The 71,898-nt window shown below is 41.1% G+C and overlaps 2 protein-coding genes and 1 long non-coding RNA gene across 3 annotated transcripts in view; 1 reads left to right on the forward strand and 2 right to left on the reverse strand.

Moving 5' to 3' along the window:
- The first annotated feature begins 7,324 nt into the window (after positions 1–7,324).
- Positions 7,325–31,769, forward strand: Selenot (selenoprotein T). Its single transcript, XM_076574126.1, has 6 exons — positions 7,325–7,552; positions 24,204–24,314; positions 24,713–24,839; positions 26,325–26,412; positions 28,664–28,817; positions 29,227–31,769. The coding sequence occupies exons 1-5, from the start codon at positions 7,416–7,418 to the stop codon at positions 28,786–28,788; spliced, it is 588 nt and encodes a 195-aa protein (XP_076430241.1). The 5' UTR covers positions 7,325–7,415; the 3' UTR covers positions 28,789–28,817; positions 29,227–31,769.
- On the reverse strand, positions 22,809–40,427 carry LOC121830149 (uncharacterized). The gene is made up of 2 exons (XR_013052071.1): positions 40,351–40,427; positions 22,809–22,884 (listed from the first exon to the last, which is right to left on the reverse strand). It is a non-coding gene; the product is annotated as an uncharacterized LOC121830149 (long non-coding RNA).
- Positions 40,428–46,140: 5,713 nt separating this feature from the next.
- The window catches only part of Erich6 (glutamate rich 6), a 32,365-nt gene continuing 6,607 nt past the window's right edge, over positions 46,141–71,898 (reverse strand). The window contains exons 3-14 of the mRNA XM_076574124.1: positions 71,139–71,230; positions 69,360–69,422; positions 69,016–69,071; positions 68,804–68,920; positions 65,956–66,048; positions 60,395–60,552; positions 59,768–59,841; positions 58,519–58,655; positions 54,528–54,613; positions 51,314–51,469; positions 48,435–48,663; positions 46,141–46,408 (exon numbers count right to left, since the gene is read on the reverse strand). Coding sequence (XP_076430239.1) covers positions 46,145–46,408; positions 48,435–48,663; positions 51,314–51,469; positions 54,528–54,613; positions 58,519–58,655; positions 59,768–59,841; positions 60,395–60,552; positions 65,956–66,048; positions 68,804–68,920; positions 69,016–69,071; positions 69,360–69,422; positions 71,139–71,230 — 1,525 coding nt within the window. The 3' untranslated portion in view covers positions 46,141–46,144. The remainder of the gene's footprint in view (positions 46,409–48,434; positions 48,664–51,313; positions 51,470–54,527; positions 54,614–58,518; positions 58,656–59,767; positions 59,842–60,394; positions 60,553–65,955; positions 66,049–68,803; positions 68,921–69,015; positions 69,072–69,359; positions 69,423–71,138; positions 71,231–71,898) is intronic.

Raw genomic sequence — 71,898 nt, forward strand, 5'->3', positions numbered from 1 at the left:
ATAGGTGTGTGGATTTATGTCTGGGTCTTCAATTTGATTCCATTGATCAGTGTGTCTTTTTATGCCAGGACCATGCTGTTTTTATTACTATAACTTTGTATTACAACTTGAACTCAGGAATGGTGCTACCTCCAGCAGTTCTTTCATTATTCTGGGCATTGTTTTAGCTATTCTGGGTTTTTGTTTTTCCTTTAAAGCTGAGATTTGTCCTTTCAAGATCTGTGAAGAATTGTGTTGATATCTTGATGGGGATCGCATTGAATCTGTAGATTGCTTGTGGTAGAGTGGCCATTTTTACTGTGTTAACTACTGTGTTTACTACTAATCCATGAGCATGGGAGATCTTTCCATCTTCTGGTATCTTCTTTAAGTTCTTTCTTCAAAGACTTGAAGTTTTTATAATACAATTCTTTCACTTGCTTGTTTAGAGTTACCCCTGAGATATTTTTATATTATTTGAGTCTATTGTGAAAGGTATTGTTTTTCTGATTTCTTTCTCAGTCCATTTGTCATTTGTATATAAGAAGGATACTGATTTTTTTTAGTTAAATTTGTATTTAGCGGTCTGGAGAGATGGCTCAGAGGTTAAGAGCACTGGCTGCTCTTCCAGAGGTCCTGAGTTCAATTCCCAGCAAGCACATGGTGGCTCACAACCATCTGTGATGAGATCTGGTGCCCTCTTCTGGCCTGCAGGGGTATGTGCAGATAGAACAGTACATAGTAAATAAATAAATATTAAAAAAAAAAAAATTTGTATTTAGCTACTTTGCTGAAAGTGTTTATTAGCTGTAGGAGTTCCCTGGTAGAATTTTCAGGGTCACTTCTGTATACTATCATATCATCTGCAAATAAAGATACTCTGACTTCTTCCTTTTCAATTTGTATCCCCTTGATCTCTTCAGTTGTCTTATTGCTCTAGCTAGATCTTCAAGTTCTATACTGAATAGGTATGGAGAGAGTGGACAGCCTTGTCTTGTTCCTGATTTTAGTGGAATTGCTTTGAGTTTCTCTCAATTTAAGTTGATATTGGCTATGGACTTGCCATAAAGTGCCTTTATTATGTTCAGGCACACCCGCTCTATATCTGATCTCTCCAGGACTTCTATCATGAAGGGGTACTAGATTTTTGTCAAAGGCCTTTTTTGCATATAATGAGATGATCATATGGTTTTTTTCTTTTAGTTTGTTTATATGGTAGGTTACATTTATTGATTTATGTCTGTTGAGCCATCCCTGCATCTCTTGGATTAAGTCTAGTTGGTCATGGTAGATGATCTTTTTTGATGTGTTCTTGGATTCAGTTTGCAAGTATTTTATTGAATATTTTTGCTTCTATGTTTATAAGGGAAATTGGTCTGTAATTCTCTTCATTTGTTGGGCCTTTATGTAGTTTGGGTAGCAAGGTAACTGTGGCCTTATAAAATGAATTGGGCAATGTTCCTTCTGTTTCTATTTTGTGAAATAATTTGAGGTGTATTGGCATTAAAACTTCTTTGAAATTCTAGAAGAATTCTGTGCTAAAACCATCTGGCCCTGGGTTGGGTTTTTGATTGTTTTGTTTTTTGTTTGGTTTTGGTTTTTCCAAGGCAGGGTTTCTCTATGCAGTCCTGGCTGACCTGGAACTTGGTTAGGAGACTTTTAATGACGGCTTTCTTATCTCTTCCAATTAGTTTTTGTTTGAAGTATATTTTGTCACATATTAAAATGGCTATACCAGCTTGTTTCTTAGGTCCATTTATTAGAAATATCTTTTTCAAATCCTTTACCTTGAAGTCTGTCCTTGATGTTGAAGTATTTCTTGACTGTAGCAGAAGAATGGATCCTGTTTCTGAATCCATTGTGTTAATCTGTGTCTTTTTTGTTTTGTTTTTTTGTTTTTTCGAGACGGGGTTTCTCTGTGTAGCTTTGCACCTTTCCTGGAACTCGCTTTGGAGACCAGGGTGGCCTCGAACTCACAGAGATCCACCTGCCTCTGCCTCCCGAGTGCTGGGATTAAAGGCGTGAGCCACCACCGCCCGGCTATCTGTGTCTTTTTATTGGGGAAATGAGACCATTGATATTGAGTGATAGCAATGATCAATGATTGTTGATTTCTGTTGCGTTGTTGGTATGTTTGTGTGTGTTTTTCTGTTCTTTGGGCTTTGCTAGTCTGAGATTATTAATTTCTTGTGTTTTCTTAGATATAGTTAGCCTCATTAGTTTGGGGTTGGAGTTTAGTTCTAGCATCTTATATAGGGCTGGATTTGTAGATAGACATTGCTTAAATTTAGTCTTATCGTGGAGTGTTTTTTTGTTTTTTTTTGTTTTTTTTTTTTTTTTTCCCTATGGTGATTGAAACTTTTGCTGGGCATACTGGTCTGGGCTGGCATTTGTGGTCTCTTTAAGAGTCTGCAGGATATCTGTCCAGGACCTTCTGGGTTTTAGAGTTTCCACTGAGAAGTCAATCATAATTCTAATAGGTCTACCTTATATGTTGCTTGGTCTTTTTCCCTTGCAGTGTTTAATTTTGGTTCTTTGGTACATTTAGTGTTTTGAGTATTATATGTTGAGGAGACTGTCTTTTCTGGTCCAGTCTATTTGGTGTTCTGTGTACTTCTTGTACCTTTGTAGGCATCTTCTTCTTTAGGTTAGGAAATTTTCTATGAATTTGTTGTGAATATTTTCTGTCCTTTTGATGCTTTTCCTTCCTCTAGATCTATTATTCTTAGATTTGATCTTTTCATAGTGTCCTAGATTTTTCTGGATGTTTTGTGCTCAGAGCTTTTTAGATTTTAGCCGGGCGGTGGTGGCGCACGCCTTTAATCCCAGCACTCGGGAGGCAGAGCCAGGCGGATCTCTGTGAGTTCGAGGCCAGCCTGGGCTACCAAGTGAGCTCCAGGAAAGGCGCAAAGCTACGCAGAGAAACCCTGTCTCGAAAAAACCAAAAAAAAAAAAAAAAAAAAAAAAAAAAAAAATAAAAAAAAAAAAAAAAAAAAAAAAAAATAGATTTGATGTTTTCTTTGACTTATGTATTCATTTCTTTTATTGTGTCATCAATGTCTATTATTCTGTCTTCCATTTCTTGTATTCTGTTGGTCAAGCTTGACTCTGTGATTCCTGTTGAGTTCCTAATTATTTTTTATTTTCTTCAGTTTGAGTTTTCTTTGTTGATTCTATTTTCATTTTCAGGTCTTCAGTGGTTTTATTTATTTTCTTCCACTGTTTGTGTTTTCATAGATTCTTTTAAGAGATTTATTCATTTCCTTCTTAAGGCCTCTATCATACTCATAAAGCCTATTTTTTGGTTTTTTCTTGTGCTTCAGCTATGCTAGAATATTCAGGGCCTGCTCTGGTAGGGTTGCTGAGCGCTAGAGGAGACCAGTTGTCCTGGCTGTTGTTGATTGTTTTTATACTGGTGTCTGGGCATCTGGAATTGGGAAGATTGTAATTCTAGGTGCTGATATCTGGTCCTGTCTTTGTTGGTTGGGTGTTTTATTCATTGGTTTCCTCTTTCCTCTCGTCCTTAGGAATGTTTAGTGGCTGTGTATGGCCTGTAGGAAAATGTGGGGTCCTTATAGGTATGAGGGCTGGTGGTTCCAGGTAAAATGTCTTTCTCAGTATTGGGACCTCAGACTTAGGAATGGGGATATGCTGGGGGGGGGGGGGGGGGTGGCAGGAAGACAGGGTGTTCCATCAGCATCTGCTTAGTCCCCTTGAAGTTTGTTTTTGGAGTGTTCATTTGCACATCAGAGCATATAAATTCAAGTTGGTAGAAGACCCTTGTGTTGATGTGCTGTAGGTTGCCTGTATTGTCTCAGTACTCATTATTGAAACTCAATCTGTAATAGGATAGTGTTTGCAAATGGAAAGTTTGGGAGGTAATTAGTGCTAGATGAAATCATGAGGGTAAGGATCTCTTTATGGGATTAAGAAAGACTCTGATAACAGATAGTAGAAAGCATACATACCAATGTACATACACACACACACACACACACACACACACTAAAAAAGAAAGCCTTAATTGAACACTGTTTTCATCCTCTATTAAAGAAAAGTAGTATTTATAAGTCTCAAGGAACTCTTCAGAGAAAGTTTCATAAGTCCCAAGAGACGTTTCATAGATAGTCTGTGATGTTCTTGTGTTCAATTTGATATGAATCTCAAACTGCTGCAAAAACAAAAACAAAACTTAATATTAGCCTGAGCATTTAATCCTTGCACTCAGGAGGCAGAGACAGGTACATCTCTGTTAGTTTGAAGCTGGCCTGGTCTTCATAGAGAGTTCCAGGACAGCCAGCAACGTTGTTGTACCCTGTCTCAAATAAACAAACCTTAATATTTAAACATCAGTGCCAAAATAAGAAAATAGGGGCCAGGAAGATGGCTTTGTTGATAAAGTGCTCAGTCCCAGGCTGTCCTTGTTTGTGCTATGAAATGGCTCAGGGGGTAAAGGCACTTGCTGCCAAGCCTGATAATCAATGTTTAACTCAAAGAAGTCACAAGGTGGAAGGAGAGAACCAGTCCCCATATGTTGTTCTCTGATCTGCACACTTGCATGGTGCACAGAAGTACACAACACACACACCATAAATAAATGTAAATAAATAAATAAATAAAGCCAGGCATAGTGGAATATGTCTCTAACTGTAGCACTCAGGAGGAAGAGTCAGATGAATCTCTGAGTTAGAGGCCAGCCTGGTCCAAATAGTGAGTTCCAGGACAGCCAGAGCTACATTGAGACTCAGTCTCAAAAAATAAAATAAAATAAAGTAAAATAAAATAAAATAAAAAGGATGTGATTGTTTTAATGTTTTTGGAGGTTTATTATCTCTATTTTATGTGTATGGGTGTTTTGCTTACATGTATTCCTGAGCCTGAAGAGGGAGTTGGATTTCCTGGAACTGGGGTTACAGACATTTGTTAACCACCATGTGGATGCTGAGAATGGAAACCAGGTCCTTTAGAAATACAACCAGTCCTCTTGACCACTGAGCCATCTCTCCAGCCCTGGGTGTGATTATTTTAGACAGTCTCGGCCATGGGGAAGCGAAGGCTGGTGACCCTCGAGCATACTCCCTGTCTATCTTTTCTTCTCATTGACCTTGCAGTGCACACCTAATCCCAGAACTGGGAACTGAAGGCAAGAAGACCAGCAGTTCAAGGCTAAGCTATATAGGTAGCTTAAAACCAGACTAGGCTAGACCTTATCTCAACCAAAAAGAAAAAGAAAAAAAAAAAGAGTTGGCTATTGTGGTGCACACCTATAATCCCATCACTTGGGAAGGAGATACAGGAGAATCTCAAATTTTGGGATAGCTTGGGCTACATAGAGAGACCCAGGGACCTGTTAGTATTTTGAACTGCCCCTTGGGGACCTGCCCCTTGGGGTCCTGCCCAGTGTCCTGATGTCATCTTATGTCAAGTCCCCTTTAAGAAAAAACTCCTTCCTCTTCCCTCTCTCTCCCCTACCTCTTGCTAGAGGTAGCAGCCCCCCACCCCCACCCCCTTCCCGTCCTCTCTCCCTTTCATAATAAACTTTCCATGTGGACAGTTATTATAACTCTCCACTGTTCCATGCCTCCCTCACCCACTGGGGCACCTTGGCCCAATCCGCCAAGACCTCTCATACAATACCTCATACTAAGACTCTATCTGAAAAAGACCAAACCATCCAAACCCAAATCATTTAAATCAAAGAAAAACTAGGAGAAAGGGTTTTATAAGATTCCTAAGGATTCTTTTGTGTTCCCTACCCCATCCTCATTTTAAATAATTGCGAATATATTTGTGATAATATAAAAATAATATATCTATTGTTTGGGAGAAGGAGGAAGATACAGAAAAAAATGAGGAAGATCCAAACATTGCTCTCAAAATAGCCACACTCAAAACGCTGGCCTGTTGGCTGATGTGTAAGTTTAGACACATAAAGGGATACACCAAATAGAATTCTATATCCTCCATTTCCCAATGAAATGATAGGCATTTCTTCCACTATTAAAATATCCTTGAAATTATGATTTATGGAATTACATTTTCTATTCCAACGTAAGTATTATGTAACAATTGTTTCTGTGAAAGTTGCCCAGCAATGAATTTCAGATAATGCCCACAATTTTTTGTTGCTATTGTGTTTTGAGATAAGGTTTCTCTTTGTAGCTCTGGCTGTCATGGAACTATGTAGACCAGATCCACCTGCCTTTGTTTCCTGAGTGCTGGGATGAAAAGCGTGGGCCACCATGCCTCGTCAAGATAATGTCCACAGTTGTTTTTTTTTTTGTTTGTTTGTTTGTGTTTTTCGAGACAGGGTTTCTCTATGTAGCTTTGGGAGCCTTTCCTGGAACTCACTCTGTAGACCAGGCTGGCCTCGAACCCAGAGATATCGGCCTACCTCTGCCTCACAAGTGCTGGAATTAAAGGCGTGCACCATCACCGCCCAGCATGTCCACAGTTTTATTACCTGCAATCAGCATCTTATATCCAACAATTTCTTCCCTATACCAGTATACATTCTGCAAGGTGACACTTTAGGAATGCTATTTTCTCTGACATATGCAGAAAGGAACTGTTCATATCATGATTTTTATCTAAGATGTTCACCTACAACGGCACAGGAAGGCCTCCAGAAATGGTCCTAACTTGGAGACACCTTGGAGTTCAGGAGCGACAGGACTAAGCAATAAACATCTTTATGATAAAGGGCCAACATCAGAAGCAGCAGGAACCTTGTAGGACAAACCACCACCATCACCCCAAAATGAAGCCAATTATCTATGATGATCAAGCTGCCTCTTGGAGCAGGTGTAATCACCTTACAGGAAAAATAAAACTTGTTTTAAATATTCTTTTGGGAGAGATCAATATTGTAAGAGTAAAGGAAACGCCATTAAACGTAGGCTTGGAGGTAGAAGAGCTGGGGATGTAGCTCAGTAGCAGTACAGTCCATGTCTAGCATGTACAAATAATTGTCCAACCCCTAATAATGTTGGTGATGCTAAACAGGCTTGTAATCCTAAAACGGGAGCTGGAGGCAGGAGAATCAGGCATTCAAGGCTTATAGTTGGCTCATAAAAGCCCGCTGGGCTATATGAGAATGTCTTTAAAAACAAACAAACAAAAAAGGATGTAGAACTCATATCTGCCAAGTGAGACAATTACGGGCCCCCTTTATATCTCACCAGCAAGATTTCTCCCTCTCTCCCTTGCACCCGCTCAGTGTTTGCACACATCCAAGATGGTGGTGGATCAAGACAGCGAAACAGGTCAGCTCTCCTTCCCACAATGGGCGCGGGCGCCGGCTGCGCAGGCGCACTCCGGCCTCCCGGGCCGACCTTGGCGGAGCGCGCCTGCGCAGTGGGGAGCAGTTCGTGGCTAGGTTCTGGGCTGGCTGCAGTCTCGGTCTGACGGCGGCCGGAGCGGCTGTCTCGAGTAAGATGAGGCTCCTGCTGCTTCTCCTGGTGGCGGCGTCGGCGGTGGTCCGCAGCGAGGCCTCTGCCAACCTGGGCGGCATGCCCAGCAAGAGATTAAAGATGCAGTACGCCACGGGCCCGCTGCTCAAGTTCCAGATTTGGTGAGTACGTGCGTCGACCCCCGGCCGCCCTGCCCCGGCTTCGCGGCCTAGCCGGCTCGCTGCCTCTTGCCCGACCGGAGAGCGCGGTACCGACGCCCTTCCGCATGGGCGGCCCGGCGTCGGGGCGCTTCCTCCGGCCGCCTCTGCCCTCGGGGCACTACCCGTGGCCCTCGGCCGCCCCTGGAGTGCTGGGCTGGGGCTGCAGGCCTTTCCGAGGCGGCTGCCTGCGAGGGCGGCAGCGCGGCGGGGCTCCGCATCACTGCGCGCCGGTAGCCCGGCCCGGCTGTGCCGCCGCGCTCCGGGGACGCGAGGTGGAGCCCGCCGCTTCTGAAAACCGCGGCTCGGCTCGGCTCGGCTCCGGCTCCGCCGCTCCCGCACGCCTCCCCGGCAGCCTTCTACTTTGAAAGGTCTTGTGCATTCCGAGTAAAAGGAGGGGAACCCGTCAGTTTTCGACGCCACTTAGTAATTGACTTTGCTGTTGAAGCAGGACAGGGATCCATTTTACTAAGGTCGGGGAAGCTTTGAAGAGCGCCGATTTAAAAAAAAAAAAATCACGAGGCTGGAGAAAGTGAAACCTCAAATGATGGTGTTTTCTCGGGATGGGATGTCAGATTAGTAATTATTTTCAGAATCTGGATACTTTGCAGTATTGTTATTGGCCAGAATCCATTTAAAACCAACTTCTCAAAACGTGTACCAGTTCATCTTAAGTTTAGATTTTTATTTAATTGTTATGGTAAGTCGCTGAAGACGAAGCAAAAATTTAAATTAAAAGATCATTTAAACCTGAAAATTAGAAAATAAGTTGGGGGGCTTTAAGTTTGGCGTGAAAATTTGGTGATTTCTTTCTGGTTACTAACAAAATCCCCTGCGAACTTTATGCACGGATTTATCGCATCTCAGGTCGCTGCTGTTCCACTGACCTCTGCACCCACAGCCCCTCATACTTTTTTTTCTTTTTTTTTAAGAAAGTGGTAGCTGTTTTACCAGCTGACAAAGATGGCTAATGATTAACTGTGATAGTGGGGAGTTAACTAGAAAGATTTAAGTTTTAACTCAATGTAGTATTTCTCTATCTCCTGACCTCTTATTTGAACTCACACTTTTTCAAAGTACTTTTTTTGTGTGTGCCTTTGCTTGCATTGGAGTTCTTTAAATATCTATGTGTATAAATATATTGACGTGTGTGTGTGTGTGTGTGTGGTGTGTGTGTGTGTGGTGTGTGTGTGTGTGTGTGTGTGTGTGTGTGTGTGTGTGTGTGGTGTGTGTGTGTGGTCTGTCTGTCACAGTGCCCATGGAGAAATCAGAGGGCAACTTGCAGGATTTGGTTCTCTCCTTCCACCATGTTGGTCTGGAGCGTTGAACTCAGGTCCAGTTTCCAAATCTCTCTGATACAATATTTGGATTCTTGTTACAGCTTTACTACGTGCATTTCCCTTAAGATTTCCAAAAGAATAAACATACTGGTGTGTGGTGGTAATCTAATTATACTGAAATATGATTTTGATTGTATGTTAATAAATAAAGTTGTCCGGGGGTCAGAGCTATTAGAGCCATAGCAAGAGTGTGGCGGTGGTGGCACACGCCTTTAATCCCAGAAAGCCAGCCTTTAATCCCAGGGAGTGGTGGTAGAAAGCAAAAAGATATATAAGGCGTGAGGACCAGAAACTAGAAGCATTTGGCTGGTTAAGCTTTCAGGCTTTGGAGCAACACAGTTCAGCTGAGAGCTATTGGGATGAGGACACAGAAGCTTCCAGTCTGAGGAAACAAGACCAGCTGAGGAACTGGTGAGGTGAGATAGCTGTGGCTTGTTCTGTCTCTTTAAATAGACTAACAGACAGGAAAAGGGGCCCTCATTCGGGAAGCTGGGACACCGCAGGCGGAAGGGTGAGATTTTGGCTCTGAGCTCTGACCTCTCGGCTTTCTCTTTTGCATTATTTCTGTGTTTCTTATTTAATAAAACAGTTGGTTACATCCATACTGGTGATAACTGTAATCTCAACAGAGACAGAAGGATCAAATACTTAAGATCATCCCTGGCTACGTAGATCAAAGCCAGCCTGAGCTACCCTAGTCCCTGTCTCCAAAGACAAAATGATGAAACCCACCCACAACAACAGCAACAAATGAAATGGCAAGCAGGCACTTAAGTTTTTAGAAACCTCATAGTTGTTTTCGTTGTATTTTTGATGATTAGTTTTTTTTTGTAATTTAAAATGTCAAATAAGTTTGTTTTGCAGTCATCGTAAACCCTTTGTTGTTTTAGAATGTATACATTAGAAATAGCTTTATTATAATACTCTACCAAGTTGTTAAATTTAGCTTTCTGCTCTCCCCCTAGAGATTAATCTGTTCATAGTAAATGAATAGTAAGCTTCTGGTTTTAACAGACTCCTTTAAACATCTACTTGCAAGTTTGTGAAGGGAGAAGAAACTAATACAATTGAGCATAAACACATGAAAAAAACAAATCCTTAACTTTCCTTCGAAATTGCAGTGCCATAAAACTGATTATTCTTTTCAGCTTACTAAAAAAGTTACTGTACTAAAGAAGTTCATTTCAATTGATTTTTGTGTTTTATACTTATTGTGCGTACTTTTTCGTAAATAGTTGTAGCTCAGTATACCTGCCTTCTGATGTTACCACTTTTGCAATTGCTAGTAGAACAAAATAGCAACACCGTGCATAATGGAATGAATAATGAGAAGAAGCTTCTGACCGATTTCTGTGCTCTTGTGCCTTCCCAACAAATGTTCATTCAGTACCTGCTGTGGCCATAGCTAAAGATTTCACAGTGCACCAGACAGGGCCACCCAGGAAACTTCCAAAAAATGGTACCATTTTGTTCTCTGTATCCGAGTTCTCTTCTATCTCTGTATTGGTTCGTTATGTTAGTTGATTGAGCAGTACAGTTACATACTTTTGGTGTCAGTGATTTTGTACTGAGTATTTGGATGTTTAAATACAGAATGTTAAAAAGGAAGAACTCTAGTCAGACCTTGGCCTAAAGTTCTGTCTCACTTTCCCTCCTTTGACTTAAGGTCAGTGTATTCTGGGAGCTGCTCATAGGCATGATGGGTTTTTATTTTCTTTCACATGTGATTTAACATCCACTCAGATCTACAGTTCCTACAGTTTCAAGAGGTGACTGATTATAACTCTTTACAGTTAATACTCCCTTGAGCATTAGACAGTTAAATTACTGAGAATAGTAGATTAAATAAAGTTAAGGCTTCAGAACATTAGAATATGCTGATTTTTCAAATTAGCAATTTAGTTATCTACTGCTATAATTCTAGAATAGCCAGCTCCTGCCTACAGTTTTATGAGATAAGTGAAGCAGGTATTAGGAAACTAGATTTTTATTTAAATGTATGCTGTCTCAGCATTTGCTTTCATAGTATAGTAGAAAGAAACAGACCAAATACTGAGGGAGCTGTAGAGATGCTCAGCAGTTAAGAGCTTGCAGCCCCAAGTTTCCAGCACCTGTGTCAGGCAGTTCACAACTTCCAGTAACTCCACCTCTAGGGTGTTTGATGCCTGACTCTCAGAGGCACCTGCTTATACTCGTCTCTTCTCCACAAAAATACATAATTTAAGAACCTTTTAAAAAGGCCAAAACTGATTTATGTGTTGATACTGATCAAGATTTGTGAGTGAAATGCTGAATTGGAGACATTGTGGACCATATTGGTTAATGGACGCTTGGTATTTGCATACTTAACAAACTACTGTTTTACCTACTCTTTGCAGGTATATTATGTTGTGCATAGAATTCATTTCTGTGCTCTTGTGGTTTTTATAGGCAAGAACAAACTAGCACATAATATTGCAGTTCTGTTAAGTTTTGTTAGGGAAAGTCTGCTGATAGGAGAGTGCCAGTCTGAGATCAAGAAGGTTTCCTTGAAGAAATGAACTTGTGTGTCATTCCTCCTCAGTACCTCAGGAGCCCCATCTTGTCTTTTGAGACAAGGTCTTGGGACCTGGCATACACCATCACTCCTGGCTTTTTTACTGTTGTTAGTGCTAGGGGTTGAACTCAGGTCTCTATGTTTGCTTGGCAACAGCACTTTCAAAATGGAGTCATCTCCTCACCCCTTGAACAGAGATCTAATGATGAGATCTGTTTCTGTGGGGCTTTGAAAACCATGGCCTTATTGAAAGAAAATACACTTTGCATGAGAAGCCCAAGGCTCTTATTGACTTTAAAGAATGCATAGCATAGACCCTTGAGGCTTCAACTACCTCAGAGAGGCCAACTAGTGTTATTGTAGAAATTTTTTTTCAGAGGGCAAGAATGGGAGGGAATATGTTTAGGAGGGAAGGGGCTTTTTAGAGTTATCCAACTGAGAGGTGATGGAACTCTGAACAAAAGGTAGTAGTGGAAATACCAAGAGGTTAGAGAGGTCTTCAAGAGGTAGGTAATTTAGCAGCATGAGGTGGTGAATTTCAGTTGGCCCTCTGTATCTGTGAGATCCATATCCATGGATTTTGCCAATCTCAGATTGAAAATGTCTGCAGAGAGTGGTATATTGCACTGTACTGGCATTCTCCAAATAGCAGTATTCATAACTATTCCACTGTGTTGAGTATTAAAGTACTCCACAGATGCTTTCATGCATACAGGAAGATGTGTGCAGGATGTATATAAACGCTGTGCCATTTTGTATTAGGTCTAGATGAGTACCTGCCACTGAGCTCCCCAGTGGACTCCACAGATACAGTGGAGAGAAGCAAGGCTTGAGGTAGGAGTTGTCAAGATGCTGAGCTGTGGGGTGATGAGTATGGTATGTGCTCTCTGAGCTGCCTCTCCGGCCTGCAGGTCAGCTTCTAGTGTAGACTCTTATTTTGAGTCTGCTCTTTTATTTTGACTTTACCCCCTATAGTCTTTGAGATCTTTTCTTTCTTTTCATTGTTTTGTTTTGAGACAGGGTCTCCAGTCTATCACTCCCTGTCATGGAACTCTATGTAGATCAGGCTGGCCTGAACTCACACAGATGCACCTGCCTCGGCTTCTGGAGTGCTAGAATCAAAGCTACCACACAGACCCAGTTTTGTATTTTAGTTTTTATTCCCCCCCCCCTTTTTTTTTTAAGAGAAACAGTGGCTATGAAGACTTATCCATTAGAGAACTGTTAAAGTGTTGCCAATGGTAGACTTTTGTCTGTTTAAAAAAAAAAAACTAAAATGGGTGGAATTTGTACTCATCTGCTATAGTTAGTCCTGTGATGCCTGTTGTCTCCAGCCCTTTGCTGGAGTGTAGATGATGGTTCCAGTCTGGTAGGTTGTTACCCAGCCATCCTCTGCCTAGCCCAGAGTATTTGTATGTGGGGCAGGCTATGTCCTTGGCCTCCATGACACCTAACCAAGCTTCCAGATTTCATTGTACCACTGTCATCATTCCTGTTCCCCTCAGCCCCTGATGCGCCTCTTCTGCTCCAATCTCACCAGCATTTCTCTTTGTAAATGTCTGGGGCTGGAGAGATGGTTCAGTGGCTAAGACTTCTGGCTTGCTCTTCCAGAGGTCCGGAGTGTAACAAGTCTTTCTCTGTCCCGCCAGCCAGCTCCCAAATAATGACATGCAGACTTACATTAATTATGAAAGCTCAGCCTATAGCTTAGGCTTATTCCTGAGTAGCTCTTATATCTTAAATTAGCCCATATTTTTTAATCTACATTCTGTTATGGGGCTTTTTACCTTTCTTTCATTCTGTACCTCTGATTTGTTCTGCATCTCCTCCTCTTCCTCTCTCTCTTTGCCCAGAAGTCCCACCTATACCTCCTGCCTAGCTATTGGCAATTAATCTCTTTATTAAACCAGTCAGAAGGCATCTTGGCAAAGGCACATCTTTATAATGTAAACAAATATTCCACAGTGTTTCTCCCTTTTTGTCTAATTAAAAAGGAAAGGCTTTTTTAACTTTATCATAGTAAAATTGTGTACAATAAGAACAATTATCAGGTAAGAATTACATTCACAATGTCTAGTCCATTTGTATTTAGCATACTTGGAGAAAATACTCTATTGTCCATCTTATCTTGATGAACTTAAAATTTTATACATAAACTATTTTCTATCATAACTTGTATTACCATCCTAAAGCTATCTTTTTAGACCTCAAAACATTTTCTTAGCTAAAACAACTTAAACCTTTATGTTTTTCAACCTTAAAAACTTTGTACTTCTTTGGTGAGTTTTTTTAATTTGGTAACAAGAAAAACTGAAACTATAACTGTCTCATCTTCAACTCTATCAGAGACCCAAGAAGGTTATTACCTGAGTAAACAGGAAATGTAAAGCAAATAACTATAGAAACGACAGAGACATCTGGATGCCTGGACAGTCACCCCAAGGTTTCTCTATAACATTGGGTTATCCATCTTCACCCTACAGGCCTAGAATATCTGATGGACTTTTCTGTAAAGCAGGAATTTTGAAGGACTGTCCTATCTTGTCTTGGCAAAGTTCAGCTGTCACTTTCTTTTGTGTCCGCTTGTCCAGTTTGGACAGCATGCTGTCAGCAGTTGAGGCAAGATCACTGTCTTGCCCAAATGGCTAGCTTTGTGACATTGAAATCAAACTCCATATGGAGGTTTTTTGATGCCCATCATCCTATTTTGAAGTGAATTGGTACTGCCAGGAACACACAAGTCTTACTGTCATGAAAAGCCTTATATTATTGAAAACATTTTGAATGCCATATTCTGTAGGTCTTTGAAGTATTTGAAGACCATCTATCTATCTAAAATATATTTCTGTGTGACCTTAAAAACATACCTAACATGACTACAAGTTTGATTGTTATAGATGACTAACTACTAACCTGCATTTCTTAATTATCCTAAATAGTTTATAATAATAGCTTTTAAGGACTAGAACTTTGCATTACATTTTTAACACATTTCATACTGCTCACGAGTTTTCTCATGTTTCATGCACCATCTGTTATGGACCTTAGATGTCAACACTGTCTTGCCCACATTGAATGAAGCAATTTCATTGGTGGAAACTGTTCAGGTTAATCTATGAAAAACTATATAATTGCATGGACCCATAAAGCATTGCAGTTACATTGTATTTTGGTCATTTGAATTGTCTTTGTCTTCCAGTTCCTGGTGTAGCACGAATCCTAATTGGTCTTATAATAAAAACCTGGAGCCAGATATTGGGGTAAATGCTAAAAGATCAGAGGAAACAAGCTACAGCCACTTCTCACCATGCCATCTCCTCAGTTGAAAGCCTGAGTTCCTGTCTCCTCCCGCCTTATATGCCTTTCTCCACCCAGCCATATCATTTCTTGTCTCGACCTTCTTAGTGCTGGACTTAATGGCGTGTGTGCTTCCCAAATACTGGGAGCAGAGGCATGCGATCCCAAATGCTAGGATTAAGGGTGTGTGCCACCACTGCCTGGCCTCTATGTTTAATCTAGTGGCTGGTTCTGTCCTCTGATCTTCAGGCAAATTTTATTTGTTAGAATATAAACAAAATATCACCATATCCCGGTGCTTTTAAATATGCCCTCGTTCAGAAAAAGAGAAACCAATGCAACTGATACACTTCTGGAAGTATTTACCCATAATTTATCAGATATTCCTAGTGAGATGGAAGATATAGATGACTTCTGACGATTCTGGAGACGATTTTGCCAATTCTATGCACAGTGAAATGATTAGACCTGTAAGGAAGCACGGGGTGGCAGTGCTTTTAAGTGATTCCCACACTGATGAAGCTACTGATAATCGTCGGTCTGAAATTGACACACCACCATGCTTACAAATGTTTGCAGGTCATGCTAGAGTCACTACATTTCTGTTTCAGTATGATTCTATACCCTCTGTTACCAGTCTCTTTTTCGGTAATGAATTGTTTGAGATGTGCAAAGAACTGTCCAACTATCATAATCAAACCTCAATGAAATGCAAAACACCATCTACAACACTAAATGGTCTCTGTTTACACAGAAGGACATCAAGAAATTCCTTGGCCTAATTATTCTGATGGATCAAACAAGAAAAGATAGCTTGAAAGACTATTGGCCAACAGATCCTTGATATGTACCCCTGTATTTCTACAGACAGAGATATGCCATAGATTTGAGCAAATATGGACATTCTGACATTTCAGTAATAACGCCAAAATGGACAGTAGCTCAGGGACACTTGGAAAATCCAGCCTGTGCTGGATTATTTCCTGCATAAGTTTTGAACAATATACACACCAAAGCAACAGTTGTCTTTGATTCCATGAAAAGTACGTTTAAAATTGTGCACGTACAACCCAGCGAAAATAACAAAATGTAGTTTACTTGTTTAGATGGTGTGCTAGAGTGACACTGGCTATAGCTGTAATATGGAGATACACACTGCTGAAGGAAAGAGATTGTAAGAAACTGCTCTTTCATTCCTTGGAACCTATCTTGGCATACGGCATCATATTTACCACGATAATCATTACAATGTTGTATCTGCTGCTGAATTGCTGCTACAGAACAAAACCAGAGTCTGTGGGACTATTAGGAAGAGTAGATGTTTACCACCAAATGTGAAAATGGAAAACATCAAGAATCAAGAAAGGTGATGTAATATTTTCCAGAAAAGGTGACATTCTTCTCCTAGCATGGGAAGACAAGTGGGTTGTCTGAATGATGTCAACGATCCATGACACTTCTGTCTCAACAACAACAGGAAAAAAAATGGGAGAAAATACTATAAAACCTACCTGCATCAAGGAATACAATGCCCACATGAAAGGCATTGACTGTGCAGATCAATTCCTCACGTGTTGTTCTGCTCTAAGGAAAATGATGAAATGGACCAAAAAAGTAGTGCTGTACCTTATAAACTGTGGACTTTTCAGCTCATTTAGAGTGTACAACGACCTCAATCCACAAGCAAAAATGAAGTGTAAACAGTTTCTGCTGTCGGGGGCGAGAGACTAGATAACAGATGTCAATAATGAAGGCTCTCCAGAACCAGAGACAATCTGTCCAGCCCTTCCCCTGGGGGTTCAGGGAGAGCACCTCGTAAAAATTGTCAGGTGATACGGAGCAGCGTGGATCTATGTGTATTCCAGCAAGTGGGAAGAAAACATTTCCTACAGAGAACCTGCAGAGCTTGTGCAGCTCATGGAAAAAGATGAAAAGTTTGTTTGGTCCCTCTTCATAGAGGAACATGTTTGACACAATACCATACGTCAATAAAGTACTAGGAACTTTGTTTAATTAGTTGTTTAATTGTTTAATTAGTTGTTTGTTTTTGTAAATAAAAATGTTAATAATTATTGAAAAAAACAACACACAGAGTATATTATGATCTGTAATTATGACGATTTAAATAACATGCTGTTTGCCCAAAAACATGCGGTCCCTGCGTATATCTTAGAGATTTCTGTGTGGTACAAAATGTATTAAATGAGCTGCATAGGTACAGTATCTTAAACAAGAGTACAAACATACATATACAGTATATTGAAAATAACCTTAAATTTGTGTCAGTGTACAAAAATCCATACCAATGTAAAATATTTGAAACTAGTGGTTGTTCAGAAGTAAACTCAACAATCCACCCTTCTATCCCCTCATTTCTATACTATATTCCTGCCTCCATTCCCTTCAGAAAGAGATCCTTGAATCTAATCTCCTTTGTTCAGTTTTTTTTCCTGACTATTACAAATAAGAACTTGTAATCAACCTCCCAGATGATGGCAAACATCCATAATTCACCAAATGACCCAAAACTACCCATCCCACCTCTTGGGAATGTGAGTACTATGTTTTCTAGACTGTTTACTGTTATTTGAGGGCAACAACATCTTTGGGGGCCTCTGAGAAAAATGGAATAATGATCAAGTCCTGGGAGAGCTAGCTGTATTATTTTTTGTTTATTCTCTATGATTGGAAAGTGTAGCACTTATCTGAAGTCTTGGTTGGATAGTCTGTGAGGCTGGATCATCTCAGCTAGCAGTTTTGAAGTTGTGGATGTAGAATTTTCATGAAATGGCAACAGACATTCTGTGAGGCTGGATCATCTGGGCTACTTGCCTTTATTGGTGTCTGGTCCTTTTTTCTGAAAACACGTATACTTTTAAAGGTAACATATGGATTAACACAAGTATGGAATGTGCAGTGTTCATAAGTCAAAGATGACTTTTTGTTTTATGTTTGAGCAGGTAAAAGGCATCTGTTAACTTTGTCTGTTTGAACTGTATAACCAAACCACTATCCATTCCATATGAAAGGATGGCATGTAATAATAAGTCATAAGGACTCTGTAGCCAACAAGATTTGTCATGTCTCATCCAGTCTCAGAGCTGTTCCCATGTCAAGGGATCAGCTTATACATCACCTGTCTTGTAGTCTTTTTGGCCTTTTCCCTCTTGTCTGCAGCCAAGATCTCAGGAGGTCTCCCCCAGTCAAATCTGATCTTTATTAATTTTGAAGAGAAGTGTTAAGTTTTTCTTTCCTGTGGAAATAGAAACATAACCTCTCCTCAACTCAATGTATTTTCTGACTTCCATTTTGAAGTTAAGATATTCTTAAAATATATAGGTTGGTTTAATTTAGCAGTTTCCATAATCCATTGTCTCTCAGCAGTTACTGTTTTTTGTACATTAGCATTTAAGAAATTCAGTCAACAAAGGACCATACAGGATCCAGACATGCTGTGTGCTTCCCATCTTTACATGGCTTATTCTTTTTGTATTACTGTACACTCATTAAATACTTTATGTTTAAACTATTTTTTCTGTTTCTGTGTTTTTTATATTTAAATTATTTCTTTTCAGCATCTTAGTACATTTTTAAACATACTGTACCTTTTTAGAGGTTTTTCTGTGTCTGGACCTGCCTTTACTAAATGCCTGTAGCATTCTCTGACTGTGTCAGCCACTGTGTGGCTCAGCTTAGCGCGTGGCACTGGCACATAGTGCTGGTGGCTGATTCCAACCCACAAGCAGTGGCCAGTAGCTGTGCCTCTGTATTGGCCTGCCTGAGGGACTGCAGGACTAGGAATCCACATCTGACTCCTTGTCCAGAACTTTTTTAACGCTTTCTCGGGCCCTGTGTTTGGATATTTGAGCCTCATGTTGGACACCATATGTAAAGAGTCTGTCTTTGTCCTGCCAGCCAGCTCCCAAATAATGACATGGAGACTTATATTAATTATGAGCTCAGCCTATAGCTTAGGCTTGTTCCTGATTAGCTCTTATATCTTAAATTAGCCCATATTTTTTTTAAAAGATTTGTTTATTTATTATGTATACAGTGTTCTGCCTGCACATATGCCTACATTCCAGAAGAGGGCAACAGATCTCATTGTAGTTGGTGTTGAGTCTTATGGTTGCTGGGAATTGAACTCAGGACCTCTGGAAGAGCAGCCAGTGCTCTTAGCCCATATTTTTTAATCTACGTTCTACTACGTTACTTTTTACCTTTCTTTCATTCTGTACCTCTGACTTATTCTGTGTCTCCCAGTGTCTCTGTGCATCTAGATTCCTCTTCCTCTCTTTCTCTGCCTAGAAGTACCACCTATACCTCCTGCCTAGCTATTGGCCATTCAGCTCTTTATTAAATCAATCAGAAAGCACTTTGGCAAAGACACATCTGTACAATGCAAACAAATATTCCACAACACCTGAATTCAATTCTCAGCAACCACATGGTGGCTCACAACTATCTATAATGGGATCTGATGCCCTATTCTGGCGTGCAGATGAACATGCAGACAGAGTGTCCATACATATATATATAAATAAATCTTTAAAAAACAAACAAACCCTCTGTTGGGATATAGAAACCTAGGGATGGGGCACTTTATGGTAGGTGGTTCCTTTTCCACTTTGCAGAGGTGAAGGTTGACTGTCCAGTCTCTCTTAAGACCTAGCTCTGTGAATTTTCAAATAGGAGTTTTCCAGAAGCAAAGTTCAGATAATTTTTCTTATTTTGGCCTTTCTGTTTACCTTGCAATTTTCTTCTAGATCTTGCCATTAGTCATGGTCATTGTTAGTGTTTAGTGTGCTACATTGATGTGAATTTCTGTGTTTTCAGGACTTGGATAAGAGTTTATGAACTAAAATCGATCTTAAACATTTTCAGGCTAGGTGTGATGGCACATACTTACTATCCCAGTGTGAAGGCAAGTGTGAAGACAGCCTAAGCAATTTAATGAGACCCTGTCTCCAAAGAGAAAAAGATTGGGGTGCTGTTCTGTGCCACAGTGCTTGCCCAGCATAATAGTAGTTTAATATTTTAGGAAATTTTGACTGGTAGAAGAAAATAAGAATCGGAGAGTAAATAGGTTAAAGATACCTATAGTGGTTCTTGTAAGAATGAAAACGAAGCCTAGGTGTTTTGTCATTCATTGTTCTGTGTCCTGAAATCACAGTGCTTGCTTTCAGAGGCCACAGAACTTCTTTTGTTTAACTTAGCATCTGTGCTGCACACAGGCAGGCTCTCCCTTAGGTGTGTGTCACTCAGTCTTTCCCCTTGACTAGTTCATTTGGAAGGTGGTTGGGTAGTCTGTGTCGAGTTGTCTTCCTGTTGTGACTTCACTACTCCGTTCAGCCCTAATGTCCAGTTCTCTAGTACATGAGCCCATGTTTATTATCACCAAGTTTGCTAAGAAAGAGGAGAGACTAGAGATTGTTTTCTAAAAAGGTTAAATCCAGATAGATTATGACCTGAGAAAAGAGTGGTAGAAAGTTACATATAATAGTGAAATTACAGCTACATTCTCACTTTAACACGTGTTTGATTTATGCACTGCATTGTGGGCTTGCTTGTGTGTTTCCTCATAATTGTTCCCCAGTTTTTGCTATATATTTGTCTCTCTCAAATTAGACTGTAAACTCCTTCAGGAGACCGAAATTTAATCACTTAAAGTACTGTTGTTTTTTCTAGTATGGTGATAAGCATTTTTCTACATACCCACTGTCACTTTTACATGGTTATCTTGAGAATACAGGTGTAGTTGGATAGTGCAGGTGTTCTCCTCATTAGACCAGAGTGAATGCTATGACAAAGCAAGTTAATGGACCTGCACTGTTGCCAGTTGGAGAACATATTTCCTAACTCCATCCATCGGTCCAGAGTTAGCAGCCCTCCCTTAGTACTTCCCATAGTACTGCTGAAAAAGTAAAACATAATTTTTATTTTATTTTATTTTTATTTTATTTATTATGGGGGGGGTATGCGTGCACATGTGTGGAGGTCTCTAAGGTCAGCCTTAGAGAGTTGGTTATCTTCAGCATGGGTGCAGGAATTGAACACAGATCATCAGGCTTGTGTGGCAAGCAGTTTTACATGCTGAGCCATCTCACTAGCCCATGAAAATTTTTGTGTCTGTCAGTCTTTCTAATCTGAAAATTCTTGGCTTTATCATCCTTTGAGGAAGTTGACTGGGGAATCAGATGTGTGTGTTGATGAGCTCACAAAATTTGGTTTCCCATCTGGCTCTGTCTTCTTTTTTTTTTTTTTTTTTTGAGACAGGGTTTCTCTGTGTAGTTTTGCGCTTTTCCTGGAACTCACTTGGTAGACCAGGCTGGCCTTGAACTCACAGAGATCCGCCTAGCTCTGCCTCCCGAGTGCTGGGATTAAAGGCATGGGCCACCACCACCCGGCCTCTGGCTCTGTCTTCTATTAGTCTTATGACTATGAACAAGTCAACCCTCCTTTTCTGAGCCTGCTCAGGTCTAAAGCAGGGGAGGCAAAACCTCACAGGCTTGCCTTGTTCTAGAGCCTGCTTCAGTTTTCATGGGAAATCAAAAGAAAAATGAGAATTGAGAGTTTTCACTGTATTTTGGCCATCTTCTTGTCTTGCCTGTGGTTAAAAAGCCATTTTTGTTATATTCTGCATTTACCCTAATGTGGTTTTAGCTTAAAACATTCTAAATTGTAATCACTAACCTTTTAAAATTGTAATTGTTATGTATGTGTATGTTTACATGTTCGCTCTCACACAGTTACCTATGCTGTGTAGGTCAGGCTTGGCGGTAAAGCACCTTTGCCTGCTGAGTCATCTTGACCAGATCAGTTTGTTTTTTGATCCAGTTCAGGTACTGTACTTTACCCTTTGGAAATATCCAATTCAAAAAAGTTATGTATTTGCAAAACAGTGAGCTTTGGGGAACTATTATAATACTCAGTATAAAGTGAGACTAACAGTACAAAGCAAATGTATGAGTTTAGAGTCAGCTGGCTAGTGTGCTGGAGACTCCTAGGAACTGTATGTGGAATGCAAGGGTACGTGGTGAGGAGGAGCACAAGTGAGGCATGGCCTTCTTGCTGGCACTTCTTAGACGTTTCCAATTAGACTGTCAGTCCTAAAATTCTAACCAACCTATTGGGAGGCTTAGTCTGAACCAAATGGAATAAGCAGAAGACTTAATAGTTGGTTTGGGGCTAGGAATGGGTGGACTAGCATGGATTTGTATGAGAAAAGGTTTTTGTGTGTGTGATAGTTGATGGTTTGAGGAACAGAGTTAAGCAAGAGTATGATGAGAAATGGAGCATTTGTTGGCTATAGTAGAGCGTTTTAGGGGAAACTGTACAATTTAGGATTAGGAAAGATTTCATTGGAGAATAAATAGACTTGAAAGGTTTCTCTAACAATTTATTTATGTAGACTAAATACTTCTATCTACAAAACATGTTAAAACTGATTCTCAATTTCATGATTCTTTAAATAAACCAAACCTATATTAACACTCATGAAATGTTGCTTCAGTGTTCACTAGAGTCTGGGCACTCTTCAAAGAGCAACATTAAGAGATTGGTCTGGTCTTCAGTGACAGTATATTGGGGAGAGTTCACACACACAATAGAACTGGCAACTTAGTAAGTCTTTCTGATGCTGTCAAAGAAGACTCGGTGCTTTTTCAACTCTGCCAATTTAGTTCATTAGTTAGGGTTTCTGTTGTGAAAAGACACCATGGCTATGGTAACTCTTCTAAGTAAACCATTTCTTTGGGATGGCTTGCTTACAGTTTTCAGAGGTTCAGTCTGTTTTGTCAGGGAGCATGGCAACATGCAAGCAGACATGGTGCTGGCTACATCTTGATCAGAAGGCAACTGGAACTGGTCTCAGACCCTGGGCAGGATCTTGAACATAGGAGACCTCAAAGCCAGTCCCCACAGTGACACACTTCCTCCATCAAGGCCATTCCTACTTCAAAGCCACACCTCCTAATAGTGCCACTTTCTATGACCTTGTGGGGGCCAATTACATGCAAACTATCACCATTGCCTAACTAGGTACCAACCATTTCACTTTGCTCTGCTCTTGTAGCGGTAACGCCCGCATTACCGATACCTGTTCACCATGTCCGAGCGAAGGGCTGCGGATTAAAAATAGAGACAAGAGACAGCGAGTCATTCGCCACGACTGAATGTCGAATGCCGTTTATTGAAAGAGGGAAGAAACCTTAAATACAGGCTTACAGCACAAATGGAGGAACCCCCGGAGGGCAGAAGTTCGCTACCAATGGTCTACATTCCAGACCCAATGTTCTACATTCTTGCATCTAAGTTGTTAACGCCCAAAATGCAGGATACACAAACAAGGAACTTCCCTTAAGCATTCAGAAGGGTGGATACCGGCAGGGAATCTGAATAGGGAGGACATCTGATCAAGGTCAGCAAGCAAGGCCGTAGCCACTCACAGTCGGGGGCCAGGGCCCATGGTGCCCACAGCTCTATCTGCTAATTGTAAACAAATATCTATTTGTACTATACTCAGACCTGTTACAAGTTCTTAACCTCTCACTGCCTCCAAATTAAAGATTAAAGCTTGGGTAGGCTAAGGAGTATGGCTCAGTGGAGTGCTTTCCTATCACAAGGATTGACCCCAGTACCTAGGGAGGAAAAAGAGGAAGGATAGGGAGGGAGAATGACCAAAATCTCAGGCCTTTACCATTAGGGAAAAAAATCTGACTTCTCCCTACCCCTTTCTTCTACTCCCCTCCATTCCCATTTTCATAACCACATGGCAGAGGATTAGGTCCTGCTTATGGGACACAACCCCTGGCCACTATGTTCCAGAAATTCACGCCTACTGTAGGATAGCTTGGAATTCTCTAGAAATGAACGTGGGTTTTTAAAGTTATTCTCTATCAAATAACATTTAATGCCAGAATCTTTGGGAGAAGTATAGTCAAAATCTTTCAATAGGACCGAGAAGAAAAAACACACACTTTTGGATTCGCTGTTTGGTCTCTCACAGGCCATGCTGCATGTCTTCGGGGCCAGAGTCACTTTCAGAACTTTTCAAATGCACTTCAGGGCTCTGTATAAGCAGTAAGCAGTTGGAGAGGATTTCTGCTGCTTGCATTTCAGTCAACATTTTCTACAGTCTCTACAAAGAGTCAATTGGTGTAAGAGTTTGATATGCAGACATGTGTGCATTGGTGTTTGCTGTTGTCTAATCCAAAGCAATGAAATGTAATGTTATAACCAGCTGATTTATTCACTAGGAACATAAATATAGAAAATTTGTAGGATGGGAAAAAAAAAACCTTCCCTATTATCCATTGTCGAGGGTCCGTCATTAATTGTGATGGATTTTGAAAAAAAAATTAATCTGCTAATTTTTAAACTTTCTTAACTTTAAGTCTATATGCATTCAAAACACTTAATGGAAACATTTCTTTTTTGGCAGTGTATCCTGAGGGTACAGGCGGGTGTTTGAGGAGTACATGCGGGTTATTAGCCAGCGGTATCCAGACATCCGCATTGAAGGAGAGAATTACCTCCCTCAACCAATTTATAGGTGAGTGAATTTCAGTGACTTGAATACAGTCTTTCAGCTTACAAGCTTTGTAAATGGGCTCATTCACCTTTGCTGGGTTCAAGTAATTTCTTATTTGTTTATAATAATATACAGAGAATGCTACTTTGTAAATAACAATGGGATGATGACTTTTAAAGAGGTGTTTCCTCATATACTTTATGTTGGGAAGTTAGTCGCACCTTCTGAGCATGCATTTTACCACTGAACCACACCCAAGGCTCCCCAAATTTACTAGAAAATCACTGATACTAAATTTAATGTAATTAATAACAGATTTTATATCGAGAAAATGTCTTCACATAAAGTTTAGTTATTAAATTTCAGAATTGATAAGAAATTGTAGTTTCTGATTAACTTCTTTTCTTTTCTTTTGATAGACATATAGCATCTTTCCTGTCAATCTTCAAACTAGTATTAATAGGCTTAATAATTGTTGGCAAGGATCCTTTTGCTTTTTTCGGCATGCAAGCTCCTAGCATCTGGCAGTGGGGCCAAGAAAATAAGGTATGTGGCTTTGGGGACTGTGGGCTTTTAGGTGTGGTGATGTGTGTGTGTGTTTAGAGTATACATTTTTACATTTTAGATCTATCTTTTTTTTTTTTTTTTAACTTGGAAGCACAGGGACAATTTTCTTAGATTCAAAGAGAAAGAAGCACTGTAAAACCTCAGCAGCTGCCTGGAGGAGAGAAGGAAAAAACTGTGACGTTTAAGCTGGTGTGGAGGTCAGACTCATGTTTGGGCAGCCACATGGTAGAGAGGGACACTTTAGAGAAAGAGTAAGGAAGCCCAAACATTGGGGGAAAGTCCAAAGTGTTAAGGAAAACATGCTTAGGATAGAGAAAGAAGAAAAAGGAGAAGTTATGTCTTTCTCGGTGTTGGGTTTTTCTTATTCAGCCAGGTAGGCAAGCTTATTACTGCATGGCTGCATGCAGCCTGTGAACTTTGCTGATTAGTCTTCTTTTTATCTTTATACTTAACATCTTTTTTTTTCCCTGAGTCATTTACCATCATCAGAAATGGATCTAATTTATTTCTCTCTTGAATGAGAGTGTTTTAGATGCTTCCCTCATGAAGCGAAGTTCTCTGGGGAGTGCTCCAGCTCTGCCCTTTAGTTCTAGCCTTAGTACCATTAGCAGACTCCCATTTGGTGGTTCTTCTAGAACAGGCATTTGTTAACATAACCCTCCTTAGGTGTCTCTAGGAGAAATACGTCTTTGCCCCATTGTTAACCAGATGTGGGTTTGCAGTTCAGTGCTTGAGTGTTGTGTACTGTGCTCACTTATGTATAGCACATAAGTATAGTTGTCATTCTTGGTTGATCATAGAAGAGTCAAGAGGTAAAGATACAGATTTTATGACAATGCCTTCTGTGTTCCTATGAAAAACTGTGACATCAAACACCACCTGGCTCAATAGAATAGGCAGGCAAGCTCTTTCTTTCTCTTATAGACATTTACTTTCTGAAACAATGTGTTATAATTTATATCTTCATCATATCCAACTTTTCGTCCAGTAATTTTACTAAATTGAAGTACTTACCTCTTTTTTAAGAAGGTAGATTTGCCTTTGAAGGGTAAATGCATGTGGTAGGGCAGTCTAAACCTATAAATGGTTTTAAAATGATTTTTTTTAAACTTAAGTAGGTTGTATGTAATCTACATAAAGTTGCTGGTGGTTGCATCACTGTTCTCTTGTGAAGACATTTTACATTATAAATTTGGTAAAGTGAACCATTCTAAATGGTATTCTTTTTTTATTTAACTTCAGTTATTGAATGTTTTAGAAAGTCTATATATAAAATATGAATACTGTATGTAGGTTCTTTACCATATAAAGAACTGTGAATTTTTCCTGGTGTGTAGATAATTTGTGAGATGATATTTTATATGGACACTTTTAAAGTATATTAAAAGAAAGTACTATCAAATTAAGGTTGAAACTGTCAAAACAAATGAATGTGTCTTATGTTTTGTGCTGTTTGATTTCTAGGTTTATGCATGTATGATGGTTTTCTTCTTGAGCAACATGATTGAGAACCAGTGTATGTCAACAGGTGCATTTGAGATAACGTTAAATGGTAGGTTCTGAGTAGTGTGCATTTGTGATGAGTTACATGCTTAATAACAAATAGGCTTTTATTTTTCATGAGAAACTTTTTTAATGTCCATATAAAACAGTTTATATGATAGAGATTGAAAATTCAGGAGAAGAATCTTAGCTACTTGAGTTTCTAGAACTTCTAGATGATTTGGCTCCCATGTGTTTTCTGTCTGGCTAATATTCTACTCCATAGCTTTAAAATAAACCTGTAGGATGATTCCTAAGTGCATACCTTTAGGGTACTGCAGACCTGTTTTGAGTGCTTTGCTTGGGAATCTTTAAGATAACCTACTTCAAAATAAGCTCTTAGCTACCCCCTCTGGTTCCTGTGTGCTGCTTTGATTCTCCTCTGGGATTTTTTTTTTTTCCTTTAATTGTTCCATCATTTGTCTAATTTGCTCAGAAACCTAGGGTAGCCTTCCATTATCCCCTCCACTCCATAGTTAAGGGATTACCAGGACCTTTCAAATCTGTCTCCTACATTGCTTACAAATCTACTTCTACTAATCTTCCCTGCTGGCATCCTAGTTCGTGTTACATGACTCCCGTTCTCTGAACAGCAGATTGCAAATAGACCTCTAACGATTTTTATTTTTGTTTTTTTAAGACAGGGTTTCTCTTTGTAATAGCCCTGGCTGGCCTGAACTTACTCTGTAGACTAGGCTGGCCTTGAACTTAGAGATCCACCTGCCTCTGCCTCGTGAATGCTGGGATGTTGTTGGTTGTTTTTTATTCTTTGGCTCTTTTGGGGGCCCATCACCTAGATCCCAAATAAATCACACAGAGGCTTATTCTTAATTATAAATGCCTGGCCTTAGCTTGGCTTGTTTCTTGCCAGCTTTTCTTAAATTATCCCATCTACTTTTTGCTTCTGGGCTTTTTCCTTTTTTTATATCTGTATGTCTTACTTTCACTCTTACTCTGTGGCTGGCTGGCTGCTGGCTGGCACCTAGCATCCTCCTCTCCTTGTTCTCTTGCTCTTTCTTTTCTCCCCGATTTCTCCTATTTATACTCTCTGCCTGCCAGCCCTGCCTATCATTTCCCCTGCCTTGCTATTGGCCATTCAGCTATTTATTAGACCATCAGACACAGTAACACAGCTTCACTGAGTTAAGCAAATCCAACATAAAAGAATGTAACATGCTGGGCGGTGGTGGCGCACGCCTTTAATCCCAGCACTCGGGAGGCAGAGCCAGGTGGATCTCTGTGAGTTCGAGGCCAGCCTGGGCTACCAAGTGAGCTCCAGGAAAGGCACAAAGCTACACAGAGAAACCCTGTCTCGAAAAACCAAAAAAAAAAAAAAAAAAAAAAAAAAAATGTAACATATTTTTGCATCATGAAACAAATATTCCACAGCATAAACAAATGTAACCCATCTTAATATTCTGCAACACTGGGATTAAAGGCATGCACCACCGCCCCGCTTGGGTTCTTTTGTTTGTTTGCTTTTTCTTCTTACAGTGATGTTTTTAATGAAGATTTCCTTGTGTCCCTTGAGTGACTAAAACTCCTTAAGCAAGTTCTTTTTCAAGATAAATGCCAGTGTATTAGTGTGAGCAAAGGTCCTGCAAAAATCTAGTTTGGGGATCAGCCAGCCGTGGCTGTGTATTTCATGTCCTGTTGCTTGTCTGATGGTTTCATTTGAACACAGCTATGCCCAGTTGTAAAATGCATTTCCATTGCTGCCCTCAAGATGCTGTGAGTTGAGTGACTGACAGATATGCTTCCCTAGGCAGATGTTCAGTTGCTGCTGTGTTGCAGTTTGTTACCCCGATCTAAATTTCTGTGCCTCTTCAGTCTCTCATGCAATACTTCTTGTAACAATAGCCTGTGTAGGCCCACACTCCTTTCTTGCCTTTACATTTCTTTTCACCTCAAAAGTTTTCTACGAGCCTTTCCTCTAGCTTAGTGGCTTTTCTTTATTTTTGTAGATGTAGTTTGACTGCTGTGCTTCCCTGGCCAGGCAGCAGGAGAGGCTGGTGTTTGCACTCCTAGCACTCTAGCGCTCTGGTTTTAATCTTCGGACATAGTATCATTTTGTGGTGACTTGGAATGCCCAGTGGTTCCTTTGCTGCAGTGAAAACCCACCAAGAGGAAGAAGCAGTGCACTGCTATATCCCTAATTGTGTTTGAAACTCAATAAATATTTGTGGGGTTGATGTCTATTGTGAAATCATCTTTAATGTGTTTTTGGGCTGGGTGGGGGTGCTGGCTGTTTGTTTTTGTAGATGTGCCGGTATGGTCTAAGCTGGAATCTGGTCATCTTCCATCCATGCAACAACTTGTTCAAATTCTTGACAATGAAATGAAACTCAATGTGCATATGGATTCAATCCCACATCATCGATCATAGCCCTACCTATCAGCACTGAAAACTATTTTGTAAGTAGTTTAAAAATACAGTAGCTATTTATAGGTTTCTATTAATTTTTACCACAGACACTAGTAGATGCTACATATATTAGCACTTCAATTTCCCACTTAAGATGGAACAGATGGATATTCCTTCAAACTTTGAACTCCTAGTAGCCAGAATTGATGTGTCTTATTATAGTTTGTAGATGCATAGCTTCTCCTTACTTTCAATTAATTAGTTCCTAAACATGCGCATTATTTTTAACATACATAAGGTATAAAATTTATGAGCAAATGTGTAAATATGAAGAGGCTTGGTTGGCTCTTGCTTGGTAGTGTCATTCTCTTTTCCTTTCTGATCAGTGGGTTAGCTTCCCAAGAGTTGGTATAAGAGTGACTACTGAAATACAATCTTCTTTTTTTCTGTTTGTTTCAGACACTAAGGGATTTTGCAAGAGCAGCGTGGCTGACATTATGAAGGCCTGTACTGAAGACAGCAAGCTGTTAGTACAGACCAGATGTTTCTTGGCAGGCTCGTTGTAACTCTTGGAAAACCTCAGTGCAAGACAGTTTTTCCATTGCTGGCCCATGCTGAATTCTGCACATCCTGGAGTGCAATGATACTGTGTAGCTTCCCCCGAGCCCACTGTTAATAGTTTCTTCTTCTTAATGTGGCATTACTACTTGTAACTCTTTTCTTGGTCATATTTGAGAAAATACAGAATTGAGTTACAACTTGAGTTTATTTCAAGATGTGTGTTAAACTTGTTTGTTTTTATATGAATTTTCTTTTTCTTTTCTCTTTCTTTTTTTTTTTTTATAGTTTAACGTCAGTTTTCTTGGGGAAACACCTGAAGTTCCCAAATAATTTATAAAAGTTTATCAGATAGCTCTAATTCGGTCATGCTTAATATATAGTTTTCAAAATACTGCAGATTGTGAACAGTAAATTATATAGGATTGTGGGGGGAAATCCAATATCCAGAGTACTCTACTCTGTGTGTGTGTGTGTGTGTGTGTGTGTGTTTGTGTGTGCTTGAGTGTGTGTGTGTGTGTGTGTGTGTGTACATGCGTGTGTGCTCAAGTGTGTGTGTGCTTGTGTGTATGTGTTTATCAGGAACAACAAAACCAACTGCTTTTAAAATCCTATTGTGTAGTTCAAATGTCTTGCCTTGACGAATCTAATGAATTGATTAATGGGCCTTTATACTAATAAAAAACTGAGCATATGTAAGGTAAATGAAAGTTTATTGCTCAGTGTACCTGTTAGCATTATTTTTAATTACCATCTGCCTAATGTTTTGTTTTTGACTTACAGATAATCTCGTAAAGGACATACTTTAGATTCACACAAAGTAATGAGCTAATTTACTGTTTTTAGAACAGTTTAAACTCACCTCACTAAAGAAAAAGTCAGTGAAACCTCTTTACAAAGTATGTATTATGTAAACAGAGATCACTTGTCTAGTAATTGAATTATCTTAACATCATATATCAGAATTTTATTGTATTTGAAAGACAAAATTAAAAATATTTTTAATGTTTTCATATTGTTCCAGAGTTCTAAAAAGAAACTTAGGGTTGATAAAGATAATAGGAATGATTTAGCAGAAATAGAAACATAATGTTGAATAGCAGCTACATAGCAGCCATGGTAACAGACAGAGGTTAAGTGGAAGAGCCAAGTGTAACCCTGGATTTGTGAGTGAGTTATAGAGCTAATGGAAGGATGTTGGTGCCACCTAACTCTTAGATGCTAAGAGCAGCTTGACTACTGGACATACCTTGAGGCATTCAGGCAGTGCCTCTTCGTGTGACAGCTTAAAGTGGAGTGTACTGTGATCTTCAGATGACAGGAAGATAGTCTAGTGCTGAACTGAAGAAAAGTGATGCAATGTTACCCTCTGATTAGGATTATAGCACTGCTAGCCCAGGTGCTTCTGGTGATAGACATTGTCATTTAAACTCAAGTTCCTTAGAGGTTATTATTTATGTGTAAATATATATATTTTTGACTAGGTCTTAAAACCTTGTTAATATGGTTGCCTACTCCAGACTCCATACCTTGTAAAAGTTTAGCATCAGAGGGGCCTTTCTTCAAGTAATGGACGTTCCATTTATGACACAGTTAGCTCTATGGCACATAGACATTCAGAATCTGGGCCATGGATGTTCATATGTACATGACAGGTCAAACTGTGAGGAACTTAAAGTCAGATCCAACTTTCTCCTTGTTTGCCTTAGATCGAGTCTGTCTCCTAGTTCATAGCTTTAACTCTCTGAAACATCTAGTAAAACTCAGCTGTTTTATCCATATCTCTGTTTTATTTTATGCTTAGTCATATTTAAATCCAGAATTTAATAGTCTACTCAACAAATAAATGAGATGCATGAATATAAAAATTATAAGGAAAAGGAGAAAGTAAACTATTTATAACGTTATTATATTACTAACAATTCAAAAATGTATTAGTTGCTTATAAATTGGTGTAGCTGTATAGTTAGAAAACGTCTGTGCTCTGTAAATCGGGAGACTGGACTTGTCAGCAGGCTGGCTTTACTGCTGTTTTCAGCACAGTTGCCATTGTGGCAGGTTTTGCATTAATTGGAAAGTTGGTAAAACACGGCTCTAAGCCTCCGTGTGTCAGATGCACAGGACACATGCTTTCTGCATGGGAGTGGTGTTGGGGACGGCACTAGCACTGGGTGACAGTTGCTTCAGCCTGAACAGCTGCGAGATGTGGTGAGACCCGGTGATGGTTCATTCTTACTTTAAAGGTTTTTTAGTTTGGAATTTTGATTGACTGGCACATTCTATCATTGTCATAACTTAAAATAATTCAGTTAGAGTTTTTTTAAACATGATTTGATATTCTAGGGCTTTTCTTTTTTAAAAAAAATGAGAAGCAAGTAAGGAATTGTAAAGATTTGGGACTTCTTTGTGGCATTGTGAAAATAAATAAGCCAACGTGAAAGGAACCATGCTTTGTGTTATTAATTCTGTACCAATGTATTTTACATAGTAAATGTGTTTAGGGAATTATGCATTGTAAAAGTTGTCATCCAATAATGTTTATTTATTTACTTTAATCCTGGCTTGATCAGACACCAGACAGCTTGGGAATTGAACCTGGGTCCTCCAGATCATCAGTCACTGCTCTTAACTACCGAGCCACCTCTATCCTGGATACGATGTTTATTTCTAATGGCTCTTTTTGTTGGTTGGTTGGTTGGTTGGTTGGTTTTTTGTTTTGAAGCAAGATTTCTTTGTGCAAACCTGGTTGTCCTGGAACTCACTCACTTTGTAGACCTGGGTGGCCTCAAACTAAGACATCCATCTGCTTCGGCCTCCCAAGTGCTGGCATTAAAGGCATGCACCACCACCAACTGGCCTCTAATGGCTTCTTAAGCCAGCTAGGTTTTGTCCCCCACCTCTGACTCACATTAAGTCTTACCACTGTTAGACCTTAAAACTGCTTTCTTTAGCCTTGTAATTTGCAGGTACAGTGCTGAACTATCAACAGCTTTGTGATTTATTCTGGGCTGGAGCATAAAGAGATAGCATACACTGTCCATCTTTTACCCCTGTCTTCCAGGTTTCCTGAGAAATTTACATGGTAACATCCCAAGTCTAAAGAGAAAACATCCTCTGTCCTGTCTCAACCAGCAAGTCAATTTAGAAGAAAATAAGGGTCACTCAGGGAAGAACACCAAGTAACCAGTTTTAGATGTAGTGTGAAGACTGGGAGCCTTGTGATCTCTCCCAGAGCTAGCAGGATGGGTTTCTGCTCTGCCTCTGTTAAGCATGAGCCAAGTAAAATACATTAGGCTAACTGTAGTGTGCTGCCTGCCCCACACTGCCTTTTCAGTTTCTGCCTAAGCATAACCAGGGTAGATGCCTGGCTGCTCATCACTGGAGATGCTGATTCCCCTGCTCTGAAATGAGCCCAGTAATTTGCATTTCCTAATAAGCTTCAAGATAATGTTCATAATCAGTCTGAGCTACACACTGAGCAACATTGTACTTCAGGTTCATGATTCAGCCTAGGGGGGGAAAAACAGGGAAAATTGCCTGCTTTTTCAGAAGCACTTACTAAGTAATTTGATAAAATGGTAACTTATATAAACAGGATGACAAGAAATTAATATTTTGACTGCTGTGTATCCTTTCCTATGGGTTAATATTTAAGAGCTTTCTGCATAAAAGAATACAAATCTTTTTGTATGGATACATTTTTAAAGTGTATAAACTGACGTGACTGTTCCATGGTATAGTTAAGGGGAAGGTTTTTATTGTAGATATAAGAGAATAGCCAGAGTCATCTAGAAGAGTCCAGTACAGAGAGAGAAGTAGACTGAATGTAGCCAGGGGTATCTGCCGGAGGGAAGAATAACAGGGTATAGAGAATAGAGAAAACATAGTGAGAGGAACAGAGAGAGAGATGGGACTGAGAAGAGCAGGTCTATAAGGCTGGGATGGAAGCATGGACTTTGAAATGTTTAACATGTACTTGTGATGCTGAGGGATCACAGAGGTCAGCATGTACTTTGATATGCTGATAAGTACCACAGGTACATATGTCCCTTCTACCAAAGATAAGGGAAATGGTTCCATTTGGTAGAGGGGAGCTGGCTTCACAAGTTCCTAAGGAATGCTGGCTTTTATCTAACTGCCAGAAATTTTCCTATCATCCAGATTTAGCTCATTTCTGGATATTTGGACTGCCCTTTTCAAGTTTAAGGACTTGGAGTTTTCTTTGGACCTAATAAAAGGAAATGGTCATTAAGTATAATTTAACTGGGTTGAATGGCCAGGTTTTCTCAGAAAAGTAGGCAGCAGCATGCCTGCATTTGACTAGTGATGTAGTGACCTCAATTTTCATGTTAAAAATATTTAAATTCTTTTGGTTCTGAGTATGGAAACATGCACATATTTGCTTTTATTTGAGTAATTAGCCATATTAGAACTCTGAATTGCTAGTGAACCCTAATCTGAACTATTTATACCCATCAGAAAGAAAAGGATTCATGTTTCATGTAACTAAAAAGTCTTATAACACTGACCTTGGAGACTCAGCTGGGATTGTCAGAACTCCTTTCTCTGCTGGCCCAGACCTCCCCGTAAGCCCCCACCTTGGGCCTGCAGAGTGAATAAGGAACAAGCTGTGCTCCCTGTATGTTCTTTCCTGCCTTTGTTATTGGGGGATGGGGTGTTGAATTGGCTTGTTTTTTATGCTGGGGATTGAACCTAGCTTTGGGTATGCCAAGCATACACCACCACCCAACTACACCTCATGCCCTACCTTCCCTGTTTATTTCTTACTGGATATTCACTCCTTTGTTTGTTTTTGATCTGCTACTACTTTATTTCCTTTTTCTTTTTTCTTTCTTTTTTTTTTTTTTTTTTTTTGTGGGGGAGACAGGGATTCTTTTTATAGCCCATAGCAGGCCTTGAATTCATAGAAATCTATTTGCCTGGCTCTGCCTTACAAGTGCTGAGATTAAAAACATGTGCCCTATCACCTAGTCTCATTTCTGATTCTGCCTCCACCTAGCCACATTCCTAAATGAGATCACATTTCTATGGCTATGGTTTCTGTTATGAGCTGCTCAAATCAAACATTCAGCTGTTACTCTATCCAACTGAGGGTTGTCTAACACTTGATGGAGTCAGCACTTGAGTGCTTGGTTAAGAAAGGATTAGAGCCTCAAGGGCAAGTTGCTACTGACACTCCCTAGGGCCATCTGCTGGACTGTGCTCTGTGTCCTAGCAACTCTTAAGAGCATAGAAAACAATTGCAGGTTCTTTGTTTATTATTATTAAGTTGCTAAGAGCATGTCTGTTTGTAGGAAACTTCTGATTTTACCTTCCTCAAAATGCCTAAACACTATTGGAAAGTGCTGCTGAATTGTATCTTTTAGTAACCTGTAAAATCTAGAGGTAAGAGATTGTGTTAAAGATACTAAATGAGGCTAGGGAGATAGATGATTCATCTCACTGCTGTTGCAGAAGACTCAAGTTCATTTTCTAGCACCAACGTGGTGGTTCACAACCATCTGTAACTCCAGTCCCAGGGCATTCCAGGCCTTCTTCTGGCCTCCAAAGACGCCATAAACTCAGTGTGGTATACTGCCATGTCGCAAACATACACATAAAATGAAAATCTTAAAGATAGGAATATATATGTAAATAATATTTTGTAACCCCAGCCTTAAGATTTAATGATAACACTAACTAGCCTGACCCCTGTCCTAACACTAAGCATTATCTAAGACTTAACATTAATCCTAACCCTCCCCCACACTTAGCCCTAGTTCTAATCTTAACTTAAAACCAATCTCTAATACAGATCCCTTAACCTTAACAGTAATCTTGGCCCTCGCCATATAACTCTGGTTCTAACCTTGCATGAACCCTATCCCATATCCTTAATCCTAGACTTGACCCTAACTGGAGTTCTAGATTGAACAACTTTTGGCCTACTCCTAACCCTAACTCTAATCCTGACCCTAGGAAAAAAGTTAACCCAAACCTAACCTGTAACCCTGATCGTAACACCAGTCCTAACCCTAACACTAGTGTAGTTATGCTCTAATTCTAATGTTAAGACCTCCCATACTTTTCAGTGAAATCTCAATGCTATTCCCTCATTCATTCCCCAAATTCACAGGCCCTAGCACCAGTACCTAAGGTGATAGAAAAATTCCTTCCCAGTGTGCTTATGTGAGCTCCCTCTCCTTCCACTACGTGTGTGTGCTGCATTCTACTCTGGAACCTGTAGTAACCACACTGGTGGAGACATCAAATACACCATACTTAGGGGGTTAGCAATACTCTGGTGTTCAGGTAAGGTTTTCACCCCGAGGTTAGACTTATTCAGTGATCATCATATGAGGGGCCAAATGACCCAGGAGCAAAAACTCCAGGGCATTGGCCCTCATGTGCAGTTTCATGAATGCTCTTTAGAAGTAAGTAGATAGATAGAACATATAATGAAAGTGTAAATGGAAGTTTCTCATCTTGTCTACCTGTTCCCAAATACCTGGCAGCCACTTCCCAAATAATTAACTCAGGCTTAATATAACTTATAAATACTTGGCTGATAGCTCAGGCTTGTTACTAGTTAACACTTACACTTAAATTAACCCATATTTCTATTTATGCTTTGCCACTTGGCTCATGGCTTGTTGCCTCATTTTCTACACGTCCTACTTGTCCGGTGACTGGCTTGCATCTCCTCCAACTCTCCTGACTCCACCCTTCTTTCATCATTCTCTCTGCATCAAGCTGTCTCACCCAATCTCTTCTTGTGGTGTTATTGGCCAGTCAGGTTTTTTGTTTGTTCGTTTTTGGTTTCTTGAGACAGGGTTTCTCTGTGTAGTTTTGGTGCCTGTCCTGGATCTCACTCTGTAGACCAGGCTGACCTCTAACTCACAGAAATCTGCCTGGCTCTGCAAGTGCTGGGACTGGGACTAAAGGCATGCACGGCCACACACAGCAACCTGCATTTCCTAATTATTCTAAACAGTTTGTAATAGCTTTCAAGGACTAGACCTTCTACTTTCCGGGTACTGGGGATTGGACTCAGGTCATCAGACTTGGCAGCAGATGCCTTACCAGCTGAGTCCTCTTGCAGGCTGTATCATGTTGTTTTAATCAGGTATGTGCCACAAATAATGTTAACTCAAAATAGTTGCTTACTTTCTTTCTTTATACACAGGACCTTAAGGTCATAGGAAGCGAAGTAATAGATTTCCAGGCATAAAACCTATCACAGTCCAATAAATTGGAGGAAGAAAGAGGAAAGCATATGTTCAAAGAAAAAAAAAGTGAAATATTGCAATGTTTCCAACTTAAAGCAGAGTTGGGGCTGGAAAGACGACTCAGTAGTAAAAGGTGCTTGCTTCAAAGGTTTGGTGACCTGAATTCCAATCCCTGGAGCTTACCTAATGTGGGGGGCCAGCCCCCACAATTATTTACCCCAGGGACTCTTGAGGAATGAGGGATAAGAAACTTAGGTAGAAATAAAGAGAGGAGTGAAACAGAAAATACAGGGTAGTCTCGGGTGGGCCTGCATCCTTATCCACCAGCCGTGAACTTGATTCCAAAGGGCTATTTATAACAATGCCAAGGGGAGGGGCAAAAGACCTCCCCCTTGCTAGTTACAGTCAAGTGTAGACCCTTACAAACACCTGGTACTGAGGCCCATGATCAAATCATCCTCTTATGCAGTCCTGCTGGGTAAAGCCACTCGGAAGCCTCGATGGGCTCCAACAGCCCCCCCTTCTTAATATTTAAAAAAGAACTCCCCATTAAGAACTCACAGCAATCTTCATAACTGTCATACCTCCCAGTACAGGAGTAGAGGATGATAAGGATGGAGTTTCCCTTTTGCAATGGGTCTAAGGTGGTTACAGCAGTCTTAGCTGCATCCAGCCCTTTCTAAACCAAAAAAAGTTCTTGATGCAACTATAAAAAATTAAAGACTCCCCTAGCTTCATCATTAAAATTAACAGGTTAACATAATTCTAACATAAATATTGATATACATAGTTACAATACTCTCAATCTTACCTCTTAAAGCAAACTCTTAATAGAACCATTTGAATTTCTAGCTAACAAAACATTTGGTAAACTTCTGATGCATTCACATCAAACTTAAATATTTCCTTAACTTCACCAAACCATGGTGCATTAATATCAATAGGTTAACATACTAACTGCAACATAAACATTACTATTAACAATTATAATTCCTACAAACTACATTCAACCTTAATTCATGCATAACTCGCCCTTTTCTTTATAATTTTTTAAACAATCTCAAACCTAGTTAGAGAAAACCCAAATTTTTCTATTTAAACAGTTCCATTTTTACATAATCGGTTCCATAAATCATCAGCATTAATAGAGTCTATATACATAAGTAAATTCAAACTGTCCCAATGTAATGAAATCATTACTATCCATTTCATAAGTTCAAAAGTTCAAAAAAAAATAAGTTCTGGTTGGGCGGTGGTGACGCACGCCTTTAATCCCAGCACTCGGGAGGCAGAGGCAGGCGGATCTCTGTGAGTTCGAGGCCAGCCTGGTCTACAAAGTGAGTTCCAGGAAAGGCACAAAACTACACAGAGAAACCTTGTCTCGAAAAACCAAAATAAAATAAAATAAGTTCTGGTGCCAGGTCTAAAAGTTCCTCTGAGCACTTGAAATCAGGGCCTGGCTTGTCAGCTGCCCTTAAGTCTTTGTATAGCAAAAAGCTGCAAATATAAGAGCCTCATAACTGAAACGTTTTTCAGTTCAGGCAAGTCTCTCTGAAACTTTTACTCAGGATTTTACAGTTTTTACAGTCCCAGTCTGTCTGTGCCTCCTATAACCGGGCCATTCCCAGACCCCTGTGTTCTGAGGCCAGAGAGCCTTCAAACATCTCACAGCTGTACAGGTTCAAGGCTACTTCATCCTCTATGAGCTGAACCATGGCCCTCCCACAGCAACCCTGGCTCTGGGAGGGTCCCATTACCTGCTTTGTCATCATCGTACAGAGCTCAGCACCCCGGGTCCCAGAATCCTCTGTTACTTGGGTGCTAAGAAATCACTGAAGCATCTTTTGAATTAAATTGATTTTTTTTTTTTCAGTCCTTGGAATTGAACCAGAGCCTCACAAATACTGGGCAACTGTTCTGTGAGCACCAGGCGTAGAGGCCAAACACCCAGACACATACAAAATAATTAAAACCAAAACACAGCACCAGCCTTTTGAGGGAGGGATAAAGAGCTGGCTGCGTGTTAGTCAAGACTCCTTCTGTTAAGTCCATGCTGAATCTAGGCCACCCAGGACGGTCCTTAGGCAACTACATAAGGTTAAACCGAAGAAAGTGAAGGTAAAACATCTTCTCATTGCTTGGGCTCAGAAGGCCAGAAGGTTTCTTTCATGCTCAAAGACATGGCACCCTAGGGCTATTTTGGTTCCCTTCCAATAAAAGCTACCAGGAACAAAGGCCGTGGGCATCTTCTGCCACTCCCTTTCCCCAATGTGCCTTCTTGGTTCTCTACTGTATCTTTTCATTCACAAAACTCTATGAAAGTGGGACTTTCTTTCCCCTTCTACTTTCCACCCTGCCCACACACAGATCTCCAGCTTGCCTGCTCTTTTTTCTCTCCTGGACTCCAGTAAATTGTCTTAAATTTCCTTCTGAACTCATTTTTAAGTTCTCTCTCTTCCTTTCTCTCTCTGTCTCTGTCTCTCTCTGTCTCTCTCTCTCCTGTTTTTGTTTTTGTTTTTTGAGACAGAGTTTCTTTGTAACCTGTCCTGCAATTCACTCTGTAGACCAGGCTGGCCTTGAACTCACAGAAATCTACCTGCCTCTGCCCACCACGTGCTGGGATCAAAGGTGTGCACCATCACTGCCTGTCTCTGAGCTCATTTTTAAGTTCTTTTATTAATAGGACCAAGACTTGCAAAGGAGACGTGCCTTGGAAGAGGATTATTTTGCCCTATCTCTTGGTTCTTATTTTGTTATAAAATAGGCACACGCGCGCACAGGCACACACACACACACAAAACAAACAAACAAAAAGACCAGTGTAACCATGATAACCACGATTTGGTGATGGCATCATTCAGGAACTGGATTATGTTTCTTTCTCTGTTGAATGTTAAAGAGTACCAACATAAAGTAGTGTATAGAACTGAACAATATCCTTGTCTAATTTGGGCATTGAGGAAAGAAATCAGGCAGTATGGGCATAGGGAAATGTAACATATTATTTTATTTATTTAGGAGAGATTTCTTTTTGGGACAAGGCCCTGCTGTATAGCCCAGGCTGGCCTCAGACTTGTGGCAATTCTTTTGCTTTCATTTCTCAAGTGCTGGGAGTACAAGAGTGCAGCTCTGTACCTGGCTGTAATCATTAGTGTTTCTTTAAAGACATGAACACTGCACTCCAGATCATCTATAATTGAATAAACAAACCCAAGCAGACAAATTTCTAGGCTACCATATTATTCTAGGTAATTCATTCTGAACCAATTCTCTATCTTTGGACAATTTCATATGGGTATAGTTAAAAATGTGTTTATTGTATAGTTTAGGAAGCTCATGTATTTTTAGGATAAGGAAAAAGAAATTCTGAGTTCTAGTCTTGGTGATCTGATTCTCCTATCTACCCTCAATACTTCAGCTAAAACCTCTGTTAAACCATAGAACTGCTTGCTTCTCCCCAGTCAGTACCTGATTTCAGTGTGCTCTCTGTTTTCTTATTTGTTTCTGGCTAGTCTTTTTTAAGACAGAAGAATTTAAGATATTAAAAATATATGAAATATTTAGTGAAGGTGCTTTACCACCTTGCTTTATTAAATCCTATCTGTATGCAGGCCCATCACATTCACCTCCACTGGTATGCTCTAGTCTGGACTTGACATGGAGCATTCCCAGGCTGCCCTACTGTGCTTACTCTGACTTCTCCAAGGCCTCCCCCCCTCCGTAGCTGAACCTTGCTTTTTAGGTCGAATCTGGTTGGAGCCAAGCCACCCTTTTCCAACCCCAACCCCAGGAACACCTGTGAAGTGTTTCTTCCCTCGCATCTTCCTGGGGACCAGAAGTAGTTGGCCAAAGTTGGTGTTGCCTGGTCATCTCCAGTTCCCTTTTGAGGACTTGATGTTATGAGCTTGTATTCATTTACTTATCTTCTGGGCATTTCTGGCTCTGTGGTCATCCTTTGAATCACCTGTGTCTCCTGAATCCAGTCAACATACTCAAGGGTAATTGTTATGTCAGGGATGGAGTTCTGTGATTATTCTGAAATCAGTTATTTGGTTGATTGGCCTTTTTTGCATTCTTTTTCCTCTGCCTCAATCTGGGCTGGGACAGAGACTGTCTTTTTGGTTCTCCTTGAACATTTTTCTTCCATTACACTTACCTCACTATTTAGTCACAGTCTCCTTTTTATATCTCCTTTTCCCTAAGGACAAAGAAGGAAGACTTCTAGTTGTGTGTCATTAGTAGGTGGCACAACATAGGCCCTGAGTAAATGTTTATTAAACAGATAAATACATGAGCGGAGTGAAATCCAGCCAGGGATAAACACACACTTGGGCTACATGACCAACATGCTTGCCATGTTTCTGATGGAATTTTGCTGTGGATATCTCTATATATAAATAAAACACTGATGGCCAGTGACCAGACAGGAAGTATAGGCGGGACAAAAAGAGAGGAAAATTGGGGAAACAGGAAGAAGGAGGAGAGACACTGCAGCCACCTCCAGGACAAACAGCATGTAAAGATACCGGTAAGCCACCAGCCACGTGGCAAGGTATAGCATCATAGAAATGGGTTAATTTAAGATATAAGAACATTTAGCAAGAAGCCTGCCACAGCCATACAGTTTATAAGTATTATAAGCATCTGAGTGATTATTTTATATGTGGATTGTGGGACTGTGGGGCTTGGTGGAAGCTGGAGAGAAGCCCTCCAGCAACAGAATTTTTTTCACAACAGCATAACAAAATGAACAGAAAACCAACTAAGATGGGTGTGTGTATATATGGAACAGCACAGACTGAGGTGGGTCCTAGGCTTTGAGATGGATTTTGGTGTATTTGTAGCCTATACTCCCAGCACTGAGGAAGAAATACATTGATTTTTGCTCCATTGTGGAGGCCCACAGAGGCTTCCTAGTAAGACCTAACTCAGGGTCAGAGAATCTGAGCTTGCTTTACTCAGCAGGGCTGCAAAATGGGATGATTTGGCCAAGGGCACGTTTACCAGGTGTTTGGAAGTGTCTACGCTTGGCTATATGCTTTGATCTTGCAACGGGAAGGTTTTTTTGCCTCTCCCCTTGACATATTATAAAAAGTCTTTTGAATAAACTTCTGAGTGACTGGGTATTGATACAGGGCCCAAAGTTATCCTATGTCTCTTTCTATCTTTCTACTTAATATTTCCTCATTCCTCTCTCCTCCACCCAAGAACCCTTCGACAGATCAGAGCTGGACTCAGACTCCCACACTCCATGACTGTGTGTATCTCTGAGCATACTTCACTTGGTTTATTCAGAAAATCTTGGGGAACAATTTAAAGTTTAGAAAGGCACACTTTTTTTTTTTTTTTGGTTTTTTCGAGACAGGGTTTCTCTGTGTAGTTTTGGTGCCTGTCCTGGATCTCACTCTGTAGACCAGACTGGCCTTGAACTCACAGAGATCTGCTTGGCTCTGCTTCCCGAGTGCTGGGATTAAAGGCGTGTGCCACCACCACCTGGCAGAAAGGCACACTTTTAATAGTTGAGCAAGGGACTTGATGAGGTCAAGGAACAAGAACAAAGGTAGCCTGGTTATTAATTTCTTGCTAAAGATGGCTTGGTGACCAGAGGTGATGATTAATTTCTTGTACCCTTCAGCTTCCTAATATGATTTAATAAAAAAAAAAAACTGTTACTGAGTGAATATGCACCCTGAGGATTTAAAGTAGAGATGACTAGTTGTTTCATATATAAAAGTTTAGATTTGTGATTCTTTTAAGATTTTTTTAATGATTATCTTTTGAGATAATTACCTTTTGAGATAATAAAATGATTGATCCTTTCTTTGTAACCACAAAATGCAGTCTGCCAATAAAAGAGCTGACTAAGAAAATTACCTTGTTTCCTTACACTTTGTTAATAAGTGATTGGACATGACAATATAACAAGTTGATTGGACATGAATGTATGTGGGTCCTTGGGAATAATTTGTTTTTCACCTGTAATGTGTAAAATGTTTAATCATGTAAGGGAAATGAGAAACATGCTGTTTTTTAGTTGTATTTATTGTAATCATTCACTTAAAAGGTAGAACGTAACCACATTGTAATTTTTATATTGCTTGAAAGATTTTGCTGGGGTGTATAAGCTGGAAGGGGAAAAAAATAGAGTTAGAAGGAAAACATCAGGAAATAGGTGAAAGGAAAACATCAGGGAATGTTTGCTGAAGGTGTGTGGTGTGTGGTGTGTAGTGTGTGGTGTGTGTGTGTGTGTGTGTGTGTGTGTGTGTGTGTGTGTGTGTGTGTGTTTTCCCCTTTTTTGCCAGCCCCAGGAAACTGTTTCACTCCCTCAGAGAAAAAAGTCAATTGTGTGATTAGCTGCCGACTCTACACCTCCTCTTCAGTTCCTGGCCTGTTGAGAGCTGGCTTTTCAGCAGGAAAGGAAGTGAGTCTAGCTTGTAGCTAATGCATACAAATTATTAAATGAAGTTTTAAAATGTAACTGATGAATTAATATTTGATCATTTGTTGCCTTTACATTTTACTAAATCATGTATTTCTAATCATATTTTGAAACTGGATGAATGTTTATTTTCTGGTAGGTATTTTTTTTAAATATATATTTTATTTTACAATACCATTCAGTTCTACATATCAGCCATGGGTTCCCCTATTCTCCCCCCTCCCACCCCCTCCCCTTACCCCCAGCCTACCCCCCATTCCCACCTCCTCCAGGACAAGTCCTCCCCCGAGGACTGCGATCAACCTGGTAGACTCAGACCAGGCAGGTCCAGTCCCTTCCTCCCAGACTGAGCCAAGTGTCCCTGCATAAGTTCCAGGTTTCAAACAGCCAACTCATGCAATGAGCACAGGACTTGGTCCCACTGCCTAGTTGCCTCCCAAACTGATCAAGCCAATCAACTGTCTCACCTATTCAGAGGGCCTGATCCAGCTGGGGGCCCCTCAGCCTTTGGTTCATAGTTCATGTGTTTCCATTCATTTGGCTATTTTTTTTCAATAATTGAGTAAAACTGAAATTTATTATAAGCCACAGTCGTCCTAGAGACCTCCATGCTATATATATAGCCTCTATGGTTCTATGGGTTGTGGTCTGATTGTTCTTTATTTTATATCTAGAATCCTCTGGTAGGTATTTTTAAAAAAGATTTATTAATTTTTATTTATGTGTGTGTGAGAGAGAGTTTATGTGTGCCAGATGTGTGAAGGTGCCCACTGAGGCCGGAGTGTGTTGCTCTCCTGGAACTGGAGTTATAAGTGGTTGTGAGCTACCTGACATGGGTGCTGGGAACTGAACCAAGTTCTCTGCACAAGCAGTCTGCACTCTGTAGTTGGACTTTTCTTTGGGCTGCCAGCTCACAAAAAATAACACAGGGCTTATATGCTAATTATGAAAGGTCAGCTGTAGCTTGGGCTTGTTTCTAACTAAATTAACCCATTTCTATTAATTTACTTTCTGCCTTGTGGCTTTATTACCTCATCTCTGTACTGCCCATCCTGTTTTCTGCATCTCTGCCTTCTTCTCAGTGTCCTCTCTGCCCAGAAATCCTGTTCAGCTTTTTATTAAACCAATCAGAGTGACACATTTTCACAGTGACAAAATGGTTATTTTGCAGCAGTACTCTAAACTGACGAGACTGTCTCCAGCCTCTGTGGAGATATTTTAGAGGCAAAGTTTCATAGTGACCTATAAATTTGGCAGATATGTTTACTTTTTGAGAGGCTGTATTGATTTTGAAAATCTTGCTTATTATAAATGATTTTATGCAGAATATTGTCCAGTCCAAGTGATCAGCTTTGAAAACGTACATACAAATAATTTTATATGGACTTAACAGGTTATATTTAGGAATATATATATATATATATATATATATATATATATATATGCATGTAATAACAATTACTGAAAAAAGAGGCCATAAATTTGAAGGAGAGTGGGGAGAGACATTTGAAAGAGTCTGGAAAAAGGAAAGAGAAGGTAGAAGTGTCTTAATTATATTATAATCTCAAAAATAAAAACTTAAAAGCATAATAGTGGAAATTGTATAGTTACAAGCATTAAAAAAAAAGATGTGACTCTAAAAGTCACTTTCCTACAAAGACAAGCAGTGGGAATTAGCAAGACAGAAATGAAAGAAGACAAAACAATCTCAGTCGTAACAACGTTACCAGAAAGCAAGCCAATGACATATTTGGGCGTGGGGGCAGCAGTTAATGGGCTAACCAGGCCTCTGTCACCCACAGGCCAACTGGGATAGACCATGCTTCCTCTTATACTTTGAGAAGATGCAGGCCATCATGTTATGAAGTCATGGCAGAGTTTATGGTGATGGCCGTTTGTAGCTAGAGCTTACTACCTAGCACCAACCAGGAGGCTGAGAGCTCAAGAGGGCCACCTGGAGCCCACAAGCCTCACCCCTGCAGTTCTGCCCATTAGGCCCCATGTTCAAAAGATTCTAAAACCCCCAGAACTGTACCCTTTGCTGGGGGTCAACTGTACAAAACATTCAAGTCATAACAGATTCCACTGAGTTTCTAGAAAAACAACCTGATTTGGTAGTTATTAATAGGGTGGGGGAAGGGTAGACTTAACTCCTTTTTGCCACATAGTGCCAAATCTGGTAATTAGGAATGTTACCTGAAACTTACTCCCTCCCACTTCCTGAATTGCTGAGAAATCCAGGATGTTCAGCAGCTGTGGGGTCCAGATGTCCCTTATATGTCTTTAGAGTCCGCAGTGATTTGAATGAGAATGGCCCCCATAGGCTCATATATTTGAATGTTTGTTTCTCAGTTGGTGGAACTGCTCAGGAAGGATTAGGAGGTGTGGCCTTGTTGGAGGAGATATCATTGGGCATAGGCTTTGAGGTTTCAAAAGCCCCCACTGTCTGAAACTGTAAGTAAGCCCTCAATTGAATGCTTCCCTTTATAAACTGCCTTGGTCATGGTGTCCTTTGCAGCATAGAACAGTGGCTAGACAGGGTCCTCACTGATCTGCCTTCTGTTCTTCCCCCTGATTGAGGAGAGGGGACTCTGCTATGTTATCTCTAGGGATTCAGTATTGTCTCGCCAAAGAAGTGGGAAATAATTATTTTTGTGCAGTTTAGCTAGCTGGTTCATAGGTGAGTCTCAGCCTGATGCTGACCAGGTGGAGAGGGAGGAGACATACTTCTCTTTGGTGGGAGGCAAACATTGTGGCAGATGGCAGGGTTTGCTTTCCTAGACTGCAGAATCAGGCGGCAGATCTTCTGGATTTCCTGTCTGTCCCCTCACAGGTGCCGTGGGCGGTGACTCTGAGAATTATTCCTCCTCTAGACGTCCCTTTCAGGGGCTGAGAAGCACTGGTCCCCACACCATCCCTGGTGGAATAGGTGCCCACTACCCTGTGTCTCTTTATGCCATGCTTCTTTTCTGGGCTTGAGGAAGTGAGTTACATTTCCAGCTGGGAATACACCAGCAATGACTCACAGTGTGTCCTAAATGTATACAGTAAAGCATTTCTTGATATTTCCTGGTCATTCGATCCAGTCTTTGAAACCTCATGTTCCTTAAAAAACTCTTAACAAAACAAAAGAAAGCCCCGTGACACTTCTTTAATCTTTTTCTTTTATTAGCTTTTTAATTGTTGATATTATATTTTTCTTTATGCCAGAATTATGACAGAGGGTAAGTAGTTTTAGAGAGAGTGAAGAAAGGTAGGAAGGCTGCTTTAATTTTTCCCAAGCCTGACTTGAGGGGAAGTTCATGCACCCTTCCAGCTTATGGAACAGCCGCCGGATCTTTATTAGGCTGGCCAGCAGCAGCAGGTCGTCTCCACTCAGGAACCGCAGGGCTGGGAGCTCCTCTAGGTTGTGCAGCTTGTTGGCAAAAAAAGAGAGAGAGGAAGCTGAGTGCCCAGGAGCAGAAACGGGCAGGTGGGAGGACCAACTGGGGCTGGGACAGTGGGACCATTTTACTCTGAATAAGGAAAGAAACTGTCATGCTGTGGAGTCTGGAGAGAACAAATAGTGCACTTTAGACACTTGCAAAGCTTCCGATTTATTCAGGAAATTTAACCAGTGTCAACTGAGGGGGGCGTGAAGCTGCCTTAAGTAGTCTCTCCCCTAGAAAGTGTCTAGTGAGGCAGGTTGTTGAGGAGTGCTCTGAAGGCCCAGGGGGAAAGGACTGAGAAGGATGTCTTCCTAGAGAAGGGAGCAGGGGAATGACTAACACTCCTTTTGTTCTCTACAGTGTGTCTCAACCTCCAGGACTCCACTCAGTGGCCCTCGCCACTTCCTCACAGTCTGAGGATTCAAGGCTGAGGTCTCCTAGCAGCTACAGAGGGACCTGTCAGCTTCAGAGCCACCCAGGAGGGCGCTCAGCCTCAGAGGAGCAGGCTAGAGAGCAGCAGAAACACAGCCTTCTGCTGTAGGGGATGCAGGGGGACAAAGAACACAGTACCTTTGAGTTCCCACGCCTCCCTCCACAGAAAGGGTAACCATGGAAACAATGGGAGAAGTAAAAACTCCTTAGCACTGTGTTCTTCCTTTGGCATCAAGAAGTCTTTTCCGTATTCAAATCCATTTCCAGTGGTGGAGGAGAGAACCATGGGGCTGCAGAGTGGCGGGGAGGGACGGTGCCCGAGAGAGGACATTTGTGTGACTTAGAGGAGAAGGGACTTGCCATGAGTGTGATGTACCAAAGGGAGGCCAGGCATGACTGTGTACTCTGGAATAGCTGACCACACTGTACATTTTTCTGCCCGAGAAAGAAGTTTGTTAAGAGCTGAACCAGGCAGATGGCCAGATTGATTAACAGGGCCTAGAATCATACTGAGCACACTTCAGGCTGCTTCTGAGGTCTCCATCTTGTTTGATGGTCCTGCCTGTGCTGAATATTGAGATTGTATTTTCTTATGAAATACATGAAGTTAGGGAGTTGAAGGCACTTGGGAAGTTTGGAGAAACATCCCCCTTTAAAAGCAGGCTAAATAAAGCTTCTCAGAGTTTAAGAGGTGTGTTCCAAATCATCGTGCCTATGGGAACGCAGCAACGTCTGTGAATCTCTCTCAGCACGTCTGTGAATCTCTCTCCGCATCTATGGGGCAGCTTTGTTTGCTCAGTACATAGGCAGTGCTAGGCACCATGGGTAGGATTTTACATTTCCACAGACTCCTCACAGCAACTGCGAGGCAGGAATCATTACTTCATAGCTGAGAAACGGAAGCTAAGGTTCACTCATATAGCCAAGGGGCAGAGCTGAGATTTGAAACTACAGACTGCAACTTGATGTCTGTGTTTTTAACCCCTGCGTTATGGTCATCATGGAGTGTGTGCCTTGATCAAGTCAGGGCAAAGCACAGGAAGAGGAGAGAGCCTGTTCTGTCCTTTGGAAGCTAATTGTCAATGGGAAAGGCAGCCCCAATGGCCAAAGAGGCAGCCAGGCTCAGCCAGTGTAGGACAGGGGACAAGTTCACGGGCAGCTCAGAAGGTGGTAGATGATGACTGGGTGAAGACCTGGGCAGTCTAGCAGTGTCTCCTAGGAGTCAGGCTTTATATTTCCTCTTAACATGATTAGGACTCAGGTTTCTGGCCCACTCTAGTGCTTTCTGCCATAGCAGAGAGGAAACGGAAACCTCACAACACAGTCTCTAAAACAAAACTGGCAAGGCAGATGAAGGTAGTCACACAGTGAACTCTGGGAACATGCTACTGGGACTTAAGTCGGAATTGAAAGAAATTTTGAGAGAAGAAAATGTAAGGTTGCTTCCATTACACAGGGAACCTTCATTGTGAATTCCAAAGTTCTCAGTGGACAGATTAGGCATGAATATGTTCGATCCATAATAACATTAACATAACTCTTAAAATCTAAATGATTTAAACTATTTTTTAATGCACTTACTATTACTTTGGTTCCAACGCTGATCCTTGCCTGTTGGCCCATTGCTAGAAAATTAATGGAGACCTTGTCTTGTTCTAGGATACGAATTCCAATGTAACGGTTCAAAGCCAGAAAGATGGGTTTAAATGAGACAAAGGATGGGGCGGGCATGGAACTTGACCAGTTCCAAGTTCGTATTCTGTTGCCAGCTTGATCTAAGTATTGGCCTCCTAAGACGTTGATGTATACCCTGGAAGGAAATTAGAATAATCAATAGTAGAGCTGTGTGTGGTGGCTCACACTTAAATCACAGCATTCAGGGGGCTGTGGTGGGATGATTGCCAGAGTGAGACCTTGGTTTAAAAAACAGACACAAAAAAGCCCTACCAATAGTAGCTCTATAATTCAAGGCTGAATTAACCCTGTCACTTCCTAACCACAGCATATGAGTGGTGGAATCCTTAGCATAACTTTAGAAGTAATACTCCTCACTTTACATTATTTGAAGTACTGGGTTCAAATTAAAGCATACTGATTAACTGAAGTGGGTCCAAAAAAGGCTGGGAATATGAAGAGGAAGCCCTGGAGGTTTCATCTTGGAAAAGAAAGAATACAGAGGGGAAGCTGTTCCTGACAGAGAAGGGACCAGTGCTTATATTCACCAGGCCAAAATGCAAGACCATGGATGTCAATTTAGGGAGTGCCCGGATTAGTCCTTGTTCAAGAGAGCTGACACAGCTAATAGTCAAATATGCCTTTCCTTTTATCTCAGTTTTTCTGGGGGTTAGAGGGTGCTGGCGACTGAACCTAGGGGCTTGGCCATGCTACACATGAGCTCTCCCACTGGGCTGCACCACCAGCCAGTGGATATGAGGCTTTTGGGGTCTGGGTGTGGAAAGCAGGGGCTCAGGGGTACTTCTGAGTTCACTGCAATGGAGAAAAGTTCCATAGCAGAGCAAAGATGTGACTTAAATGAAGTGGGCTTCTCCAACAATGTGGCATTGCCAGGACCCCGTATTTACTACATTACAATTAGTCATGCTTGCTCTGAGGTTTTGTGGCACTCATCACCATGACATTCTACTGCGCAACCTCGTTCCCATGCTCCCTTACCCTTTTCAGTGGAGGCAACCATCCCTTCCATGCCTTAGAAGGTTTAACTGTGTGAACTGCCCGTGAGGTTCCCCATGAGTAAGGTAACCCTGTTTCTCCAGCACCCACTGACTGGATACTAACCTGACAGCAAAAGAAATGAAAAGCCAAGAGGACACCTGACTGGATCTGAAAAGGGAGTGATTTCACACAGTAATATTTGACTAAATTGCTCTGAACCAGTTCTTTAATTATTCTTGGAGTTTATACCATAGATTTAGCTGTGTAAGGATAAAGATTCAGGATATGTCTGCTGGGGATGTCTTTCTGTATGCTGTGAAAGTGTTGCTCTGATTGATTGATAAATAAAACGCCAATTGTCCAGTAGCCAGGCGGGAAGTATAGTACAGGTGGGAAAAGCAGAGAGGAGAATCCTGGGAGGTGGAAGGCTAAGTCAGGAGACACTGCCAGCCGCTGCCGCCATGAGAAGTAAGATGTAAAGCTCCCAGTAAGCCATGAGCCAAGTGGTAAGGTATAGATTTATAGAAATGGGTTAATTTAAGATATAAGAACTAGATAGCAAGAAGCCATGGCCATACAGTTTATAAGTAATATAAGTCTCTGTGTGTTTACTTGGGTCTGAGCAGCTGCCGGAGCCAGGTAGACACAGGAAAACTCCAGCTACATATGCTTTCAAGGAACTTTAGTCCACAGAGAAGACAGACTTGCACAGAGGCAGAGAGAAGGGGCTTTGGGAATGTCAGAGACCTGTCAAAATACCCAAGAGTTGAGGATCCAAAATACCAAGGGTTGAGGATCCCTGAAATTGTCTGGTCTCTACAGCTGATTGAATTAATATAGGTGATAATTATTATAACATTACACCAAATGTGACACAGACTTACTATTGAATCCTGAAGGATAAGTAGACATTCCCCGTTACACCTGGTGTTACTACCATGGACTAGAAATATAAATACTTCACTGTGTCCCCATTTTGTCAGCACTGCTAAGGTCCAAACTTTGCTAGTTATTGGCAGAGTTTCCCAAGTGACATTATATCTATGGATAATTTGAAAAGCCAACTATAGTGACTTACACTTGTAATCTAGCACTCGGGAAGCTGAGGGTCACAAATTTCAGGCCAGCTGCTCTGTAGAGGGAATTCCAGCCTGGCCAGGGCTACAGAATAAGGCTGTGTCTTAAATGTGTGTGTGTGTGTGTGTGTGTGTGTGTGTGTGTGTGTGTGTGTGTGTGTGTGTTCAAGCCTTTCTGAAAGGCTTACATTTTATTTGAAGTTAGAACCCAAATTTTTCTTTCAGAATAAATGAATATGAACTTATAGAGTGTATATATTGATAAATTAAAGGGAAATTGCGATCGTTCTATAGGGATTTAAATCTTTCTCTGTATTATTATGTGTGTAGGCATGAGCTGCACATGGTGGGGGCTGCCTGTGAGCACAGCCTGCGTGTGGAGGTCAGAGAGAGACTCCATGCTGTCAGGTCTCTCCTTTGACCTTCTGTGGATTCCAGGGTTGAACTCGGGTTGTACAGGCTGTGTGGCTCCAGAGGGTGGTGTATTGTTGCCTGACATGGCTGCAGGCAGCTTAGGAGCTATGAATGTATCTCAAGCAGTAAGCAACACAGTGAGTGTGTCTCTGAGTTATATTACTATCTGAAGTCCACTAACCTAAATAAATCTTCCTAAAGCCATTGTTATTATCAAAGAGAAAAGATATATGATTAAACAACAACAGTGAAAAAATAATCCAAAACCAAAATGGCATGGAGGACGGAGACGCCTACCAGACATTCCCGTTCGGATGGTAGCAGGAGCTTCTCCCAGAGGAGTCCAGCACTGCCAGGATAGCGGGGCTGCTGGGCGTGTCTTCTTGGACAACACAAGTGAAACCATTTGTCTTGTTGGGCACTTGGATAATGGCTAGATTTCCAGATGGATAGCTGAGGTCAGATAAGGTCCTGTGAGCATTTCTAGTGACCCTGGACTGTGCGTGGAATCAAATTAATTTATTAAGAGCTTTTTGAAACTATGAAGCATTCTGAAAAGGTCTCTATTTTAATACAAAAGAATTATATGCTTTTATATGGATCAAAATATATTTTTAAAAGGTAAAAATGCCCAACAAAATGGTAAGAAATAGAATTAGAAATATGGAAGAGGATTATGCATCATGATAAAATTAAATTTATCCCCAAAGAGGTAAGGTTGGTTAAACATCTGAAAATTAACAAGTAAAATAAACCACATTAGTAGAATAAAAATCAAAAAGAGTGTGGTCATCTCAATAGGTAGAGAAAAATCATCTGAAAAACCTTTACTGCTTCATGATAAAAAGACTTAGTAGTATTTAAATAGATTGGAACATCTTCAGCCTGATAAAGGGTAGTCACAGAGATGCCACAGGCTGACATTCTACTTAATGGTATGCTTTCCTGTTCAGATGAGAACCTAAACCAAGTCCATGCCAATGACATCCAATGACTAATATCCTTATTACAATTTTATTTATTTGTGTGTGTGTGTATGTGTGTGCTTGCGTGCATGCGTGTGTGTGTGTGTGTGTGTGTGTGTGTGTGTGTGTGTGTGTGTGTGTGTGCCACAGTGCATATAGAGGTTAGAGAACAACTTGCAGGACTAGGTTCTCTCTCCACAATGTGGGTCCTGGCAAGTTGAACTCAGGTCGTCAGACTTGGTGGAAAATCCCTTTACCCATCATCTTGCTGGCCCCTTCTAGTCAATTTTACATGAACGTCCTAACCATGGAAAGTTTAGGAAAGGAAAATGTCTAGATTGGAAAGGGAGGTAAAAAAAACGTATTTGGGATCTGTGTATACAGAAAGCCTTAGGGATACCACAAAACAAAATTTTAGAGCCAGTAAGTGAGTTCAGGTGGACTGTAACTGTAGGCTGCAAGACGAAGTCAATTTGATTCCTTCATGTTAGCAGAGACCATTTGAAGATGAAATTAAGAAAACCACCCCACTCACACTAGCGTAAAAAAAGCACACTAAGCATATCTCGATGGTAATCAGGTCTATATGCAAAGGCTGTTCAGAGACAAACGTAATTCCAGACTGATTCTGAATCATTCTGAAAGTCAGCCACAGTCTCTAAGAGAGTTAAGAATTAAAGTCACGACCTGAAACAATTACTAATAAAAGTTGAGCAAGTTATTTAACAAAAACAAAATCTCGATTCTTCCTCATGGGGGACTACAGCTTTGTCATTTGCGACCATGAACGAAATGTTTCTGTTTCTTGTTAGGATTAAACATTTGGGACACTGACTGAAAATGACTTTGTTCCACAGGAAGCACTCGGTTCATGAAAAAGGTTTCTTTAGCTGGGCAGTGGTGGCACACACCTTTAATCCCAGCACTTGGGAGGCAGAGGCAGGTGGATCTCTATAAGTTCGAGGCCAGCCTGGGTTACAGAGTGAGTTCCAGGACAGGCTCCAAAGCTACACAGAGAAACCCTGTCTCGAAAAACCAAAAAAAAAAAAAAAAAAAAAAAAAAAGAGTCTCTTTGTTTTTTCTTTTTTCCAGAGATACTGGGTGGCTTTTATGCCAAAACTCCATGGCTTGGCTATCTGAGTGGCCTATGATGAAGTGGCTAATGACCTTTGGTTCATGAGTGTATAAATTGGTCTGTAGTTTGGGGGTAAAAAAAATATCAGTGCTAGAAATGTCCACATTTCTTACCTAGATTTCTCCTAGGTATTTAATTCAAGGAAATGAGTTGTAAGTGTGCAGCAGGTGAGGCAGAGAGCTGTCCACACTGCTGAAATGAGTTCACAGAGCTCAGCACTGTGTGGTACAAAAGTGCCGTGTCTCGATGTCTGCTGCATGTGACATCCTCTTAACATTACATAAAAGAACAGCTGCAGAGTGAAGTATGTGCTGGAGCTGATTTCAAAGAACTCTGCATGCAGGTAAGTGTATGGACTGGAGGGCAGCGTGAGGGGAGGTTCATCACCAATGTTATCCGCTCTTCTCTGGGTGCTAGAAGTCCGGGAGGATGTATTTTTCTGTACCACTCCCATTCTCCTTCTTTTCTGTCCTGTCTTTTCTGTCTGCCCCTCCCTCCCTCTCTCCTCTCCTCCCTCCTCCCTCCATCCCTCCGTCCCTCCCTCCCTCCGTCCCTCTCTCCTTCCCTCCCTCCCTCCCTCTCTCCCTCCCTCCCTCCCTCCCTCTCTCCTTCCCTCCCTCCCTCCCTCCCTCTCTCCTTCCCTCCCTCCCTCCCTCTTTCCTTCCCTCCTCCCTCCCTCCCTCTTTCCTTCCTTCCCTCCCTCCCTCCCTCCCTCCCTCTTTCCTTTCCTCCCTCCCTCCCTCTTTCCTTCCCTCCCTCCCTCTTTCCTTTCCTCCCTCCCTCCCTCCCTCTTTCCTTCCCTCCCTCCCTCTTTCCTTCCCTCCCTCCCTCTTCCCTTCCCTCCCTCCCTCCCTCCCTCCCTCCCTTTTTCCTCCCCTCCTTCCCCTCCCTCCCTCCCTCCCTCCCTTCCTCCCTCCCTCCCTCCTTTCATTTTCTCTTGGGATTGACACTAAGGCCTAGCACATGTGGTCTGCCACAGACCTCCTCCTCAGCTCTTTTTTGATTTTTGATTTTAGGATAGGTTCACTCGAAGTTGCCCAGGCAGGCCACAGACTTGGTATCTTCCTGCTTTATCTTCTACTTCAGCCTCCTCCACCTCAGCCTCCCCCAGCTCGGCCTCCTCAACCTCAGCATCCTCCACCTCGGCCTCCTTCACCTCAGCCTCCTTCACCTCGGCCTCCCCCAGCTCAGCCTCCCCCAGCTCGGCCTCCTCAACCTCAGCATCCCCCACCTTGGCCTCTCCCACCTTGGCCTCCCCCACCTCAGCCTCCTTCACTTCGGCCTCCCCCAGCTCAGTATCCCACCTCAGCCTCTCAAGTAGCTGAGACTACAAGCCTATGCCATCAGGCCCTGCCTGTTTTTCTTCTTGGGAAGTAAAGCCAATACAATCAGGTATGGAAAGAAAGGATACAATATTTGTGTTGTCCCATCTGGAAAGGAGGTGAGAAACTTTCTTCCATTCTTGTAGTGCTTCTCCAAGAGCTCGTTCCTCATGACCTATGTGCGCAGCAAACAACATTAACTGCTGGCTGCTGAGCTAACGCAAGGAGCACTGTAGTGCAAACTATTTCTTTACTCAATGTGCTTAGCCCTGCTTCAACAGTTACATGGGATGGTCAGCAGCAACAATTCACAGGTCATCCTGAATACCTGCAGTATAACTTAAAAAACCACTTCTCATCACTTACCTATTTGAAAGTTTTATTTTTATATCATTTATATTACCATAAAAAAAAAGGAGACAAGAAAAAGTCATATCACAATGACAACATTCATATCCTTATTGCAGCAGTTATACATATCTGTGGAACTGCTTAGCTGAACAACGAAGGGGTAAGTATTATTTTATATATCTGACCTACTTTGTTGCGGAATAATTTTTTTGTACACTGTGAAGATGTGTCTTTGCCAAGGAGCCTTCTGATTGGTCTAATAAAGAGCCAAATGGTCATTAGCTAGGCAGGAAGAGGTCAGGCAGGACTTCTGGGGACAGAGCTCTGGGAAGAAAAAAGGCGGGGTCATGAACCAGATGCAGAGAGAGAGCAAGACACGAGGAGGAGAGGTAAAAGCCATGAGTTACATGGCAGCATGTAGGTGAATAGAAATGGGTTAAATTAAGTTATAAGAGCTAGTGGGACAAGCCTAAGCATAGGCCAAGCTTTTGTAATTAATAGTAAGTCTCCATGCCATTTTTTGTGACCTGGTGGCCCAAAGAAAGATCTCTCTACACTACTTTCTTCACTTCTTTTTCTGTGTCGGGGATTGAACCGAGGGCCCTGCACATGTTAGGCAAGCACTTTCTACCAAGCTCCATCGCCAGCAATAAGCCAGTGAAGACACAGGAAGAGAACTATTAGGCTCCAAGTTCAACCACTTTTATATGGAAGTTCAATGTAAAAATGAATTTGTATCTGATAATATTTATGATAAACTGAGGATTTGGTTTAATTCTATGCATTCCTGATCTTAATATATACTAAAATGGAACAAGAATTCCTTGGGTGAAATGATCTAAGTTTTTGGATAAACATTGTCATTTACTTTGAAAACCTATTGTTCCATCCAAAAATGATGGCCTTGTTTTTTCTTTCACCTTTGAAGCTATGAAATATGGAATATTTCCAGAGAAGCACTACAGGACACTATTTTTAGCAGTAGGTAATTACGAAATAAACACCATGTCATCACCACACAAGCTCAAAAATGGAATCAGAGACTCCAGTGGTCCCATCCTAGTGTGCTCACCCCAGTGTGAACAGCCCAGTGGGCCCACCCCAGTGTGCCCACCTCTGTGGGCCAAGCACAGTATCAACACTCTGCCAAGATGCATCTGACAGTATGATTTTATGATAATTTCTGTGTATTTTTTGTGTGTTCATCATTTAGCTTTTCCCATTTTATAATGCTCCATATATGATGTGTAGTGGTTTGAATAAAAATGGCCCTCATAGGCCCATCGGGAGAGGCACTATTAGGAGGTGTGGCCTTGTTGGAGTAGGTGTGGCTTTGAGGTCTCAGATGCTCCACCTAGACCCAATGTGGCAGTCTCTTCCTGCTGCCTTCAGATCTGGATGTAGAACTATCAGTTACCTCTGCAGCACCATGTCTGCCTGCATGCCACGGTACTTCCCACCATGATGACAATGGACTAAACCTCTGAACCTGTAAGCCATCCCCAGTTAAATGCCTTCCTGTATAAGAGTTGCTGTGGTTATGGTGTCTCTTCACAGCAATAGAACCCCTAACTGAGACACATAGGATCATCTGTTGTAATGTCTTCTTTCTTCTCAGTGCAGTGATGTTCCCTTGTACGTGGTTTTCTATTTCTATTTGTCACTACTCATTGTGGGCGAGAGAACCTGGGTTTCTCCCACTTCTGACTGCTCGAACATTCTTATGTGTACATGTTGCTATTAAGTTCCTGTAGGGTATAGTTCCACTGAGATGACTTTACAATTCTGTGTCACATCACATGTCACAGGCAAATGCTGGTCAGCTACTGTTTGGTCCTCTCCCCAAAGCTTAGCACTATCAGAGTTTATGTTTTCACCAGTATTGTTAGTATGAACTGAATTTTTATTTCTCAGGTGATTATGAAGGGTTGAGCAGGCTTTCATATGATTTTAGTCACCTGCATTTTCTCTTGTGAAAAGTTTCTATTTGAGTTTTGGAAAAGGGCTCACTTTTCTATAAGATTCACTTTTTTGTTTGTTTGTTTTGTTTCTGAGAAAGGGTCTTACTATATAGCCCTGGCTAACTTGGAACTCGATCTGTAGACCTGGCTGATCTTGAACTCACAGAGGTCTGCCTACCTCTGCCTCCCAATGCTGGGATTAAAGGTGTGTACTGCCACACCTGGAAAAATTAACTTTTTCATCTTGATTTATAAAAATTCTTCATAAATTTACAATAAGACTTTTATATGCCAAATGTAATTTAAACGATTCTTCATTTTTGGCTTGTTTTTCATAATTTTAATTTGAATAATCAAATCCTTAGCAAATACTGCTTTTAGATATAACTCTATTCTATGATGTTAAAGAAATACTTTGTGGCAGCACAAATTGGACTGAGTTGTAAAATAAAAGACACAGGAAGTGGGGAAGGGTTGGAGGGGGAAGAGAATTGGATCTGGGAAGAATTAGGAGGAAGAGCTAGAGATAAATATAATCAAAACACACTGTATGCATGTATAAAATATGATCAAAATATACTGCATGCACATATGAAATCCCCAATGTTATACATTTAAAAAATGAAAGGAAGCTTGGCAGTGGTGACATACACCTTTAATCAGAGGCAGAGGCAGGTGGATCTCTATGAGTTTGAGGCCAACCTGGTGTACAAATCGAGTTCCAGGACACAGCCAGAGCTGTTAAACAGGGAAACTCTGCCTTGAAAAACAAAACAAGAAAAGAAAACCTTTATAGTTTGTATGTTGTATTTCAGCATTTAATCTCCTTAAAATTGGTTTCTACATGTAGTATGAGGTGGTTTTTCCAGTTACATTAATAGAGCATATGGCCGCCCAGTCCAAGCTGACCTGGAAGTACTCATTAAAAAGACTTGCTTTCTTCACTCCTCTGCAGTGGGCCCTGCTGTCATCGGTTATGAATGCATGCTTGCTGGGATCTGATCAGCGACTCTGCTGTGGCTCTGTTGACCCATTCTCCAGTATCTCCCTTGCTTAGTCACTATATTCCGTAGAGGTCTACATCTTCCTTTGGTTTTCTTCCAGAGTGTCTTGGTAATTCTGGTTCTTTATACTTCTACATAAATTTTACAATCAATGTACAAAGACTCCCCTCAATATTTGTAAAATACACTCTTCTTAGAACCTGGTGGAGATTGCCTTGGGACATTTAAGGGAAGAATGGCCCCTAAAGTTCTTCCTCTTTAACTCCTGGAGCATGGAGGTGTAGTACAAACAGAACACTTCAAATGCTAACACAGTTTTGAGGAAGTGGTTAGGACTTTGGTGATTTTTCTCCCCTTTCTAAGAGTTCCAGATGGCATTTTTGTTTTGTTTTGTTTTTGGTTTTGGTTTTTTGAGACAGGGTTTCTCTGTGTAGTTTTGGTGCCTGTCCTGGATCTCACTCTGTAGACCAGGCTGGCTTGAACTCACAGAGATCCTCCTGGCTTTGCCTCCTGAGTGCTGGGATTAAAGGTGTGCGCCACCACTGCCCGGCTCCAGATGGTCTTTAACTTGCAATGGTCATATTTTAAGGCCCAACGGCTTTAAAACTAAGAACATTAGTAAGACATAAAGTGTAGAAGCAGTTGTAATCCCAGGTCTGTACCAATTATTTCTAAGAGATAGCAATGGGACATCCATGAGAACTTTATATGTTTTAAGCAAAATTGGCTTAAAAAATCAAAAACAAAAATTGAAAAAGAATTACCTTTCCACATGTTTTCCTGGAATCACAGCAAAAGATTGTGATGTTACTAATCTGAATATCATCTGTGTCTTCAATGATCTTCTTCTCTGGTATATCCACAGAAAGCTGGTAAGAAATTGTCTTCAAGTGTTTTGAATCTAGTGGGAGAAAAAAAAATCACAGGAAAGTACATGCATGCTTTGCCTTAAAAAAAAACAACAACAACTTCATAATAAAATAAAATCAAAACCCTGTTGAAAATGCATTGATTTATCACACTTTTTTAAAAAGAAGAAAAGTAAGGACCTTTATTAAATTAAAATTAGGGAGGAGGTTTTTTGGTTAAAATTTCTATTAAATAAAAAATGAAAATTCCTCTGAGTTTTCATTATGTGGAATTTCTAGGTTTTGAGTTCTTTCTTTCCTTTCTTCCTTCCTTCTTCCCTCTATCCTCACTTCTTTTCTTTCCTTTTTTTTTTTTTTTTTTTTTTTTTTTTTTTTTTTTTTTTTTTGAGACAGGGTCTGAACTATAGCCTTGACTGCTTGGAACTCACTATGGAGGCCAAGCTGGTCTCAAACTCCCAGAAATCTGCCTGGCTGGAGTGCCGGGATTAAAGGTGTATGCCACCAGGCCTTTAGTTTCAGTAAGAAACAGTGAATTTCAAGAAATCCCCTATAATATTAGATATTTAGTTACCATAATACAAACTGAACTGACTACCTAAAGTGCCTTTTCAATAACAGAAGGAACTTGATGCTGACTGAGAAAATTAAAATATTTCTTCTAAATCAGATGGCCTGTGAGGAGGCCATGAAACATATAAAGCTATGATTTCTGATGCTAAATTCAATTCTCCTTCAACTGCTCCAGTTCTGTACCCACTCGGACCAGCTCTGGTGAGTACAAGAAGAAAATATGTAGATGTCTTTTGACAGGTTTTCCCCATCTGAGTTTGAGAAAAGAGTGCAAGGTATGCTTCCTAACATAAGAGACACGAATTTGATAATGCTCAGCCTCTATCTAAGAAGGGCTCTGAGGATGTTACTAGTTTATTTCAGCCAATAATGATGAGACAAAGGACCAAGAACTCTAAAGCCAAAGAGCCTAAACCACCTATTTCTTGACTCATTTCACCAGATACAGGCTTTATGATACTTACAAATGAACATTTCCAATATTATTTTAACAATTTTATGCCTTGGCTGAACGTCTGAGCTTTCTGATGCTGTATGGCATCCATGACAACAACCTTCATGACAACAGCCTTACCTTCCTCAGATGACGGGGTGCTCTGTTCATTTGATACTATTGCAAACTGTCTGGCCATCTGACGTTCTTGTTTCCTACAAAATCAAAACCATCAAACATAAATCTGAATTGTAGTTGAAAGTGGGAATATTGTACTACAAATTTCAGTGGCTCAAGTATCATCCTTTGTTATTTCAATCTGCTATCACTTATGAATCCAGCTTCTGTAATCCGAGCATGTGAGTGGGCTTATAGGGCAAATTTCTCTAGCATAGAGATTGTGGATTGTCCTGATACTTTATGATTGACAATTTACACTTTAAATCAGTGAGCTCACTAGGTTCCGGTCTCTAATGCCATCATCATCATTATTATTACTATTATTATTTAGTATCTGTATATGTGGTACTAGGGATTCATTGCAGGGCCTTATGTACACAAGGGAAGCATTCTACCACTGAGCCTCTTGGAACTTTTGAATCTCATAACATCCCCTGGGAATTATAATGAGCTTGCTTTAGCTCATTTTTATTTCTTTATAAGAAACACACCCTCATAATTATATATTTTGAGAAACCAAGGTTCATTTTATAAAATGCTCTTCAGTTAGCATGTCTTGTCTGGCTTAGCATCAGGGCCCTGCATTACCTCTGAATGGCTTTTTCCTTTGCCTTGAGTCTATCAACCTCACTGCCATGGGCTGCATGAGGATTAATACTTATTAAGTCCGTTTTAGTTCTTTTGATGTTTAGCCTTTCCTCATTGATATAATCAAGAAGATTTTGTAACTGAAGACAACAGCAAACCTGAAAGACAAAGAGGCTATGGATAATAGGTGAATAGGATCAGAGGGGTAAAACCCTCAGACCACCACTGAGGTATGGATAACAAGAGGCCATAACTCTTTTCTTTTAGTAGCTTTGGTAAGATAAAAAGTTTATACACTGTGATGTAATTCATCTGCTTAAAAGAGTTATTTCAGCTGGTTTTTATTATTTTCAGAGCAACCATTACCAGTCATTTCAGATCAAACCTGTACCTATTAACAGTCATTCCCCCTCCTCCGAGCTGCCACAAATTAATCTGCCTCCTCTTTTGTTTTTGAGACAGCAACTCATGTATTCCTGTCTTCTTTCTATGTAGCCAAGGATGACCTTGAGCTTGTGATCTCCGTGTCTCCACCTTCCAAGTACTGGGAATACTGCATGTGCCACCATGTGATGAACCAGCCTGCCTCCATCTTAGGCCATCAAACTAGGTTCATTTCTATTTATGATTAAACCTGTTTCTCAAGGTTTGGGCTAGGCCACACCTGTAACCTTAACTACAAATGTATCTGGAATGGCAATCATGTCTTTGCTTCAAAATGCTAATAGCCATCTTGCAACCCTACCTTTGTTTCAAAAGGGTTGTTATGACTACCTTCTTATTACTACCTGTTGTTAAGACCCCCTTGCAATCCTGTCTTTGTTTCAGGAGGTCATTTTGACTAACTTGTTATGCTTATGTTCTGCTCCTGTAATCCCACCTGTTTTGCCGCCAAGTCCCCCATTCGGGAACCCCTACCTATGAGCTATTAAAAACCTTGTCTTCCTCACATCCAATTTTGACTTCTTGAACTCTGCCTTAGCGGTAGCCAACCTGTGTATGCATGAATAATAAAAAAAAAAAAGCTTGCTTTAATTAATTTGGCCATGATGATTTGGGTCAGTGGTCTTTCTTTCCTCCCTTCTTTGGGATTAACACTTCCCCCACTTATTTGGTAGCAGAGATAAAACTCAGGGCTTTGGGCATGCTAAGAAAGCATTACCAGCTAGGCCCCAGCCCTTAACCTGCTTTCTGTCTCTCCACATTTGCCCATTTTTCACACTTCATGCCCCTGGAACCATGCTAGTTTGTGATTGTCCTTTTCACTTAGCATAGTGTTTTCAGGCCTTATCTACCTTGTAGCATGTTTTAAGACTTCTATTTTGTCTGGCTGAATAATAACTAATTGTACTCATACATGTTTCCACTTTTGTGTATTAAGAGTCAAGAATGATTGTTAGAAGTTTTGTATAGATACATGTTGTCCATTTTCTTGGGTATAAATAAAGAAAGAAAATTGCTGGTACCTTTGTAGGTTGGTACAAAAGGGATTGTAGTTTTGGACCACAACTTTTAAATTATTGTAACCGGGCTCAAGTGCATCTTTATTAATCAAAATAGAAATTGTTTCAATAAACACTTTTTTTGCAATGAGAAATAAGTTGGTTTAATCCTGTGGCATAAAAACCCATGTTCACCAGGCAGTGGTGGCGCATGCCTTTAAGTCCAGCACTCAGGAGGCAGAGGCAGGTGGATCTCTGAGTTCAAGGCCCGCCTGGGCCACAGAGTGAGTTCCAGGAAAGGTGGAAAAGCTGCACAGAGAACCCCTGTCTCGAAAAACCAAAACCAAACAAACAAACTAACAAAAACAAAAAACCCTACATACTCAACAAACTCTTAGGAAGCATGTTCTACATTATGTTGGTTGTGGAATAATTTCCCTGCAAAAAGTTGTCAAAATACTTAAAGAAATAGTAGTCAGTTGGTAAGAGGTCAGATGAATGTGGTGAATGAGGCAAAATCGTCTAGCCCAATTCACTCAACCTTTGAAGCTTTGCTTATCCAATGTGCAGTTAGGTGCTCTCATGGAGAAGAATCACACACTTTGAGTTGACCAATGCTGGCGGCACATGATGCATGTTTTTGGTGCATCTCACTGGCTTACTGAGTGTACTTCAGATATGTATCTGATCCACAGCTTACGCTCTAGGTTGCTGTATTTCACGTGGCTCTGGCTCTTTTGGTCCACTGACCCACGTGGACACCCCCTTTCTCTTCTTCTGGTTTTCTCTTGCCTTGCAGCCAGCCTGACCACCCTGACAATTTTCTACTTTGATACCTGTCCCCTACATAGTTTAAAATCTATATAATTTGTAACAAAGACTGTTTCCTGCAGAAAGTTTTGTCTTGTTAGAAAAGTTTTGTCTATTTTGTATGGATGGATGGCTCTGTGCCTGTAAGGCTTCTTGCAGATATGGAGCCACACAAAATTGTATCAGGCTCAGTTAAATGTGTACGTGTGTGTGGCCACTGCATGAGTTTACTATGTTACCTGTGTCTTGGTGAAAACTCAGCTATTACTATTGCAACTAGCTGCCTAGGCTCAGAATTTGCCTCTGGGCTTTCTGGTCACCAAATCTGATGTAATAACAGAGATTCATATGTCATTTGGATATAAAAAATATTAAAGTTGTTTTATGCTCTTCTACTTTATTGAAAAATAGCTAACAGAACCCCAATTTTTATGGTTAAAAATCTGTTACACAAAGTTAACTTAAAATGTGTAACTCCAAATTGCAGCTGTTCTGGGAAATAATCCGTGGTCTGCCAGCATCTTAAGTGAGGCCATGTGGGCAGTCACCATTTTGACTAGGGTTGGAGAAGAGGGATGTCATGTGACTTCACTACCGTCTTGATTAAAGGTGACCACATGGAGTGGGCCTACCAGGGAGACAACACATCTCCAAGATATTTTGGATTAGGATGGATTTTTGTATGAGAATTCCTGTCCTGTCCTGAAAATGAGGCTTATGAAAGATAGGATATAAAACAATGTTGGTTTAATGGGAGTATTAAAGCTGTACCTCTATGCATTCATAAACAGTGACGTATCTTTTTGGCACCCAGATTTTGCAACGTAAGAGTCATCCACTTGGTACTGATTTTAGAGACACTGAATTGTTTCCACTGATGAAACTTGGTTTTGTCTTCTACAAATTATGGCAGTGCTCTATGTCTCTTCATTCTTGAGATAATAAGGTACTTTAGTTGGGTATTACCAGATCACACAGTTGAGAGATCTTAAACATCTTTAAAAGAAAATGTTAGTTTTGCAGTTGAGATGAAAGGCAGTTGTTTTTTGTTTTTTTGTTTGTTTGTTTGGGTTTTTTGTTTTGTTTTGTTTTTGGTGGGTGAAAATGGATGGGTGCAGAAAAACCTCCACCTGGAGCTTGCTTTAAATGTGACAAAGCCAGCCACCGGGCAAAAAAAACCTGCCTTTCACTTCAGCTGCCATCAAGTCTCTGTCCAGACGGTGGACATCCAGGACATTGGGGAATTAATTGCCCTGCTTTGCCTAGACAAGGTAGACTGGTCTTCCCAGGTTCCCACTCCAATGGCAACCAATGTCAGATCTTCTGGGTCCGGCAGATGGAGACTGATACTGCCCTGGGATCTCTGTTCCCAGTGACCCATGGAGGAACCTAGGGTTCCTATCTAGGTAGCCAGTAAGTCCCTGTCATTTTTAATAGATTTGAAGCTGCTTGGTCTGCACTTCTGTTAACTCAGGTAAAAGTTATCCTTCTCAGATTTGATGGTGTTTGACAACTATTGATAGCTTCACCAATTTAACAGTCCCCTCCCCTGAAAGGCTATAGCCACCTTGATAGTTCATTAGCTAAGCTTTTTGTTAAAAAATACAGACAGGCTTGCCTTGTTCATAGCCTTCATAGTAAAGGACAAACAGGTTTCAGATGTAACTTTTCACTAAAGGAACACAGAAACTGATTTAAGATGTATAAATGCAAGTTGTAAAGGTATAAGTGAATGATCTAAGGTGTATAAAGATGTTTTGGACTTCTCTCCCCTTTCTACACTATTGCTACACTGGACTTTCAGAGGTTCAGAGTTTCAGCACTGATAAATGGAGTTCTGATGAACCGACAGAGCACCGACTACTTACACAAGTTCAAGATTTTTAATTTCCTCTGGTTGTTTTCTAAGTATAGACTTAAAGGTGAGTCTCATCTGGCTAAAAACCAGGCTCTCTAGATATAGGAAAAATGTTCATGCCTTTTATCCCAAAACTATAGTGTTTGCTATGACACCAAGGTATAAATCTGTTCCCGCTATTCAATAGACACCTGCATGTTCCCAGGAAAGAGCGCTGCTACTGTATCAACAAACCTGGCCTGCTGGAAACTATTATTGGATCACTCTACAAATTGTCTGAAGAACTTTGCCAATACAACCAGGGCACATCTCCATTTCGTTCTTTCTGGCAATCTTCACTCTTCCCATGGCTAGCTCCTTTCATAGGACAAGTGGTAATAATCTGTTTTTTTTTTTCTCCTAGCAACTTGCCTTCTTGCTTCTTCCAGGAACAGATTTGTGAGGTTTCCAGGGTGACAATTAATTGAATGCTTCTTCACCCATACCTCCCACTGAGCACCAACCCACCAACTCCCAACTCCCCTCTCCCCACATCGTCCCATGCCAACAGGAAGTAGCCAAATTTGAACAGGCACTCATATACCCATAGAGGTCGGGATGTTTGGTTGGAACCTCCAGCTCACCCCTGCATGATCTAGAAAGTCCCATTGCCGCCTCTCTCCCTCCAAACCCTGCCCTCCCAGAGAATTTCCAACAAAGAAAAGGTGCCAGTTCTGCATTCCTGGTGACTATGGCAACTTCCTCCCCTGTTGCCGCCAGCTGCCCAAGTCTCCACCGAAGCATTCTAGCTTTCAACTATACCTGGGCACAAAGCCAGCTTGTGGCGGACACATCATCACCCCTCACCTACAGGCTTTATAATCTCTGTGCTTTAGTTCGGTGTGCGGCTTTTTGAGCCTCTCCAGTCTCTCTGGGACTGGAGAACCTGCCAGGAGTTGCCTTGCTCAAATAAGCCTGTTGTTATACTTTTTCAGTTCAGCTTGATCTGGCTTACTGTGTGAGTGAAGAAACCTGTTATCAGTGGACAGAAAACCTACCCCTCATCTCTTTTGTGAAAGTTCTTGAATGACCACAGGACTGAAAGTCTGTTAGCAGTTCCTCCCGTCTCTCCCTCTCTTTATCTCACCCTCCTCCAGGGCCTTATGTATACCAACCTGGCCTCAAACCTTCAGCCTTCTTATTTCCATTTCCTGAGTTCTGGAATGGCATGTGTGTCCCACAACACTAGGCTAGCCATAATGTTAGCTTCTTCACAGTTTTATCAACACATTATTATCAATCTTAAATTATAGCTGGCCTAGTGAATGTGATGGTCGTGATTGGCATTTCCTTAACAGCTGATACACAATCCTTAAGAAAAATTATATAAGGGAAAGAAGCAGGGGGAAATACTACATATTTTAAACAATAACACAAGTTCCTCGGTCAAACCTTATTTAGAACTAGCTTACACGCTTTTGTCCAGAGTAAATGTCCGCATCGGAAGGGAACGATTGTAGATCACTTCCACAAAATTCACACTGGAGTGCTAGCTCTTCTTCGTCCTTCAGAGAGAGGGAGAGAAAGAGAAAGAAAGTGAAGAAGTGCCCCAAGGCCCAGCAGCTCAGGTGGAACTGGTTGTGGACAGTGGACGTCTAGTAGGACAACTAAGGCAATGGAGGACGTGCCAATTTATATGAGAACACTTGCCACAGAAGTACTGGGTGGGGAACTTTTAAGGATCTGAGATCTTCTAGCTGACGGGATCAAGCCATCAAGCTCTGAATAGTCCAGCATGTGACATCACTTCCACTCAAGGGCTAGAAGGGAATAAGGAGCCCGAGATGCACTTTGAATGCTGCTTTCTGGTACAATTCAGAAGAGCAGAGCTAAGAGCCTTGGAGCTGCGCAAGCGTAAGAAGAAAGCTGCAGAAATGATGACCTCAGAGTCCTCTGGAAGGGACAGAAATATATAGTTTGTAGCTACAGGTAGTTACAAGACAGTCTTGGGTGTTTGGATATGTCGACTTTTCCTGTAAGTGCTGGTAAGAAGAAGCCTTGCATTACTGCATAGGTGTTCGCTACTTCTATGTCTCTGAGAAAGAATAGCTGATAGAAACCATTTAAACACAGGCGTTTCTTCTGGCTCCTGGCTTAGAGGACAGTCTATCATGGCAGGGAGGGTGTGGTGGTAGTAGTAGCCTGTGGCTGTGGCCACAGGAATGTGAAGTGGCTGGTTATATCACCTCAGCAGTTAGGAAGCAGAGATCTAGGGCCTGAATGGGACAGTCTATATGACCCACAAGACCCACTCCTAGTGACCCATTTCCTCCAGCAAGGCTCCACCTCCTAAAGATTCCACAGCCTTCTGAAACAGCATCTCTAGCAGGGAGAGCTCACATTCATCATGCACAATTGCCAACTTTTATAATCAACCAGAATCTGTCCTTCAGGGGAACCCCTGCTTGGAGTTCTGAATTCCACAGGGCAATCCAGGAAGGCAAGAAGCAGGTGACTGGAAACAGACACAACTGAAGTCAGGGTGGCTTCGGTAATTCCCTGAGGGGTTCCTGAACTAAGGACATGTTGGTAATTTGTTACACCTATGATTGTAGGGGATCCTGGCCAGGTAAGTAGCTGAGTCTCAGAAAAATCCTCCAGGAAGAGATTCAGACATGCCTTTCAGATCATAAACAGCACTAGCACATCTGTATTTGCCATCTAAACTATCCTCTGAGACAGGCCAAGTACCCAATTATAAGGGTGATTGAGCTAGCTAGTGCAGTTAGGGATCGGCCACTTGAGTAAAGACATTTATATCTACAGGCAGTGGAGAGATGCAGGGGAAAAGTCCAGGGCCATTATGAAATGATGACTCTTTCTATACAAGAGATTTGGTAGTACATCCCTTGGCTCATGATTCTTTTGTTCCTTCGCCTGAGAATGAAGCAAAATGGAGATTTTTTTTTTAAAAGACCACAAGTGGCGCTGGAATCTTCACATGAGGAGGGTCTGGAGAGGACGGTTAGATATGCCAGCTGCTACCACTCCTGAATACAACTAATGTTAATGCTACCTGCAGTGTCTGCCTCCAGAGCCAGAGGATCCAGCCTTGCCCAGGTCGGGACATCTCCCTGGAGAAGAAGCCACAAGGCCTTTCTTATGGTCAAGCCCATCTCTGCAAGTCAGAGGAAGACCATAACCCCACTAGCTCAAGAGACTTTTCTGGATATAAGCCCTTCCGACTCAGAGGAAGGAAAGTGCTCGGTCCAGGTAGAAAGTCCAGTCTGAAGAGTCGATAGAGTGACTTTCAAGTTTCCAGACAGCTCAGCAAATAGTTGTTGGTGACATGTTGCATGCATGGTGTTTAATGCGTTGCCCTTTGTGAGTACCACACAGTTCAACTGCTGTGCATGATGGCAATGAGCTGCATTCAGTGCATTCACACAGGGTCTCATCAGTCCCGCATATGTGCTGTGATACCGGGGCTCCGCTGGGGTCTCCTTACCATGCACAAAACATCACCTAGTATATCCCAGAAGAAGCCGTCACAGGGATTCAGAAATGTGTGTTCTCTTCACGTGGTCATCATATTCTATCTAGGTGTGGGAAGGATCACTCTACCAGGCATTCCATCAGCACTCTGATGTGGAAGGTGGTGCTCTGGCTCACTGGAACTACTAATGAAACCTTTATCTAGCTTTTCAAACACAGGCATTAACTGGTTCCTTAATGCCATTAAATATGGCAAAGGTTCACCTGTATTTGCTTTGTGTGCATTATCATTGGATGAATTGTGTCTTCCTAGAAGATATGTTGAACGTCTAACTTCTGGCACCTGGGAATATCACTCTGTTTGGTCTGTATGAAGGTCACCAAGTTAGAATAAGGTTATTGGAACAGACTTTAATCTAGTATTATTGGTGTTGTCAGCAGAGAAGGACCTTTGGACTTAGGGACCCAACAAGAAGCCAGTGAACACTGAGGCAGAGAGTGGCAGGGTGCAACTACCAGCCAATGATGGCCACATATTGCCCTCCAGTACTTAAAGCAGAGAAGAGTGAAGAAAGAGACTCACTATAGTGGTGGCCCTGTTGACATCCGGATCCAGACTTCTAGCCCCTGGAACCACAGGGTAGAGGTTCTTTTGTTTTATAGCACTCAGTTATTAAGACTTAGGAAACCACCCCAAGTTCTTGTCCAAGTACCGGGACCTTTTGCTTTGATTCTTTTAAGGTATATTCACATCTATTGTACCAATTACTGTGAGTCCCCATATAGCCCTTTACAGAAATAATAAAACATATGAATTAAAGTCACCTTGATGTTAATATCCGGATAGGGAAGTTCTTTTCTATATGACAGAATGGGCGGCGGCCCAATGCTGGGTAATGTTCTTAGATGAGATTCAAACAATTTTACAAATTCTTCATTAAACTAAATATTAAGAAGAGAGAGAAAAACATTAAAGATTGAATAAGTCACTTTACAATAAGAACAATGCATTGGTTATTATGATAAATAGCTCTTACCTCTGTCTCAAATAAAATACTTAGTTTGCGCTCTTCAGGATTAATTACCCACTTTCCTGAAGAGAAAGGATAGATTTAGATGGGAAATTGTAACCATTGTGCTGTGTGTTCTGTTTTCCTGTAGTTCAGAGATTCTCCCCCATCCTGACCTCATAACTCATCATACACACACACACACACACACACACACACACACACACACACACACACACACACCAAGCCCTTCATTTGCACTGTTTGGCTGTACACATTCTCAACACTGTGCAAGTCAGGTTGGTTCCTTACTGACAATTTGTCTTTTCCTTAAAAAAAAAAAAAGGGGATGAAAACAAACATCCATTTACCTCTTAACTTAGCAGCCGGAGTTTCTGGTTGTACCACCTTTGTTTCAAGGGATGGTACTTTTTCTAAAAACAAAACAAAACAAAAAGTACACATGTATTTACCCTCAATCTTGAAAAAGGAGAAACAAGTTAAATAGAAAGAAAGAATAGAAAAATAAGTGCCTATGTTTGTTTCATTTTCAAATGTCTCCCCTTTTCCTAAACAGTGATTAAATAGAGACGCATATAGGGTCAACTCTTTAGGAAGATAATGACACACAACTTTTCACACACACGTGCCGCTTTGCTGGTGTCCTAGTTAGCTTTAACTACCAACCTGACATAGTCTAGAGTCACCAGAGAAATCAATCGAGGGATTACCTAGGTCAGATTCACCTGTGGACATGTGTCTTACTTTTTTATTGCTGTGCTAAGACACCATGTTCAAGGCAACTTATGGAAAAAAAAGAATTTATTGGGGGCTTACAGTTTCAGAAACTGAGTCCATGACCATCATGGCAGGGAGCGTAGAAGCAGGCAGGCAGGCATGGTGCTGGCACATTAGCTGAGAGTTTACATCCTTACTCAGAGGCAGGAGCCAGAGAGAGCCAACTGGAAATGGTAGGAGCTTTTGAAACCACAAAGCCCATCCCCAATGACACACTTCCTCCAACAAGGCCACACCTCCCTAATCCTTTCCAAATAGCTCTACCATCTGGGGACCAAGGATTCAATATATGAGCCCACGGGGGCCATTCTCGTTCAAACAACCACAGCATGTCTATGGAGGGTTGTCTTGATGGTTAATGGAGGTAGAAGGGTCAGCCACTGTGGGTGGCTCCATTCCTTAGCCAGGCTGCCCCGGGCTATGATAAGAAAGCTAGCTAAGCATGAGTGAGCAAGCAGCATTCCCCCACGGCTTCCCCTTGAGTTCTTGCTTGAGTTTCTTTCCTGACTTCCTGAAACAAACCCTTCTCTCCCCATGATTTCTTCTAAAAACTTATACTGAGTAAGTTAAATGTTTAATTTTTTTCTTATAGTACTGGGGATTGAACCCATGGCCTTTTGCATTCTAGATAGGCACTCTTCCATAGTCTCTATACATTCTAAACCACAGCTTAAATATTATTTATTGATGGTTTGAAAGGTTTTTTTTTTTTTTTTTTCTTTTTTTGGTTTTTCGAGACAGGGTTTCTCTGTGTAGCTTTGCGCCTTTCCTGGAACTCACTTGGTAGCCCAGGCTGGCCTCGAACTCACAGAGATCCACCTGGCTCTGCCTCCCGAGTGCTGGGATTAAAGGCGTGCGCCACCACCGCCCGGCTTGAAAGGTTTTTAAAAGAGTGCATATGTCATTTCTATAATAAATGTATATATATATGAAATAGAATGGGAGTCTCTCTTTCAAGACAGGGTTTCACTGTATATCTTTGGCTGGCCTTGAACTCACAAAGATCTGCTTGCCTCTGCTTTGTGAGTACTGAGATTAAAGGTAAGCGCCACCATACTTGTCTTAATGACAGATTATTTCTTGATGAATAAAAACATTGCCATTTATCAAATACGATGTACCAATGATGTTAAATATTTAAACTCATCTTGGTGACCAGCACTCCTGTGTCACTACTAATTTTGCTAAGAGATAAAGTGACTAAGGCTTGATGAGATTAACAAATTTCCCAACATCTCAATGTTTATTTATACTCCTGGACTCAGCATCAGCTCTACTGCCCTTCCACGAGGCTTCGATTTCCAATTTGCAATCCAACCCCCCAGCAAAAGCTAAGGAACCGAACTACTCACGTGGTTGCTTCTGAGCAGAAATTTGTTGAAGCCAACTTTCTTCTGTTTGTACTGATATCTGAACTCTTTCATACAAACTTGGGTACATAGTTCTGAAATTTAAGTCACAATATTAGTTTGAGTATAATTTATATGGTTGTTAACAAGTCTACTCTATATAGTATATTTTTAGTTGAATAACATATGCCCATAGAAAGTTCTGATGTTTTCTTTGAAATATTTTCTTCCATTCCTGTATTTTCAGTAACATTAAACATGGCCTGTGAATCAAATAAATTCTTTGGAAAGTCTTCTTTCCTGAAAGTCCTCAGATTTGAGGTCCATGAGGGACAGTGAGAGGACTGACCTTTTGGGTAAGAGTTTTATTAGGAGTTATTTAATGCCATAGACAGACAGGCATGGTGGGGGTTCTAAAGAGAATTCAGCCCCCCGAGGTTGAGTGGTAAAGGGGAGGCCCCAGGACAAGTTGTTGATGTGGAAAAGTAGACTGTAGTGGAGACTGGTTGTCTCTGATTCCCATCAGAGAGAGTGGGGCAGGTTTGGCCTTTCAGTGACCGTCCAACATAGAGGATGTCACCCGTCACTCCCAGTGCATACAGTACATGTTAAACATTCTCTAAGGAGGTGAGAAGTACAGACTGATAGGCAGCTGCAGGAGAGTGCCTGCATTTGTTTCACAGCAGCTGTGAAGGTAAGAACGAGACTGCTGTAGGGGAACACAGCCTGAGTACGCCCAGCTCAAACCAGACACTTTCTAGAT

Source organism: Peromyscus maniculatus, chromosome 6 (assembly GCF_049852395.1).
Source record: "Peromyscus maniculatus bairdii isolate BWxNUB_F1_BW_parent chromosome 6, HU_Pman_BW_mat_3.1, whole genome shotgun sequence".
NCBI classification, from domain to species: domain Eukaryota; kingdom Metazoa; phylum Chordata; class Mammalia; order Rodentia; family Cricetidae; genus Peromyscus; species Peromyscus maniculatus.